Genomic DNA, 72,089 nt, shown 5'->3' with positions numbered 1-72,089 from the left:
GTATATGGATGTGATAACAGTAATTATCAGCGAACTGTTCCGTGTCGTCGGGTATATCTACACCTAAATTGTACTAAGTAAAATTCAATTATCACTGTTAGTGAAAAATTCGATTAACCAAAGAGACTGAATTGCTGGTTATCTGTATTGTGAATAGGTTATAAACTTTCGTGGGGCTTTTATGTAATTATTCATAGAATGATTTTGGGTTGTTAACCACTCTAGAGATGTTCTTTTAATACGAAAATTAATGTATTCAAAGATTTTGTGACAAGTTCGTCTCCATACTTCTACTATACCTTCGAGAGTACGTCTTAATTTTATAAGGGGGTATTATGCATTAATCCTGTCTGGAAAATCTTTAATATCTTACTATACGAAGCATTGTGTGAAAATGGGAGAATGTACGAGTAGAAAAATTGTTCTCAAATGACTGGTTCAAGCTTTGGTTGATTATCTTGTAAGGGTAGCCATTTTCTTGGTCATGTGTAACCGGTTACCTTGGTTACATTCACAACCCTTGGTTGGTGAATGTAATTATTATATTTTGACATTTGACGTCTGATACTACTGTTGCTGGTGGACATATGACGTGAGTAGGGGTTTTTTTGTTCTGGTTGGGTATGTGAATCGGAGTTCGTGCTTCGTATTTCTGCGGTTCTTGGTGTTCTAAAGTATTAACATTTTAAACTAAATAATTAGTTTATTTGGTGGCTTTTATTTCTAATTTCTCCTCTATGTTTTATTTTTATTACGCTCGCCTGATCTGCTCTTGGTGCTTTTTGGGGATCTGTAACTTGGCTTTTATGATTTATGTTGATGAACTTCTGAAGTAGTCATAGAAAAGCATTTTTCTACTCTACTACCATGGTGTAATCAAACCAAGATCTTAGGGTTGGAACTTTCTTTAAGTACTACGTTTCCTAATTTTCCCTGAAAAATATTCCAGATTTATCCTACGATTTGAATAGTGAAAGCAGTTTCTTTTGATTTTAATTTGAATCTAACTTGATGTCCAAGGCTTCCTAATTTAATTTAATCTTCCCTGTGTCTTATATGCAGGACTTATTATTTGATTTGTGTCAACCTTTCTTTCCTATTATTAAAGTTACCGTTCATCTTAAGTCTGTTGTTTTATTTTAGTCAGTATTAACTTCTTTTACTTAGTAGTAATTATTTATTCTTTATCCACCTGACCTCGGTGGGCCCTTGTATCTTCCACGTATTGCTACGACCTTCTATTGGGTATTTCCGTGTTTATACTACCCATGGTCGTGCAAATACTATCGTAATATACCTCCTTGAAAGTACGCGATACTCTGCTATTTATTTGTTTTGTTTGAAATGGTATCTTGTCATTTTGTTAATAATTAATAGTTTGAGGATGATTCTCGTGAACCTTTTCTTCCCCATAACGTCATACCTTCCCACGGACCTTAGGGCTCTTTTCACCTTTCACGTCCTTTCCGTAGTTGTCGTTTGTTAGGCCTGTAAGTTATGTTTACCTCGCGTATGGCTCGATTTTGTGTTTTTTGATAGTTAACCGTCTCATCTCGCTGCCTAGATGTGTAGCAGCTGCTACACTGTTTATTTTTTTTGCTAGGGGCTTTACGTCGCACCGACTCAGATAGGTCTTATGGCGACGATGGGATGGGAAAGGCCTAGGAGTTGGAAGGAAGCGGCCGTGGCCTTAATTAAGGTACAGCCCCAGCATTTGCCTGGTGTGAAAATGGGAAACCACGGAAAACCATCTTCAGGGCTGCCGATAGTGGGATTCGAACCTACTATCTCCCGGATGCAAGCTCACAGCATCGCGCCTCTACGCGCACGGCCAACTCGCCCGGTGCTACACTGTTTATTTTCCTAATAATAATAATAATAATAATAATTATATTATATTATATTATATTATATTATATTATATTATATTATATTATATTATATTATATTATATTATATTATATTATATTATATTATATTATATTATATTATATTATATTATATTATATTATATTATATTATAATAATAATAATAATATGATATTATTATTATTATTATTATTATTATTATTATTACTACGTATAGACGCGCTCGCTCAACAGGTGCAACAGGACTCAGAAGAGAGATACAGAACTAAACGAGGCCACAGAACTAGTTAGAGTTGAGCCAAGGCCACTGTGCTAGGGAAAAAAGTGAGGGAGATTCAGCGCATGCATGGAACAGCTAAGCACCTTCACTGTTCTATTTTCTACTTTAGTGCGTCTCTGAGTGATCACTTTGCCAGCTTCTGTCATCGTTCTCATTATAAAACACAACTCGCACCCCAAAATGAGCCAACCCTTGTTGCCAAGCAAACAACTTCATTGCACCTGGTAATTGTTACTCAGTTGAAGCGATTTGTTTCCCGACATGAGAGAGTGAAATTTGTTCATCTTGTCTTACTGATAATGTTAATACAGGCAGGACGAATAGACTCCCTCTGAATCACATGTTCTCCGCCGCCTGCAGCGCTGCCGTCGATAAAATGTCCATGTGCGCGCTCTTTTTCTCGGCTTAATGTGGAAGTGTGTCAAGAGTTTGTGGTCTTTTTCGGTAGTTTTATACGTTCTCCAGTTTTATACGTGAAAAATATCTGGTGTTAACTTTTCATGAACTGTAAAGTGGAAAAGATTAAGCATTTGAGAAGTAGGACGTATACTTTCGCATGTGCTTCAATTTAATAACGCATGCGAAAAATGCCTACAACTTGCTATGTCCAGGGTTGCAAGTCGAGTTACGATAAACATTCGAATGAAAAACAGCATTTTTTTCACCCCCAAAAGATTCCACTCTATTTTCAAAGTGGCCGAAGCCTATCCCACGCCAAGATCTGCCTGTAAGTGATGGTACCCTTAACATAATTTTTCAGTCAGCTTAGAGCCATGGCAAAAGCTGTTGTCAAAGGCAATGCCATAATGTTAACTACAGCTCACGAAAAAAAGAATACAGCAAGCTTAGCTTTGATCAGCCACTATTATCGAGTTGGGAAGATGAAGAAATATTTCCTTTCACCAGTTCACAAATGAATGTTATTCATCACTTCTGTGGGTATGTTGTTGAACATGCAAGCAAAGTGACAGACTTTACAGCATGTATTGGTTCTTTGCAAAACAACACAGAGCAGTTCGGCTTCATGCTAAATAGCGTGCTGACCTTTGGTCACAGGGGTCCCGGGTTCGATTCCCGACAGGGTCGGAATTTTAACCATAATTGATTAATTTCGCTGGCACAGGGGCTGAGTGTATGTGTCGTCTTCATCATTATTTCATCCTCATTGCGACGCACAGGTCATCTGCAGGCGTCAACAAAATACCTTCATCTGGCGAGCCAACTAGTTCTCGGAGACTGCTGCCACTAAAACCCATACGCCATTTTACTTCATACAAAGGAAGCAAAAGTCAGTCCGATTTCAGTCCTAACAAGTCTACTAGAATATAGAACTCATCCAACTATCCCCATTTACCCATCGAATTAATTATCAGGTATGTTTCCTCATGTAGAGCAAGATGGGAGAAATTTTAGTGTATAAGAAGCATTATGGGAAGAAATCTTTCAAGATTGCGGGATAATTTACCTCCAATTACTGTTTCTCATGGACATGGGTACTGTACTGAAAATGTTCAGTACTTGGTACCAAAATTAATTTTCCATTACATACGATACCGATTTTATTTCCAAGTAAACGAAGTAAGGAATAAAATTCAGGCTCGTACAACCGCAAAACATACCCGGAAAATGTCAAATGTGTCCAGTTAACTGTCTGATGGGGTGAAGTACTGGTAAGATTCATTAAACTGAGCATGTTAAGGTATAATTTAAGTAGTTATACAGGAATCACATATGCATGACGTACTAGTACGTAAGATTCGTGTGGGTGCCTGCAGAGTATTAATATGTTTATATTACGTATAAGGTTATAATTGATAATTGCAACTGAGTTTGATTTCGGAGTGAAATAATGAAGTAACACTTGGCTCAATATACACATTTGAGATATTCGTTAAGATACTGACGAGCACATTTCAGAAGTAATGTCATGAAATTATTACTAAATGCAAAATATTTCCTACGTATTTTTCACTACGAACACTATATCGTAACTTGAACGAAACACAGATCGCACATAACCACAGTCATCGGGCAGTAAACAGAATGTACAGTCCTGTAACATCACAAAAATTAACACACGGTTTTAAATCATTTATTTAAACGATAAATTCAGAATTAAGTCACATCAGATCTCATTTAGAATCACATGTTCGGGGACAGCTGATCACCTTCTATCTACACCAGCGCCGCGTAGTGTAGGAACATATCAACCAGCAGAAGTCGTCACACTATGCATTTCTTTCAAATACAGTAGAGACAATACGCGACACTCAGCGAGATATCGAGGGACAGCTATTAGAGCTCTCTCTAGCGAGTAGACCTGAGAACTAGTGATTCTGTCATAAGAACACGCGTATTTGTGTGTGAAGTTTTTGGTGTTATTTATGCATTTTCAGTGAGTTGACATAATTAAACAGTAGCGTGTGTCATTCCTTGATATCTCCTCTCAACATCAGGGGAAAGGTATGTGCTGTGTTTGGCTGCAGTAACTATGAAGTAGAGAAGAATGCGCGGTCTTTCTTTCGCTTCCATCGTGACAAAAATGTAAGTAATATTATGTTTGTATATATATTCTTCCAGAGACAAAGAGATTTTTATTGTACTTCATAAAATTCTGACCTTCTCGACCCATATTTCAACTGGCTTAAAACATAATACGCATATTTTATTGCATACTGCAGCAGTTAACCTTCAATCCCGATGTGTTGTTGTAGATGTGATCTGAGTTTTGAAATGTCACAGAAGGGATTTGGATGAGGTGTACAAGAAAGAAGGGACGTTACGCTTATATAAGAATTATAAGATCTGTTCAAATCATTTCCAGACCAGCGACTTTAGAAATCCTCGACTATACAGCCAAGGGTATGTTACATTTTTACTCTAATTGTCGTAAATATTGCTCAAAGCATCACTATCGACAAAATAATTATACTTTTATTTCTTTTATCTCTCTTCTTAGATTAAAGCCGGGATTTTATAGATTTTCTTTCTGTTAATAGGCTTCATGTTAAGAGGAAAATTGTCCAGCTTTTAAATGTTAATTCATTGCATCATGTGTGGGAGGAATGTGCCGATATTTTTATTAACAATGGTACAATGGTACAATGTTTTTAAATGAGAAAAAAGACAAATTTAACCGTTAAATTTCAGGCAGGAACACTAAAGCAAAATAAAGTAATGCTTAAATGAAAGATCAAGGCATTTCACAGCAGTCCATTCACATCTTGTTTATATGTCTAATTTCAGTTTTTAAATAATAACCTTTTAAATAATTCTTCATTCATATATCCAGAATTGCTTTAGCAACTTCGAAGTTAATATCTCACTAATACTTACTTTCTAGACGTAATTTATTTAACCATTTTCGTATATGCAATTCCATTGATATTTGAATTTAGCGCGACTTTTCAGATCAAGTCACTAGGAGCGCCATCGTCGAATTGTCTCCTATTTTAACAAGGCTAAATCCGTAAATGTCGCGTATTGTCTCTACTGTATTTGTTTCTATTCGTCCTGATAACGGGTTCATTTGCAGCCAGAGAAAAATAGGTAGGCTTTACTTAGTATTTGCATAACAATGTTAAATACACCTATGTACAGTATAGCTAACCCGGGCAAACTATTAAGTTCTTCTCTTATATTACGATATGTAATAGTGTGAGAAGTATGCTCATTTATTGTAGGTCCGGTAAATGGATTTAGTGAATGTGATATTAGTTATAAATAAGATAGTGTCCTCCTGTGAAATCAAAAGTCAAACTCAAGAAGCTGCATTCACAAGGGAGTGAAATAATTTATACAGTGACTTAGTTCATGGAAAAAAGCAACTTCAGTCAGCTGTAGCGAGAGAATTTCAGAACATTAAAACTGGCAGACTCCTTGTTTCTCAGTTTATCTATATACTTCGAAACACTTGTTACATTCGCAGCTTCGAATAAGTTGCGCACAATTTTTTTCTTGTGGGCGGTTATTCACATTTCGTGTTAGATTTTCTCTATCAGACTATGACAATGAACTAATTTATGAGTTCCATGTCCGTATTGACTGATTACACGTAAATGGATAAGAAAGAAATTCCACCTGTCAATACTGTTTATTGCAAATGTAGACTTACATCAGTATCAGTTTCGATTCTATTTGGTCATCATCAGCTGACAAATCATAATATTACATCTATTAGGCATTGGTTTGTGTTACTAAAAGATGTCATCCATTAGCACATTCGGATGTCTAATGGGGATGTGAGTTGGATGTTATCGTCATTCCATTTGTGATTCCGTGGGATTAAAATTATTTTGAGATTAAAATATGGTAGTAAAAGACTTCACCTAAGCTTAAAACTAATTGTACGTGCACATTAAACACACTAAGAACACTGAAAACATGTAAATAAAACACTTGTTGAATTTGAAATTTCATGTCTTGCATATTCCTTCTTCAGATTTCCTCGTTAGGGTTTTGTGCGCCTATGTTTATGTTGATTGATTTTGAGCTCGTGAACAGTGGTTGTAGTTTCTTGAGAATGTTCTATTTATTCTAAAAGATGTCTCCATGTATGCTTGTAATAAAAACCCACGTCATTAAATGGTCCAATATTGTAGATATAGACAATACGTGGCTTGGCTGTAAACTTGTTTTCATTAGGTAGAAACAGATGATGAAGTCTTGGTTTTGGTTTTTTGGATATGGTTGAATAAAGATATTTGGTGGTAACTTCATCCTTGTCTATATTTGTGTATCGGTGCTGCAGTGAGATGAGATGACGGTGAGATGAGTAAAGTGTTATAAGTTTGAAAGAATGCCTGAAGTTGTGTGCGAGAGTGAATTTGTACTTACTGCTGTTGTTGTTATGGTTGGGTGACGTTCTGTTTGGGATCTCGCTGCGTACTGCTACGTATTCGCCTTGGACTTATGTTCGCTGTAGTGAGGGGTATGGATGGAGGGGTAGGTTGAGTGGCTATTGTGGGGGTAAGGGTGGAGCTGGGCGTGTTGTTCGTCGGTTTATTGGAGCTTGCTGTGTTCTGTTTATTTACTATTTTGAGGTAATCATTTTTAGGGCGGGAATAACTTTGTTGAAGATGATATTGTTTTCTTCGTGATGCCATTTATATTGTAATTAGGATTAGCGTATTGGTCTAGGGAAATGTAGAAATCTTCAGTTATGTTAAGAAGGGGGCCCTTAGAATTTATGTTTAATATTTTTATATCATTCTCAATGTCCGCAAACCTGTGTTTGAATTCTTCATTTGCTGACCTATTGATGAAAAGTGGTTACGTTTTATTGCGTTTAAATGTTCGTTGTAGCGGATTATGAAGTTTCTGCCTGTACGTCCAATATAACTTGTTTCGCAGTTGTTGCATTTAATACGGTAAACTCCTGATTGGTTGTATTTATTGTTGTTGTTAACTGTCTTGGCGTTATGTATAATATTGGTGCCGTTGTGCGTGGTTTTAAATGGTATTTTCAGGTCGTACTTTTTAAAAATATTAGTTATGGGGTATAAATGTATATTGTTAAAGGTAAATAAGGCGTAATCTATCTTGGGTTTGTCTATTTTTGTTAATTTGGTTTTGGGCTGGAATTTAATCTTATGATATTATTGACCATTACTTTACACTATCGTGGATTAGTTGTAGTTCTTTATTTAGATCTTCTGTTGTCATCGGTATGTTGAAGACTCTATATACCATACTGTAGTAAGCTGCTCTTTTATGTGTGTTGGGGTGGATGGAATTGAATTTTATGGTATTTAGGGTATGCGTGGGTTTTCTGTAGATTTTGCAAGATAAATGGTTTTCATGTCTGGTTATTGTTAGGTCCAAGTAATTTAAGGTGAAGTTGTTTTAGATCTCTTCAGTGAATTTTATCTGGGGGTTCAATGTGTTGAGTTCGTCTAATATGGTGTTTGCGTCGGTGGATCTGTTGGCGATGATTACAAAAGTATCGTCAACAAATCTGCACCAGAAGAATATGTTTTCTATTTCACTGATTGATGTATATTATAGGTGACCTATATAAAATTCAACTTGTATCCGGGAGGCAGGAGATTCCATAAGTAGTCCTTGTTGCTGGTATATGGTATCATGGAATTTAAAATTATTATTGAAGGCAAATTCAAGTAGGTTCATGAATTCTATTTTTAGGGTGCTCAAATTGCTGTAGTTTTTGGGTTGGATTATTAGTATTGGGTTTTTTATTATTTCTATTGTTTGTTTAGTGGGAATGTTTGGATACATGTTTGTTTTATTAAATGAAGCAAGAGTATAGTGTTGTTCAATCTTTAATTCTTTAATTATATTGCAAAATTCTATTGATCTTCGTATTATCTTGTTTGCTAAAAACGAGTAATGCTTTTTAAGGTATTCCTGAATAAATTGCGAAAGTTTATAGGTTGGGCTATCTCTGTCATTTATGATTCGTCTCATGGGTATGTTTTCTTTATGTATTTTAGGGTTGGCTTTAGCAGTCGGTAGTTGAGAGTTCATTGTTTCTGTTTCGGTGAGAAGAGAGTGTGTGTAGACTTTGGAGGTTTCTTTGCATGTTGTTGGTTGGATATAAAAAAGGTGTTGTCTTGGAAACATTCTTTGGCCTTTGCTATGTATTCGTTCTTGTCAATAATGACAGTGGTGTTACCTTTGTCGGCTTTCGTTATAAGTAAATTTTTCTGTTTTACTTTGTTTCTAAGTTTGTTTAACTGCGATCTATTGGTGGTATTGTTATTTAGGTTGTTGTTGTTGTTGTTGTGAATGTTTTTTATATATTGCGGGATCCTTTTGTTGATTTCATGTCTGACCTCTTCTGGTAAATCGTAGGGCCTATGGGATCTTCTGTATAGTATGTTCAGTTTCGGTAATGGTAGTTATAATGTTTTGAAAGGATGATGTATTACCCCAGTTGTGTTTGGGCAAATACTTTAATATGACAATACCGGACAGCTTGCTGTTTTCAGCGAGAAAGCCGATAGTGCTGCTACCTACATGGCTTGGTGTGACCAACTCTTCAATAACATATTGCCATCTGTATGATTCTTGGCGCACTGCCTTATTGTTTATAATGTATCTGTGTTTGTCACTAAATAATATTACATTACAGTTATATTCCAAGAAAAGTGTTATCCGCTGAACAAATTACCCAGCAAGATAATGGGCATGGGAACTGATAAGGACCGCAAGTATTAAAAAAAATGAATGACCTCGCATCTGTGTTGAGGTTACATTCGATGCCCCTTATATTAAGAAAATCAATCAAATACTCTACTGAAATGTTAGTGGGACGTAAAACCAATAATATTAACAAATATGGAACTCTAGTACACTCAAACTTGAATGTACACATTGTTAAATAGTACCATAAATTTCACAATCGAAAACTTGTGGGCCTGTGGCGTAATGGCTATCGCGGTAGTCTTGAAATTGAAAATTGAAGTCTATGAGTTTCGAATCCAGTCACCTTTTCTTTTACTGCAAGATAATAATAATAATAATAATAATAATAATAATAATAATAATAATAATTAGCAGGTAGGGACCTCTTCGGAGGTAGCCCTGCCCAGCGATTGGCGCCCCTGCTTATGTGAGTCCCAGAGCACACTGACCCGATGTGTAGCATCTGGTAAGGGTCCCAGTTCAGGGTTACGAGTGAAGCCCTCAACGGAGTCTACAGCAGAGAAGACTTCTGAATGGTGGAGATTGCGGAAGAGGCAGCCCAGTGCTTAGGGAATAATATAAGTACACTTGGCATCAGCAGCGTCTGTTTCCCATGTCAGGGGCGGCTGCAAGGGCGTCTGTTCCCCATGTAAGGGGCGGCCTAAATAATTGCTGGCAGTAGCTCTAAAATGCCTTTGGAAGTGGCGACCCCATTGTAATCAACGCTCCTGAATAAGATTCGGAGTGGCCAACCCTGAAGGCGTTTAGTCTTCACCCCTAGTAAATTTCTTTACTAGTTCGCATACGATGATAAACAACGACGCATATGTCACTACCCCAGGGAGTATCCAATCTCCCGTCACCAATGGTGGCGCATTCAGGCCTTCGAATTCTGGGGAGCCTGACCTCATCGTGCGGGGAAAGTCGGAGTTCCCCAATATCACCAACCTATTGAGACCCAAAACTGTCACACACTTTGGAACCATCAATATTCATACCCTCTGTAAGACCGGAAAACTCAAGCAATTGACGGACATCCTGCATAAACGCAAAATTGCAATAACAGCAGTCCAAGAAACCCAATTTACTGATGATGTGGCTTTTGAGTCAGAGGGTTATAGAGTAATCAAGGCGAAACCAGCATCTAAGAACACACATGGCTCCAGCGTTTTTGGTACAGCTTTTTTAGTACGACGTGATATAATGGATTCTGTCATCGGATTTACATCAGCTAGCGAACGCATCTCTGTGTTATCTCCAAGATGTGGCAACAAGGGATACTCTATTGTAAATGCACATGCTCCAGTTAATGATGACAATAAGAAGAACCCTGAAAAGGTCGAAAGTTTCTGGCAGATGCTAGAAGACGAGATCGGTAAGATCCCCGGTCACCATGTCAAAATACTCGTAGGTGACTTCAACACTCAACTGGGAAAAGAACGACAGTACCAAGTTATACTGGGGCCTTACACAGCACATAGACGAACAAACACCAACGGCAAGCGCTTAATTGAACTGTGTAGATTACATCAGTTGAAGATCATGTCCACAGTTTTCCCCAGAAAGCCCAAATATCAGAACACCTGGCAATCACCGAACGCAGCTATAGGATCATTTCAAATCGATCATGTTGCAATCAGTGTAAAATGCAGGAAAGAGATCATGAATGTCAGAGTTCGTAAAGGATGGAATGTTGATTCTGACCATTTCTTCACACAAATAAAGACCAGATTACTGCCAAAACGAAATATACCTTCTACCACAGTTCCACCAAGGATTGATCCCCAATTCCTGTCGGAGAATAAAGAACATTTTGCAACCGACATCTTGCAAAAAGATATGAAAGACTGGAACCAATTGAAGTCCACCATATGCGAAACGACCAATAACTTCGGACAACCTCGAAGGAAGAGACGACATAGATGGTGGAATACTGAATGCGATCTTGCAGTTGATGAGCGTGCCGCAGCGTGGACGAAGTGGTACTCGACTAAACGAAAGGACGATTGGGAGAATTTCAGAATGATGCGGAAACTGTCGAGTAAGACCATCAGACGTGTGAAAAGATCTTACGATCGGTCAAGACTGGAGAAGTTAGATGAAGAATTCAAAATGTACAACACCAGAAACTTTTATCGGGCCTTCAAAGAGGAACATTCAGGTTATAAACCACAATGTCTTCACTTTAAGAATACAGACGGGGAGTTGGTCACCTGCAACAGCCAGAACGTGGAACTTTTGGCAAACTACTTTGAGCAGCGAAGAGCCCACGGAAAGATTACCTGTTGAAGATCCTCCAGAGATACACCTCCCATCTAACCCACCAACAATGCAGCAAGTTGCTAATGCCATCGGACATCTTAAGAACTGCAAAGCACCCGGGGAAGATGTCATCATTGCGGAAGCTCTAAAAGCAGGTGGAAATAAGATCACAGAGGCCATACACCAGATCTTGATCGACTGCTGGGAGACTGGCAGGATCTCTGATGACTGGAAATCAGCTATCATACACCCTTTACATAAAAAAGGTGACCACAGTGATGTCAACAACTACCGATGGATATCTCTGCTGTCAGTAGCATACAAAGTGCTGTCAAGGATTTTACTGGACAATGTAGAAATCCAATGTGATCGAACGATTGGTGAATATCAAGGAGGATTTCGGCGGGGACGGTCTTGTACCGAGCAGATCTTCAACGTAAAAACCATTCTCCATCTAAAACAAGTAAGGAGTATGAACATCGCTGTGGTTTTCGTCGACTTTAAAAAAGCTTATGATTCCATCGACCGCCAGACACTCTTCTCCGTACTGCAAGAACGAGGTGTTGATTACAACACACGCACCCTCATCCAACAGACTCTTACGGATACAGCATCTAAGGTGAAGTTCAGGGGAGAACTATCTCAGACTTTCAAGATAAAAACTGGAGTACGGCAGTGTGATGGCCTCTCACCCATTCTGTTTAATCTAGTGCTTGATAAAGTCATCAAGAACTGGGAATGTACACTGAGGAATCTAGAAATCAAACCAGTTGCCATTGGAGCCGGAACTCGAAAGATTGAGATCAGGTGCCTAGCATTCGCAGATGACATTGCAATCCTAACCAACAACTCTAAGGATGCTGTCTCCAGGTCGAATTTGACATGTTCCAGATAGAACGGAACTTTTCTAAGGCAAATAAGACTGCCAAACCTTCGAGCTCATAGATGGAATACTTGGCTTCTTGAGCCGATAGAGTCCTAGATGCATAGGCGATGGGTCGCCTCCCTAGTTCAGTCTCTTGAAGAAGGACTGCAACTACCGCCGACGACGACGCGTCGGTTTGGACGATGAATTTCTTCGAGAAATCTGGCATAGCCAGAACAGGGGCATTACAGAGAGCTAATTTAAGATCTTCAAAAGCGGCTTGTTGAGAAGGTCCCCACTCAAATTTGATGCCTTTCCTACGGAGAAAGTTCAAGGGCGCCGCTCTATTAGCGAAATTTGGAATAAATTTCCTGAAGAAACTCACCATACCAATGAACCTGGCAATACCTTTTATGTCCTTGGGAGGTTTAAAATCACGGATGGCCTGTGTTCTAGAATGATCGACTGCAACACCATCGGGCGACACAATATGCCCTAGAAATGACATGGAGGGCTTAGCGAAGGCAACCTTGGACAGCTTCACAGTTAACAAAGCCTTACGAAGGCGATTGAGAACTTCTCGCAGATGATCTAGATGTTCTTCGAAAGTCTCCGAAAATACGACATCATCAAGATAGTGATACAAGTACTCAAATTTGATGTCGGAGAAGACCCTATCTAGCAGTCTAGTGAGTACAGCTGCTCCCGTTGGGAGCCCGAAAGGCACGCGGTTGTATTCATACAAATTCCAATCCGTGGCAAACGCTGTAAGGTGTTTAGACTCTTCGGCTAGGGGAATTTGATTGTAGGCCTGATTCAGGTCCAAGATGGTAAAGAATTTAGCTTTACGAAACCATAAAAAACAAGAATGAAGGTCAGGAAGGGGCACAGATTGTAACACCACCTTCCGATTGAGAGCCCTATAATAAATTACAGGCCTGAAGCCCCCTTGGGGTTTCGGGACTAGAAAAATAGGTGATGAATACGCTGACTTAGAGGGCCGAATAATACCATCCTTTAACATTTGATCAAAGATTTCTTTCAGAGCCTTCATGTTAGGTGGAGATAGCCTATATGGTGAAAAACGGACCGGAATCGAATCCGTGACCTCAATTTTGTATTCAATAAGGTCAGTAACACCAAGAGTATCAGAGAACACCTCTGGAAACGATTGACACAACTTACGAATACTATCAGCCTGCTCCTCAGGTAGATGTCTAAGGTCTAACAACATCTCATCCTGGGTAGGCGAAATAGAGGAACATGATACAGAATTACACTTTCACAAGGGGATTTTACAATTGGAAGCAAATTTGAATGTGCACGACTTACTCTGAAGGTCGAGCACTAGACCGGTGTGAGAAATGAAGTCAGCTCCGAATATAATGGGGCAAGACAAGTGCTTGGCCACAAACAATTTAATTTTCCAAGTAAATTTAAAAATGCGAATTTTGACATATCAGGAACCTAAAATTTCTAATGGAGAAAAATTAGCCGAAACATATTGAACAGACGATGAACATTAGTCAGGAAGTTTACAAATAGATTTCAATTTCGAATACCATTGAACCGAAATAATTGAACAAACACTGCCTGAATCTAAAAGAGCTGTTACAGGTTCATTATTTAAATCAATTTTGAGAAAAGGTATGGGTGCGGGGGAGTCCGCCGCAATCCTAAGACATTCTTTGGGGCATTCAAAAGATGAATTTGAAGACTGAATTTTCCCTGAATTTTCGACCTGTTTACCAGGGGCTGAGCCTTGGGAAGCTGAATTAGTCGACTCAGCCGAAGCCGCTAGTCACTTATTATTAGTGACATTGGTGGAAGTTGCACCAGAAGTTGAGCAGGAGGGGGTGCTATTCGAATTTGGGCAATTCTTGGCGATATGTGAGAAAGCCCCACATTTAAAACAGCCTTGTGATGAACCAGCTCCATTATTTGCCCTACTAGATTTGAGCAGTGGACATTTATTGCGAAGATGGTCAGGCGACCCGCAAGCATAACATTTACGGGATGTGACTGGTCGGCGAGGTGGAGGCCGAGGATTACTAAAAGAAGGAGGGGGTTCTTTCGCGACACGCAAGGAATCAGCGTATCTAACTCCTTCCGCTGAGACGGCCAATGCTTGAAGTTCAGAGAAGGTTTGCGGGCACGCCGCGAAACACAAATATGACCTATAAGACGGTGAAATACCTTCCACAATAGCCTGTACAATCTGATCTTCAGGGAAGTGAAGAGCAAACGCCCTAGTATAGAACTTAATATCTTGGATGAAATCTGCCAAGTTTTCATCCAACCGCTGTACACGATAATAGTACTTCTGAATAAGTGAGGACCTTGCCCTAGCCGGAATGAAGTTAGCTAGCAAGTGGGCGTGGAAGTCTTCAATAGATGATTGTTCGGCAATGGCTCTTACTATTTTGTCTGAGAGAACACCAATTGCATAAGGAAAAATTATCTGCAAAATTTGACATGGAGAAAGAGAAAAAACAAGAGCATGGTCCTGAAACTCAACTAAAAACCTTAAGAATGAAATTACTTCACTGGTGGTGTTAACAGAAAACTTAGAGATACCTCTGAGCAACATTGCTAATGGATGAGGCAAGCTGCTGAACCCAGGTGACATAGTAGGTAAAGGTTTAAGTGGCAAAGAAGTTAATTCAGAACGTACATTATTCAACGAGGTACGGCGTTCAGACTTGTTGTCCAATGGGGCAGAGATTGTTTGAGCTCCAATGGTTTTCCTATTGACTTCTCCCTTAGGAGGCTCTTCCTCGCTACCTACATTCACCGTAGTGGGTTGATCAGTTTTGGGAGGAACTTCCCCAGTTAACAATTGGGTAACCTTACTGGACAATTCAGAAAGATTTTCAAGAACCACACTAGCTTCCTTCCTCTGAACGTCATTCAACTTCAGAGACAACAGATCGTTAACTCTATTAGAAAAATGAAATAACCTGGCTTGTACACGTTTAATTTGATTGGGAGAAGGATCATTTTCTTCAAAAATGGTAATTACAGATGCCAGCTCAGTAGTATTGTCCGTGATCGTGGAGAGAGAGTCGTCAATTTCTTTCTCTCCCAAAAGTGGGGATGGAAATGGGCAAATCAAGGGACTCTCTAAGCTTATTTGTGTCTACCGCAACCGTGCCTCCAGATTGCACGTTTCTAATAGTTAATTCATAGATCAACTCCTCCTTGCGCAAATAGTTAAGATGGAGAACATCGCGAGGGCCGGGCATGATGACAAAGCAATTTTGAAAACAAACGGAAAAATCAAAAAATTCCAGCAACTGAGAAAATTGTTAGAGTTCGAAAATAAGGCAATGTTTAGCCGTCAAAAGGGGCTAAATTGAGACCCATTCAACCACGCTCTGCTACCACTTGTTACCGTGGTTTTTTGGATTAGCAGAGGTGAAAGAAGGTACGGGGGTGAACAGGTCTCAAAATACGAAATTAAAGTTAAGATAAAATTTAACAAGGTTATATTTTCTTTTCAAGATTAAGAAATAACAAATAGAACAGGTACTCAGTAGCCGAAAAACAATTCGAAAATGTACAATTACAGTGATTACAGGATTTGGGCTCCGAGAGCCAGACACACAATTCTTGAGCTATAAGCCCAACCTTACGATATACAGAATTCAACAAAGGGGCAGAAGACCCCAATCATGCCTAGGAGCACTTGCTCCTCTTTACACTGAAAAGCCTCCTCGAGGCATACAACAACTCAATTTTCAAGAAAGAGCAACTCGCTCTCAAGGTTCAAGCCCACCAAAGGCCACAATAAACTAAACTTCAAACTACCCTCAAGGCATACCAAGAACAGGGGTAATAATACCCACCTACTGAGGCCTATTAAGTAAAGAAACAGGTAAATTACATGGCCTCTAAAATACCAACTTGAGAGGAGGCGTTCTTGCACTCCTAATACACTTTATATAAAACCTACTTGGCACTAGGCCGTTACTGCAAGGGCTAATCCCATACTAAAGAGGTGACTTTTAGAAGGAAACAATTTACATTACGTTAAGGAAGAAACGGTTGTGAAAATAAGTTCACCTCAATGCAACATGAGTGGGAGCTCGAGAGGGTTAAGCACTCTCTATCCCAATATGTAGTTTAAAAGATAGAATTGATACTAAGTGACTTTACATTTTAGGGAAAAGTTACATGGTGGAAAGGCTTCGGACCTGCCCCGAGAGTTACACTGCTGAGCTGACAAGAAAAGAAGTTATTAAACGGCCATTACCTGGTGGCTGAACTGCTGCCCGAAGAAAGAGGCGCTTCCCGCCCCCTGCTACGTACTTAACGCACTGATAGATGTTACTGAAGTGGCCCGGAGACCCGAAAATCAGCAGTTGATATACCCTCGTGGAAAGTTCGAGGCGTTTCAGGAATGAGAACACCCTCCCAAAAAAATTTTATTGGTTAACGACGAAAACCCCTACACTAGCTGAGGAAGAAACACCTTATTGGTGAAAAATTAATTACAGAAAATTATGATTGGCCAGTTTCAAAACTGGCAGAAAGAAGGGGTTAATATTGCCAACTTAAACAATAACTGAAAGAAATTTAACAAAGAACAAACTTATGAATTCAAAATTTCTCCAAAAACATAGTTCTTTCACTTCGCACTAGGGTGCACAATTGTAGTTCTTCAGTAGTGCCGTCTGGAAGAGAATGTCCACACTTCTTACTACAGGCAAAACAAAAATACATCGAAAACGACCCAGTTCAGAAACTTCAAAATTTCCAAGTAGTGACATCTTCTGAGAAACTTGAAAATTAACACAGTAGATAAAGTTCAGACTTCCTCCAGTAGAGGAGTTTCAACTGGCGCACAGTTTGAATTAGCGGCGTGGGGGTGTACCACCCGGTACAATAATAATAATAATAATAATAATAATAATAATAATAATAATAATAATAATAATAATAATAATAATAATAATAATAATAATAATAATAATAATAATAATAATAACAATTTTCTTTGCGTACCACTAAGTACTTTTACGGTTTTCGGAGACGGCGAGGTACCGGAATATAGTCCCGCAGGAATTCTTTTACATGCCAGTAAAATGCAATGGCGTATGACTTTTAAGTTAGTGCCGGGAGTGTCCGAGGACATATTCGGCTCGCCAGATGCAGGTCTTTTGATTTGACTCCCGTAGGCGACCTGCGCGTCGTGATGAGGATGAAATGATGATGAAGACGACACATACACCCAGCCCCCGTGCCAGAAAAATTAACCAATGATGGTTAAAATTCCCGACCCTGCCGGGAATCGAACCCGGGACCCCTGTGACTAAAGGCCAGCACGCTAACCATTCAGCCATGGAGCCGAACTACATGCAAGTAAATGTACCTACACGAGGCTGACGTATTTGAGCACCTTCAAATACTATCGGACTGAACAGGATCGAACCTGCCAAATTTGGATCAGAAGGCCATCCCATCAACCGTCTGAGCCACTCGGTCCGGCGTAAGAAAATTATTTCAGTGTATTATTGGCATAGGCTTGAGCACCAATCCAGCTAATTTTATACGTGTGTATGGTAATTCTTCATGCATAAATTTCTGAAAGAGACTTCAGGAAATTCTGAACACTTCTTCATTGTCAGGAACATTGTAGTTCACTCACGTAACCCCAATATGTGTTATATATATATATTATGTATTTCTGTCTTCAGAGGTAAAACAGAAAATTCAAAGTACAGCGAAAGCGAGATAGCAGCGTGAGGTGAGTTCCCCTAGAGAGTTCGGGAAGATCGGCCGTACCGAAGAAGAAGAAGTCAAAGTAATGGACCAAAACTCCTCTTCCTTAATTATAGCTTCCCTTTCCCAAAATCTTAATAAATCATGGATGCTGTTATCTGCCCTCTCTGGGGCTTTGGCTGAATGGTTAGCGCTTCGTGCCCCCATTCCCCCTTTTATGATACCTTCATTCTTTGGAGAGAGGACCGATGACCTCGATGTTAGGCCCCTTCAATCAACAAGCATCATCATCATTCTTCGGAGTGTTGGACCTCTTCCCTTTCCCTCCTGATTAGTGTTAATAGAGGATGGCTGGCCACTTTTACTTCCTCTTAAAATAATCACTACCACGGAATGGTCAGCGTACTGGCCTTCGGTTCAGAGGGCCCTGGTACGATTCCCGGCTGAGTCGGAGGTTTTAATCGCGCCTGTTAATTCCTGCAAATCGAGGGCTACGGGTTTGTGTTCGTATTCATCCGCATCTTCGAGTACATACAACACATCATACGAAAAACAACGACAGAAACACGCAATAGTGAGTACGGTATATATCCCTCCATATATGATTGCTGTTATGAAGGGCATCCGGCCGGAAAACTAGGCTAAGTCCATACAAAATCTTGCACTTGGTAATTGAGAAAAGGCTAGAAAGAAGAGGAGAGTGTAGTTGTTAAATATTTTCCCCCGAGACTGGGTGGATCCTCAAACAGATTCTGCTTTATAATTTTTAAGACATAGCGACAGGCACGGCTAACATAATGCTCGTTCGGAGGTTAATGAAAGAGGCATTGCATCTTTTAAAATGGCGTTCTTAATTATTGTGATTATTCAATTATTTTAACAAAAATATTTCCAATGAGTGTAGTGCATTCCTCTCAACGGCAGCATAGACAAGTATGTAGTTCACACTAACACGCCAGATGTCATCACCGTCGCTGTTCGCACTCCACTAAATGCTGTTGAGATAGAGCTGTCCGGTATTGGTGTATTAAAGTATTTGGTTTGGGTCCCTTGCTTAACATAGCAGTTTCTCTTTCGTCGAATGGGGTTTGTGTGAGATTTTTCACAGGTGAATGGAATCTGTGTTTGGTGTCTTTGTTGGAGTGGGTTGGAGGGATTTTTGTAGGATTTCGGTAGGTGGTTTTGATTTGCAGGTTGTTTCATTGCTTCTAATTTCTTGTTCAATGTGTTCTGTTTCTTGATGGCTTAAACTTCTATTTTTTTCTTTTGAAATTTGTTGGAAATAATTCCAGTTGCTATACGTGAGCTCATGGGATGCCTTAAGATGTATTTGATATAGTTCATTATTGAGAAATTGTTTCTTGCGATATAAGCTCAAAATCAATCAACTTAAACATAGGCACACAAAACCCTAACGAGGAAGTCTGAAGAAGGAATACGCAAGACAGGAACGTTTAAATTCAATAAGTGTTTTATATACATGTTTTCACTGTTTTAATGTGTTTAATGTGCACTACAATTAGTTCTAAGCTTAGATTAAGTATTTTCCTACCATATTTTAAACTCAAAATAATTTCAATTCCACGGAATCGCAAATGAAATGACGATAACATCCAACTCATATCCCCATTGGACATCCGGATGTGCTAATGGATGACATCTTTTTGGATGAATAAAACGAACCAATGCCTAAGAGATGAAATATTACGATTTGTCAGCTGATGATGACCATAAATAGTAGAAACCAGTGCTGATGTAAGTCTACATTTACAATAAACAGTACTGACAGGTGGAATTTCTTTCTTATCCGTATACGAATTAACTCGCCTTCCGGGATAATATAAATATAGACAACCGTGAATGGTGGGCAGTTGAACGGTTGAACGGAGTCGGCTGTGAGCGCTGTTGGGTACCTGCTCGCTGAAATCTAAACATGTTTTAGCAATTATTCATAGCGGTGGCCTATGGTATTAAATTTTGTTCCACGCGAGTAACTACCGTTTACAAGTTATAAACAAATTCCTTTATTATTGTTAGCAGAAACTCTTTGGTTTTACAGATACACAACTCTCTGCTAGTCTCTGTTACAGAATAATACACCTATCTCCAGGGGGATGACAAGCTGCACTGGACGAGTTATTACAGTCCCCTTTGAATCCTCAAGAATCAGGATTCCGATCACTCCGTCTCTTCCAGCTCGGATTCCCACTATGCAGTCCTTCTTCCACATGTGTCGTGGTTGGTTGTCTTCTCCAACTCTCAGTTGTCGTCTGTTACCTCGAGGACGTCGAACTTAGTGGAGGCTCCTCAGATCCATGACGTATTCCTTAGTCCAGCACATCCAGAAGTCGTTTGAGATGTTTTGTCGTGCTGCTAACTCCTTTGTGAGGTTCGTCCTTAATGCTGGTTCTGGTCCAGTTGGTATGGCCGTTAATCTTTGTCCGGTCAAGAAATGGGCGGGAGTCAGAGCTTCTGTTTCATCTTCATTCTGAGAGATGGGTCGTGAGTTGATGGCGGCTTCAATATTTACTAGAATGGTGTTAAGCCTTTCCTCGGTTATCAACGCCTTGCCTAACACCTGCCTCAGGCATCGTTTTGTAGTGCCAACCATCCTCTCCCACCATCCTCCCCACCAAGCCGCCCGTGGAGGAATGAACCTCCATTTGATAGAATGATGTGCTAGGTACTGGTGGACAGAAGATGCGGTAAAATATTGCCAGATTGAAGACAATTCTGTGTTTGTAGCGTGGACGGTCTTAGCGTTGTCCGTGTAGATTACATGCGGCAGCCCTCGTCTTGCTGCAAATCTTTGTAATGCGAGGATGAACGTTTCAGTGGTCATGCCTGAACATAATTCCAGGTGTAAGGCCCTCGTTGATGCACACGTGAAGAGAGTAATATAACATTTCTTCGACTCATTCCCCACTTTCATATATAAGGGGCCTGCAAAGTCAATGCCTGTCACTTCGAATGGTCGTAAGGGATTTAAACGGTCAGGTGGCAAGGGTACTTCAATAGCTTCACCAAATTTGTTGTGCGCCATTTTACAGGGCAGACAAGTGCGCAGAACTTTCTTTATGGCTTGCCTGGCGCGAAGAATCCAATATTCTGATCGTAGCTCTGACAGCACTATCCGTACACCTAAGTGATAAAGCTGATGTGTGTCTGCCTTATCAGAAGTCTGGTGAAAGTGTGTGATCCATCCAAAAGTGTTAGATTCCTTTCTGTATGCGTCAGGTCTGCGTATTGAAGTCGTCCACCAAGTCGAATGATGTCGTCTTGGATGTATGGATTGAATCTTGCAATCTTGGACTTATTTGGAAGCGGAATGTTTCGCCTCAAAGCGGTGAGTTCCATACCGAAACATTCTTCTTGAGTCTGACGTATCCAGTAAAGTCTAGCGTTATTTATATCTATTTCTGTGAGATACTTGGGGTATCGTACTCTTTCCTTCATCACTCTGATAAAACGTAGAACCCAACAAGTAACATATCAGTTTCCAGTACGAACTGAATTGTGATGTGTATAGCAGTGATTCATGCGAAGTTAGTAGTAGAATTTGCTTAGTTGGTTTCTTCGCATCTGGTAGAGATGTTATGTCTGACGGGTTTTTCAATAGCCATGGTGTGTGTTCACCAACGAGCCAAGAAGGACCATGCCACCAAGTATCATTTGAGCGTAAGTCATTTGTCGAGAGTCCCCGCGAGAGGTAGTCTGCGGGATTAATGTCGCCGGAGCAATGTCACCATTGACTAGGGGCTGTGTAGCTTAGAATTTCATTAACCCTGTTAGCAACGAAAGGTTTCCACCTATTTGGGTCACCGCAAATCCAACCAAGCATTATCTTACTGTCGCTCCATAGCGTGGCCTTGTTTGTGCTGAGATCGGTCCTCGTACAGAAGTAGTAGAGGAGGCGTGTACCAATTAGAGCAGCAAGCAATTCTAATCTGGGAATCGTTACTTTCCTCACAGGAGCTAATCATGCCTTGCTGCAAACAAGGCATACGGAACATAACATATCAGACTCTGACCTCGAATATAGTGCAGCATTATATGCCTTCTCACTCGCGTCACAAAATACATGTATCTCAGTGTTCGTTTTGGTTTTGTAAATGCCAGTCCATCGGGAAACGTATATTAGTGATACGTGAATTAGTTCTGACAACCAACATTGCCATCTTTGCGCCAGATCTGGTGGGAGAATTTCTTCCCATACGAGTCCCCGACGCCAAGTGTCTTGAAAGATGATCTTCGCCGTGATGAGTACCGGTGCGAGTAAACCTAAAGGATCATAGAATTTTGCTGTTCCCTTTAAAACGCTACGTTTGGTTCCAGGCTCTTCTGCCAGATGTTCTAGGATGTGCTTGAAATAGAATGTCAGGGAATCTTTGTCTGTATTGCAACTAACTCCAAGGACAGTAGTTTCGTTTTTTGTTTCCCTGCTCTCTGCCTTCCATATCTCCTTAAGTGGTATTGAGTTCGTAGCCCATTTTCAGAAGACTATTCAACGCGTGGTAGGTTGTGATCACTTCGTTGTTATCTTCTAGGCTGATTGTGAAATCATCCATGAAAGTGAATTTGTCAATAAGAGCTGCCGATAATGGGTACGTTTCCTTATGAATTGAAGCTAGTTCCTTTAAAGTGGCAGCTAATAGGAAAGGGCTGCTTGCGAGGCCAAAGGGAAGGCGTGTAGAGCGATATGCAATGATCTCTTCCGACACCCGATAGTCTCCAGGGCCATCTGAATTTATGCGATACCACAGAAATCTAGTTAAGTTGCGGTCTTTCTCATTTAGATAAAGTTGGAGAAATGCTTGGCTTCCATCTGAAACTATTACATTACGGTACTGCCGAAAACGTAAAAGGGTAGCAAGAATTTCGGGCAGTAAGTTTGGTCCAGTTTCTAGGGCATCATTTAAGGGCGGTGACCCCTTTTCGTGCAATGACGCATCAAATACAATCCTGAACTTAGTAACATTACCAGTTTTCTTCTTCATGGCATGATGCGGCAAGTAGAACACATTTTCAGATGAATCGTTTGCAGGCATGCTCTTTATTTGGTCTTTAGCAAAATAGTCTAGCATATGCTTGCGATACATGTCGCGAAAATCTCCATCTCTCTTCAGTCTCATCTCTAGGGCTTGAAACCGGTTTCTTGCTGTGGGGAGATTACTTGAAAACTGAACATCCTTCTTCCTAGGAAGTGACACTACTCTCCTTCCATCCTTAATGCAGTAACTGTCATGAAACTCTTGAAGGATAAGCTTATCTTTCGTAAGAGGCGTTCTGGTGGCCTTCGCTTGTATCCGGATAGACTCTAGCTCCCAGAACCGTCTAACGACGTTGTCCAATACCATGTCTTCGTGAACTGAAATGTGATGTACTGTGGTTTGTTTGACTATAGTACTTGATCTGTTCCCACTAAGTATGTGTCCGAAAATTGTGGAAAGCAGGACCAGTGAAGGAGACACTCTAATTGGCTCTTTTGAAGTCACGATCTTCCAATAGTAATCCACACCTATAAGAACTTCTATAGGTAGGTCTTCGTTAGATTCATCTCGTCGGCCAGCTAGTTTTACCTTCCTGACCAAAGACAGAACTCCGATGTCTTGCGGCGATGTTGGTTGCGCTGAATATGCATTATTACTTTCGAAAGCCATAACGGTAATCAAGGCCTTTGTTGAGTATCCCATGATGTCAAAGCTGACTTCTCTTCTTTTTTCTGCAGTGCTAGGGGGCGCTTCAAAAGCAGTGATTTCTAGACTCGTGTTACCGGTGACATTAAGTTCCAGTGAATGTATTAAGGAACTGTGAATGAAGCTCGACTGGCTTCCCGAATCCAGTATGCAGTGCGTTAGTTTGTTTCTCCCTGTTGGGCCTTTGATCCATATGCGGGCTGTTTGTAAGTACGTGAAGTTTGGAGTCGCAACTGAAATCTTGCCAACTGATGTCTGCAAGCTGTCGTTTCTATTGCAGGTAGAGACATGGTGTTGCTCTTTACATTTAGTGAAAAATGCCTTCCCTCGTTTGAAACATTGGCCTTTGTTGTCGCATTGCCTTAAGCATAGAAAACAACGATTCGTACCTCTCAGTTTTTCGGTTCTTGACTGGATATCGTTTATTTGATGACAGCCTTGACCCCAGTGTCCGGAATTCTTCTCACAATACACGCAGAATGGCTGTAGTGTTGAATTGACCCCCTTCTTGCTCTTGGTCTTCTTATTCACTTGAAGAGCGGCTGCCGTTGGCATGTAGTTCAGTGGTTGAGTAGCATCACCACGTACCTTTCGAGCGGCTAGAGCTCCTTGAATTTCTTCATTTAGAAATTCCATTAAAAGTGGAATGTTGCCGTAAGCCATTTCTTTTTGCATGAATTAGCCAGCGGCGGCAAAGGTCTTCTGGGAATGCTCTCAGCAGTTTGGGTTCTAATATCCGTCCGAACGCGTCTATGCTTTCCCCTCGTGCTCTTAGTGCTTCTAATCGTCGATGGCACTCAATGTAGGTAGTGTTTAAAATCGCTGGGCTATCCGAAGTGGCAGGTTCTAAATTTTCCAAGAAATCTAAGTGGCTTTGTATGATTCGGTCCGTGTCGCCGTATCTTGAATGAAGAATCCGCTTCGTTCGGTCGTAATTATCTGCTGTGACCGCTATTCCGTCAACCAGAAGTTTAGGTTCGCCCTCTAGGTAACCTCGGAGAAACACGTGTTTATTTATGGTTGAAAGACGTGTGTTGTTGTCCACAGAAGACTGGAATTGTTCCCAGAACCTGGGCCATGTCTCGATATCGCCTGTGAAAGGTTCAAATCTGATAGTAGGTAGTTTAACGTCTTGAGTGACTGGAGGTTGTATAATTGAATCAACGGTGGCTTGAGTGATGTCCTCACGCTTCTCTTTAATGAAATTAGTGGCCTTCCGCATTGCACGCTTCGAGCGGTCAATATATTGCTCGCAATCCTGTGCGTCCGTCTCGTACTGATCATCATTCAACAAACCGTGTACTTGTTCGTCCAGGATTAGAGTGTCTTGTAAGCGGTCAAGAGCGTGAGCTATTTTATCCTGTTCCGTCGAGTCGTTAGCTTCGTTCAGGTTCGTGGAGAAACGTGTAACATTCGACAGGTGGGTCTTTCGTGTCCTTTTAAGTTTTTAAGAAGCTCTTCATTTTCCGTCATCGTGAAACTCAAGGGAAAGTTGACCTGAGGTGGGCTAGTATGGCAGTGATGGAGAGGAGTGTGATGTGCGCTGATAGATGTTTATGAATCTTATGTAATTGTGTTGCTTGCCGACAGATGGCAGCAACTGTACCTTGCTGATTCGTGGATGACCTTCGTATATCAGCAGATTACGTATGTACGATGTAATTCAAGATAACTGCTCTCTGCTTTTAAGATATAATGCACTTATAACCTTCTATTGCGGTGTAAGCTTGACCATGTCTCAATAGGCATGCTTCCCTTTACTACCACCCTCTTGATTCAATATTTCTTTTACAACAACTTTCCTAATTAACTATTACAGAATAAATAGAATATTATCTACTCATCTGCCGTTTGTCGTGATGTTGATACTCTTGTGATGTAAATACCCGCGGCGTGAAGGAAAGGAAAACCTGTTGCAGATATCGGTTCAGTGTAGTCTTCTTTAATATTAGTGTTGATGGTTCTTCGTTTCCGGGGTTTTTCCACGCGAGTAACGACCGTTTACAAGTTATAAACAAATCCCTTTATTATTGTTAGTAGAAACAGAAACTCTTTGGTTTTACAGATACACAACTCTCTGCCAGTCTCTCTCACAGAATAATACATAGATGGCGTCTCAATCCCCGACATATGGTGTCGCACGATTTAAGAGTTACCGTGGCTCATCTCTACAAATACAGGATTGTGACGGCAGTTAGTAAATTCACAGAGGCTTCCAAAGTGAATGCTGAAAGGCATAGCTGTCTATAATGAAGATGTCTTATTATTATTATTATTATTATTATTATTATTATTATTATTATTATTATTATTATTATTATTATTATTATTATTATTATTATTATTATTATTATTACTATTATTATTATTTCTTTATGGGACAGGAACCCAAGTAAAACAAGTACACCAAAGGAGAAATATAAGGCATTTCAAAATAATGTTTGCTTAATCTCGAATCTTATCAGAAAATATCACTGTTATGATAACAAAATGTGTCAATCAATCATAATTGATCTACATTTATAGTTGTCTCACAGGTGGCAAATTCCCTTTCACTTGCTTACCTAGCCTTTTGTTATATGTTTTCTTTTTTGGTTTTGCTAGTGGCTTTACGTCGCACCAACACAGATAGGTCTTATGCCGACGATGGGATAGGAAAAGCCTAGGCGTTCGAAGGAAGCAGCCGTGGCTTTAGTTAAGATAAATCACTAGCATTTAACCAGTGTGAAAACGGGAAACCAGGGAAAACAGTCTTCAGGGCTGCCGACAGTGGGATTCAGACCCACTATCTCCCGGATGCAAGCTCATATTATTTTAAAACAATTAAGTTTATTAAAATGGTCAACTTATTCAATACAATACATTCATAAGAATGTTTATAACTTATACATGACACTCAAATTGGGACATGTTTCGCCCTAGTTGAGGGCATCTTCAGCGTGAATTTTTATTCTCAAAACCAAATGTTATTGGGTTCCCGATATTCTCAAACTGAACCATCTCAATACCTAAAATAGAATGAGTTAAACACACAACTGTCGATCTTATTACTGACCAGGTGAACAAGTATTTAATGGAGTTCTTTAAGCAATCTTTAAAATTAATTCATTAAAATCTCTGGTGTTGGCACTTATTAAAATTATCACGTGGTTAGGTACCCTCCGTCTTATAAATCAATGTTTAACAAATAATGGTACATTAACACTTCATACAAAATAAACACCACATTACCCTACTGTATACAGTCACAGGATAAAGAGATTTAAGATAAAAGTCACCTGGATGTTATTTCATCTGGATTAATTAATCTGGATGTTAATTAACATTTTCCTCAGTTGCATCAAGAAGCAACTAAGTTTATTTCTATGTATGGTTCCATATGTAGATGTGAAAGCTTTCTTTCCTATTTTGAATTGTACGAAAACTAAATTGCTTGCTAGTATTTCTGATTGAAATTTAAAGAACGCTCTCAGAATTGCTGTCAGCCGATCCTTTGTTCCAGACTGGTTAGTTCCTACGAAAACAGGAAAAGAAGAGCTAGAGAAGATAAATAGTCTGCTCAAACAGAATTGAAAGAAGAGGTTTAACACCGGTAACATTGTTCCATACAAGAGTGTCTCCGCTCACCGCAAATAAACATTTCGCAGTGAGAGGAGAATCAGCAGGAAGGTGAAGAAGGCGGAGACTCCGAACGGGTGAGACAGATTTAGGGAAAGAGGAGTGGGGGTCTGCACTCTGGTCAACTTAGGGAATTCGTCTCCTGCACCCTGCGCATGCACCCAGAGAGGCCCTGGGTTAGAGTTTGGCAGGTCATACAGTGAGTGTTATAATTATTACAGGCTGTGTCAAAATTACTGACAGCGATGGTTAGTTAGTGTGTTTGACAAAATTACTGATATTGACTGGTTATGTCTGTTCAAAAATCACAAAATGCACTAATGATGTTCATCACAGTATCAGTCGGAGCTCTTAAAGGTAGGAATGGAAGAGGAATTAGGAAATGGAATCATGTATTAAGGGAAATGTTCAATAAATTTCAACAATTCTGAGAGCGTTCTTTAAATTACAATCAGAAATACTAGCAAGCAATTTAGTTTTCGTACAATTCAAAATAGGAAAGAAAGCTTTCACATCTACATATGGAACCATACATAGAAATAAACTTAGTTGCTTCTTGATGCAATGCGATTAGTGCACTATGTATTGATTATATTGGTAGCGATGTAAAACTCTTTGCCATCAGCACTGTAAGTGGAGAGCGACAATGTGAAGAGGGGGCGAGAAATGTTAATGTTGTTATCACAACGACTACCATCTGTATATTTTCGTAGCAAGTCAAGTGAGGTTCCTGGCCCAGCACTCAGGTACTACTACAACCTTCTCCAAGCGTGTAGCTGAAGATTTCAGAGTATGGCCCTACTTTCTTACCTGTTAATGATAACTACGCGCTCCTTAATGACGTTGTTCGAGCCAATATTCACTGGTCCGGCTTCACCAATGATGATTGCCTCCGGGTTGATATCATTATTGTTGCCAATGTTAACACTACCAGGAAATTCAGCAGCACCAGGGGCAATCTCCACACTAGTAACAAAATAAAATTCCAGGAAGTAGCAGATGTAATTAAAAATAACTTTGGTTTCGTATATTGCCAAAATACAAAAACCATGTACAGTCACTTAAAAAAATTAGCACATGTTGCCAAGACAGATTCTCTTATACGGGGTGTTTCATATTAATATAAGGATCTTAACATTCTGTGTACCGAGCTAAATATGCCTCAGTGTATTATGATTGCACCTCTCATAAAGGTGCTTGTTTCTTTACGTCGCACCAACACCGGTAAGCTTTACGGCAATAAATAATAATAATAATAATAATAATAATCGTATGGCCTCAGCTACCGTGTGTAGACATTTCGATTTGACGCCATCTGGCTGTCTGCTCGTCAATTTCGACGTTCCGTTTTACTCTAGGTCCGCTAGATGGCAGACAGAGTAAACCGGATCTCTCTTTGGCGTCTATGACTGAGATTTAATTAATTTTGTCGGGTAAATACCAAATGTATCACCAGAGATCTTTTACATGCCGACATCGTACGACATGGAGTGTCGAATGGACTTTTTTCCGCCTTTCAAAAATCCGACTACCTCTGCCGGGTTTGAACCCGCTATCTTGGGATCCGGAGGCCGACACTCTACCACGGATCCACAGAGGCAATGATGAGATAGGAAAGCGTAGGAATGGGAAGGAAGCGACCGTGGTCTTAATTAAGGTACAACCGCAGCATTTGCCTCATGTGGAAATGGGAAATGACGGAAATCCATCTTCAGAGCTATCCACAGTGGAGTTCAAACCCTCTACCTCCCAGATGCAAGCTCACAGCTAATAATAATAATAATAATAATAATAATAATAATAATAATAATAATAATAATAATAATAATAATAATAGTATGGCCTCAGCTACCGTGTGCAAACATTTCAATTTGACGCCATCTGGCTGTCTGCTCGTCAATCTCGACGTTTCGTTTTACTCTAGGTCCACTAGATGGCAGACCGAGTAAACCGAAACTCGCTTGGGCGTCTGTGGCTGAGATTTAATGAATTTTGTCGGATAAACACCAAATGTGTCACCAGAGATCTTTTACATGCCGACATCGTACGACATGGAGTGTCGAGTGGACCTTTCCCCGCCCTTCAAAAATTCGACCATCTCTGCCGGGTTTGAACCCTATATCTTGGGATCCGGAGGCCGACACTCTACGGCTGATCCACAGAGGCAGCTGCACGCTCTTAACTGCACAGCCAACTCACCCGGTCGTCAAGTAGCAACACTATACTGGTGGTGCCAACACGATTGTTTCATGTAGTAGCATGATGTATAGATAAAAAGCATGACCGCTCATGGAGGACAAGTGCGACACCAGATAGGACCGGACCACATGAAATACATGCTATCAATATCAATACGACTTATGGAAGAAAGAACAGCTGCGTCTGCAAGGAGGATGCATCTGAACGTGATACGAGTTAATGATATTCAGGTAAGGGGAGACAAGAAGGAAGAGACAGGAGATTATACAGTGTTCTTAACTGGTGTTAAAAAGGAAGGACCACCCATCAGGAAGACTACTGCATGCAACATAGTTTCTCTTATGTAAGTAAAGAGCAAATGATGTGGGTATCGAGCATCGTTTCAAATCGTATTAAGTGCACAGATTATAATTTTACAGGAAGTTAAGAAATGTTTTACTTCCTAACCAAATAAGACATGTCAAAATTTTTAACGGCAATATCTAGGTATTGAGGTTATGTTCCCGAATCAGTCATCATTCAAATCATTTCCCAACACATGAAGGCGTCATGCTAATTATAACATTTCATTTAATACGTTTTGAGACAATTCGCTGAACAAAATACGTTTCGATACAACCTTTGAAACGTTCATTTGATTCCCAAGATTTTTATTGACTTTATTGTTAGCTACAGCGCATCATGTACAGTAAATTAAGTTACTATTAACACATTGCTAATGCTATATGGATGTTTACAGCCTTGAAAGTAAACCTTCTTCCTCATGCACACAGTCGTCATTATGAGTCGGCCTACCAGTATCTGACGCTGAACCGATGTGCAGTGCTGACACATAAAATTGTAAACTGTCGAACTCCTTCGAGTTGTCTCCAAATCTGGTTTTCAGCAGGTTCTCGACGTCCATTTTCTAGCGTCAGGTAATACTCTCGTTTTATCGATTACGGGAGGTTCATGTACCTGGCCCAGCCTTTTGCCTCGCTTCAGAAGGATCTTGTAGTCCCTTATAACCCATTCTTTTCCTAGATGTTTTACAGTCCCCACAGACTGATATATCTCTGGGTGTTCCTCGGGAGTAACCATATCAGAGCACTTACGAAGAAACTTTTTCACAACACGTCTGCGGGTGAAAAGGAATGTCATCTTACAGGAAATATGACAACAATCATGAAAATGTTAGTGGGTGCTTTGGTTTGTAGCTAGTAAACTAGAGCATGGCCTCCACATCCTGATACAGGTGATCGATTTATCGAAATGTACCTCATCTAGAAACGAAGTAACAGCTGATGGCACTTCGTTTGGCGCTCTTTCAGCCTCAGTCTCATTCCACACATAAAATTTCGGATTCTGAATACTGACATCGCCAACACACGGTGCGTAAAATGATATTTGGCGCGAATACAACGCTTCGCCAATTGATAATTTAGGAAGTGGTTGTACCTGTTGCAAATCAAAGCAGAAGGACATTGTGTCAGCAGGTTATTCTCTAATAAGTTTGTGAAAAGCCTGTGAGCGAATTTTATCTGCTCCCAAATCAGCTAGTAAACGGTTCCTTTTATCACTATCCTTTTCAGATTTAATCTGAAAGAACATTCGAGCGCAGTCACTACAGGCATCCGTGGATGGTGTCCCAAACCCAATGTTGAAATCTGTACGGAAAATATTCTGGAAGAATCACTTTTTCACTTTCAGGTCCACGGCTACACTCTACTACAGGTAAGTAGCCCTCCGTGGTGATGGAAAGTGAACGGACATGCAAGCAATACCACACTGTCAAGTACGATATAAAAATAGCGCGGGAAACACTACCGTGAACCGTTCGCCGTGGTGCACATAATACGATTTGTTCCGAATCATGTTTTTCAGCACTGAATTCCTATGGGAAAGAATACGAAATAACACGATCTGACTCAACAGCGTTAAAGAGCATATCGTAGTTGGCGGGAAACCGCATCAAAACATATTCTGACCTCGACTGCATTTAATACGTTTTGAAACGATGCTCCTCATTAACAGTGGGAGGAATTAGGATGAGAACTGCTGATGCAAGTGTATAAGGGACTAGTATAACTTGGAAACAGTTCTCTAAACCCATAGGTGAATAGTGAAAATCTAGCTCGATTAGTAGGTATTATTATTATTATTATTATTATTATTATTATTATTATTATTATTATTATTATTATTATTATTATTATTATTATTATTATTATTATTGTGAGGTGTGGCGATATACGCGGGTATTACACGTTATAATTCTCATGATAGTGTAACCTGACAAACCCCGGTCAGATATTATTATTATTATTATTATTATTATTATTGTCATTATTATTATTATTATTATTATTTATTCATGTGTATATTTCATTTATGTGTGTATTTAGCCGTCGCGGCTTAGTAACTCTTTTTGGAACTCTCGTTATTATGGATACTCTCTATATTTTATTTGGGACTAGTGTGTTTCGATCACTCAGTTTATCTCCCGGTTGTGTACGTGACGAGTCTCCGAGCGGGGGTTTACGTGTTGACGGAGCTGAGGTGGAAAATTCCAGGAACTGGACTATTTTAAGATGCTGTTGTGTTGGCTTGGGCTAGTGTGGTGCAAGCACGCGTCAGGAGTTGGAACTTGCAGCTTGCAGTGTGCAGATGTGATACTGGTGGTAATCTGAGAGGTGTTTTGTACGAGTTGTGAGGAAGATGTCCCATGCCATGTTGGGAGTTCGAGATCTGCTGTTGAAGGAACCAGGGAGAAAGATGCTGGAGTGTAACAACATTCTATGGTTATGAATGTTAGCCATATATAATTCTACGGAGAGTCTACGTAAGGTAACGTGTTGGGCCTTTTCAAACTATACCAACGCCATCAGCAAAGTGGAGTCCATTCTTGAAAAATGAGTCATGACTGCGTGTGAATATTTTGCGTTGCGGAATAAACTGAGTACCAGTTATTGAGAGAGAGTTATTTCATAAATTAAGACATTTATTATTTATATCAATATTCTCTTTATTTTGTTATATATGTTCAAGGGTGTATCACGACGAGCTCTGCTCGGATTTCTAGGTAAATACAGGTTTAATTGACTAAGTAAATTGTATGAGATTAATATATATTCTGTTTAATTTCTATGGGTGGGGGAAATTACCAGATGGACTCCTTTTCCAATATTAATTTTTTAGGTATCAACTGATTCAGATCTCCTTGTCACAAGGCAACGACCCTGAAGATGAGTTTCAACAGCCGGCAAAGTTTAAGAATTATTTATTTGTATATTTATGGCTCCCAAATTCCATTAGTCATTATTATTTATATTTATATTTAATAGAAAGATTTCAATGTCGCTAGCAACGTGGGGCAAGACTGATCTGAGTCACGATAGGGTATGCACACAGAAATGGTATAGTTGCTCTCAGATTTCATGATATGTACAGTTGTTGTGGAGATTTCTTGTTCTCTGTGGAGTGTATAATATGTCTTGTGGAAATTTTGCGTATGTGGGAAACGCAAGGTGATGAGTTGGACGAGAGAAAATATTAATCTGTTAAAATTAAGAAATAGGAGTGTGGAAAGGAAAGTGCATATTAATTGTAGTACAGGGGGAGCAAACTATACCGTTGACATGATTAATTCAGAGAGTGAAGCCACAATGGGCGATAATAATTTAAATGTTGTGTTAGATTCGATGGTAACCGGGGACAATGCTTCATCATCTCTATCAGAGCAGAGTAGCGATAATAGTGACCAGCAGCTAGACCAATTAGTTCATATTTTGAGTGAATTTACTAATAAACTTGAAAGTAAACTTAGAGAGCAGAATGATGAGTTAACACAGAAACTTGAAAGTAAACTTGAGGATAATAATCAGAAAATGGAAATTAATGTTGCTAAAATTGAAAAACAAGTTCAGGAAATTAGTGATAGGATGGATAATCAAGTAAAGAGGTTAAGTGAGAAAGTCGATTCAGGTATTATGGAGATGAGGAAGGAATTAAACTATCAATGTGTAGAAATTAATGGTAAATTGTCTGAGCATGATAGGCAAATTGAAGAAATTAGGGGTATATCTGAATCAAATAAAAGTGAATTTAACCGAGTAATTTGTAACGTTGCTAATAATCTTGAAGCTAAACTTGTTGAAAATAATTCTAAATGTCAGGATAAAATTTTAGATAACTTTAACAGTATTCGCAATGTGATAAGTAAACAAGGTGTAATTGAACATCAGGTCAGAGAGAACGCTAGTCATATTGATGTATGGAAGGCAGATGTATTACAGAGGGTTGACGAAAAGATTCAATCAGTCAGGTCCTCAGGTGATGTTCAGAGTTCTAGCATACAAAGGCATATTATTAAGGAAATTGAGCTGCCTAAGTTTAATGGTAAGCAGTTTAACCCTCTGGAATTTCTCAAGGTAGTGGAGAAACGTTTTACTAGGAGCTTGGAAGAAGGTGTGTTAGAGTGGGACTTGGTAGATGATATGTTAGCAAGTGCGTTTACGGGTGAAGCTAGGAGTTGGTATGATGTTTATAGAGGTCATATTAAGGGTTTAAGGGGATTCAGGGAGTTGTTTATGGATAAGTTTTGGGATGAGGAGATTCAGGGTAGGGAAAGGGATAGGATTATGGCTGGGAAGTATAAGGGTAATGAGGGTATTTCTCGTACGGAGTATTTTCTTGTGCACGTGGCTATTAGTCAGAACTTAGAAGAGAGTTTGCCAGAGCAGGATATTGTTAGGAGGATGGCTAGACATTTTAATGAAGATATTCAGTTGGCCATGTGCATCCAGCAGGTTAAGACCATTAAGGGAATGGAAGGGCTGTTGCAACGTTTCGATTCTTTGGGTAGGCAGGTAGGACATAGGAGTGTGGGGGAAAATAATCACAGGAGAGGAGTAGCATTTGAAAGTAATCGTAGGAATGGGAATGACTATAGCAGAAGGGATCAGGGTAATGGGAATAGGCAGGAAGAAACCAGGATTAATTTCAGGAATCAAGATAGTAGGAATTTTAATTCTAGTAATCAGTCTAGGGATTTGAATGATAGGGGGAGAAGGGATGAGAGAGGTAATAATAGTGGTAATCAGCAGAATCAGAATTTAAACTCCAACGGGATGTCCTAAATAGGTCCGTTAGGAGATCCCCACTTGATGTGCAAATCCATGTTATCAGGGAGGCTTTTGAGATTGATGTTGGTAAGGATTTGTTGTGTGACCAGGATAGTGCTAAGGAAGGTGGTTCGTCTGAATTATTGATCAACCCAGCTATGGAGGCTACCATATGGGGTGTGAAGGAGACATTGCTTGTAGACTCGGGGAGTCATAAGTCTTGTGTAAATTTTAAATTTTGTGAGGAAGCTCGTCGCAGAGGTGAGATTATTGAGGAGATTCCTGTGAGGAACACATTTATTATCACAGCAGCTGGTGCTAAGAGTAATCGTATTCGTAGTCAGGTTATTGTTCCTATTGAGGTTGGTGGTCAGACCATGTTGCAATGTTGTCTTGTTGTGCCTAATCTGGTATATTCCGTTATACTGGGGAATGACTGGCTATCTGAAACCAAGTGTGTGATTGACTATGATACTGCTGTTTTGAAATTTCTTGTTGGTGAAGAACGTAAACCGATTAAGCTTAATTATCAGGTGGATAGGAGTAGTTTTGTGCTTCATTGTAGTCATATTCAGGTTATTGAGGAAATTGTTGAGGATGAAGTCGATGTTAAAGTTAATAATGCAAGTATCAGAATTAATGACAGTATGGTATCGGAAAGTCAGGATTTGGTCAGTGAGGTGGAGAAAGCGGTGCGACAGACATGCCTGGAGGAGCAGCAGAAGAGGGAACTTTTGAATGTTTTGATGGAGAACAAGGAGGTGTTCTCTGGTGAATTAGGGTGTACTACTGTGTACGAACACTCATTTGATATTTTAGATAGGTCTAGTTTTAATAGTCCTAGATATCCGATTCCTCATGCTCATGCTCAGGCGGTACAGGAAGTGATACATAATATGCTTACAGGTAAGATTATTGAGCCTTCCTGTAGCAAGTACGTTAATCCTTTGGTTGTTATTGGCAAGAAGGATGGGTCTGTGAGACTGTGTTTAGATGCTAGGCTTATGAACCGTCGGATAGCTGAGGATCAGCAGAGGCCTGAGAATATTGAGAGTTTAGTTCAGAGATTTGAAGGTTGTCATTGGTTTACTGCGGTTGACTTGCGTAGTAGTTTCTGGCAGGTACCATTACGGGTGGAGGACCGGCCTTTTACTGCTTTTCTCTATAAGAACAGGTTGTTTCAATTCACCAGAATTCCTTTCGGAACCAAGACGTCGTCATCAGGGCTTATTAGAGCCCTATCTATTGCACTAGGGCCGGACACAGAGGAATTCACTACGTGTTACATTGACGACTTGGTCCTTGCATCTCGTACATTTTCTGAACACATGACACACTTACGGAGTGTTTTTACAAAATTAAGGGAAGCGGGCTTCACTTTGAAGCTATCTAAATCTAATTTCGCAACGCATCAAATTAGTTTTCTGGGGCACACCATCAATCGGAACGGGGTCACACCACAGGGGGAGAAACTGGACAGCATCTTCAATGCTAGCACCCCACGCAATGCGAAGCAGTTAAGGTCCTTTTTAGGTCTCTGCAATTATTTCAGGCGCTTTGTAATCAGATACTCTTGTTTAATTGAACCTTTCCGCGAGTTATTAGTAAAGAATGCGAAATGGAGATGGAACCATGACCTCAATGAGGCATTTGAGCGCCTGAAAAGTGGATTCCGCCAAGCTGTCACGCTGAAATTTCCATGTACTGAGAAGCCTTATATTGTAATGACGGATGCGTCTAATTCAGGTATAGCTGGTGCTCTCTGTCAGCGCGATGAACAAGGTAATCTAGGCATTGTTTCCCTGGCAAGTCGAGGACTTAGCACAGCGGAACGGCGGTATACTACGAGCGAACAGGAACTTTAACGATTGTTTATTCTTTAGAGAAATTCCGCATTTACATTTTAGGCCATTCTTTTGAGATCCATACAGATCATAATGCTCTTGTCTTTATGAAAACGTGTAAGTTAACCTCCAACAGGATGTCACGCTGGATTCTGGCGATACAGGAGTATGACCCTAAAGTTGTTCATGTTAAGGGTACTGATAATGTGTTAGCTGACTATTTGAGTCGGAATATTTCTGTGACAGCTGATGAGGTCAGCACTGATTATAGTGAGAATATCTTGGTATGTGCTGATAAGTATGACGAATGTAGAGAGGAGAGAAGGAAACTCTCGAAGATGAAATTGGAACAGGGACAGGATGAGGAGTTGTGTGATATTTTATTTGAGTTAGAGGCTGCTGAGCCTGACACTATTGTGGAAAAAGGGAATATGAGGTATAAACTTCTGAGTGGTTTAGTAGCTCGCATATGTCATAAGGATGTATGGAGGGTTGTAGTGCCTCAAGCCTTGCGGAAAGACATGATTTGGTATTTCCATAAGGAATTAGGTCACTTTGGTGCGGAGAAGGTATTATGTGCAATTCAGTATCACTTTGTGTGGCGCAATATGGGTAGACAAGTCCGTCAGACTTTGGCTACTTGCGATGTGTGTCAGAAGTGTAAACACCCAAATAGGTATATGCACGGGCCGAGGCAGGCTGTGATAACCGAGGATATAGGTGAGTTACTGTGTGTGGACATCTATGGACCGTTGGTTAAGTCTAGGTATGGCTACCGATATATATTTGTAATACTTGACTCGTTCTCTAAATTTGTTAAATTATACCCACTTCGGAAGGCTTCTGCTAGAGGATGTGCCAATGCAGTGAGTAAGTATTGCGAGGAATTCGGTAACTCTAGGAGGATCCTATCCGATCACGGCTCACAGTTCACTTCGAACATCTGGAAGAAGACTCTACAGGACAGAGGTATTCAGGTAACATATTCGTCTATAAGGTTTCTTTGTGGAAACATGTCTGAGAGAGTCATGAGGGAACTTGGACGGATGTTTAGGACCTATGTAAGTCATAATCATAGCTCTTGGTATGATCATTTAAGTAGGATGGAAAATTGGCTCAATGTCACAAGACATGAGAGTACTGGTCTTACACCCATTGAGGTGCACTTTGGGAGAAAGCCTGATTTTGAGTTGGCCAAGATATTGAGGTTGGAGAGCGTGGAGGAGGTTCCTCGGGATCTATTTGTACAGCTTGCTAGGGAGAAGCTGGTTAAGTCTGGTCAGAAACGTGCTAGGATAGTTCAGAATAGGTGCTCTGATAGTTTAGAGGTAGGAGATGAAGTATTGTTGCGAGTGCCTCACCCATCTAACGCTGAGGATAAGACCATGTCTAAGTTTTTTCAATTGTTTAAGGGTCCTTTTATTGTTGCGAGAAGGATAGGGAGGTGTGCATATTCCTTAATTGATGCTAATAGGAAATGTATTGGAACTTATAATGTGTTCAATTTGAGGAGATACCATCGGGATCCCTAATGTTGTATATTGTATATTTGATGGGTAGTTTGAGGAGCTGTCCTTGGGCCATCAGCCACCTGATTTGTGTTGTTTTGCCAACATTTGCATCTGTTGGAAAACAAAGGGGAGTATTGTAACCTGACAAACCCCGGTCAGACATTATTATTATTATTATTATTATTATTATTATTGTCATTATTATTATTATTATTATTATTATTTATTCATGTGTATATTTCATTTATGTGTGTATTTAGCCGTCGCGGCTTAGTAACTCTTTTTGGAACTCTCGTTATTATGGATACTCTCTATATTTTATTTGGGACTAGTGTGTTTCGATCACTCAGTTTATCTCCCGGTTGTGTACGTGACGAGTCTCCGAGCGGGGGTTTACGTGTTGACGGAGCTGAGGTGGAAAATTCCAGGAACTGGACTATTTTAAGATGCTGTTGTGTTGGCTTGGGCTAGTGTGGTGCAAGCACGCGTCAGGAGTTGGAACTTGCAGCTTGCAGTGTGCAGATGTGATACTGGTGGTAATCTGAGAGGTGTTTTGTACGAGTTGTGAGGAAGATGTCCCATGCCATGTTGGGAGTTCGAGATCTGCTGTTGAAGGAACCAGGGAGAAAGATGCTGGAGTGTAACAACATTCTATGGTTATGAATGTTAGCCACATATAATTCTACGGAGAGTCTACGTAAGGTAACGTGTTGGGCCTTTTCAAACTATACCAACGCCATCAGCAAAGTGGAGTCCATTCTTGAAAAATGAGTCATGACTGCGTGTGAATATTTTGCGTTGCGGAATAAACTGAGTACCAGTTATTGAGAGAGAGTTATTTCATAAATTAAGACATTTATTATTTATATCAATATTCTCTTTATTTTGTTATATATGTTCAAGGGTGTATCACGACGAGCTCTGCTCGGATTTCTAGGTAAATACAGGTTTAATTGACTAAGTAAATTGTATGAGATTAATATATATTCTGTTTAATTTCTATGGGTGGGGGAAATTACCAGATGGACTCCTTTTCCAATATTAATTTTTTAGGTATCAACTGATTCAGATCTCCTTGTCACAAGGCAACGACCCTGAAGATGAGTTTCAACAGCCGGCAAAGTTTAAGAATTATTTATTTGTATATTTATGGCTCCCAAATTCCATTAGTCATTATTATTTATATTTATATTTAATAGAAAGATTTCAATAGGTCCGTATTGAAATGTACGTAAATACAAAGTATGTTTCAAGTGTTATTTCTAATATCCACCTATTCAATACAAAATGATCTAATAAATTAAGAATTAAATCTTATCATAAAAGGTTACAACGGACACTGCCTTCGTGAAGTACAGGCCGCACTGTAGCAAACGCGGGAAAACAATCAGCTGATCGTTAGAGGGGAAGTTTAACACTTGAGTTAGTTGAGTTACATGTGAATTCTTCTCTGTTTCATTGAAATTTTTAACGTTGGCCGCATATTTACTCAGATATATATCAGAATGAGTTGTTATCGACTGCATTTGCACCGCTCCCGCGTCCAGGTGGGAATACATGAGTTCCAGACTAGCTCTTAATAACGATTCCATCCATCAAATATTGCTGGGTTGTGAGTTCCGCGTGAGAAAGTACACCGATGGCCTATGGTAAATCCCAACCTACGTAGAAGGACGTCTCCAACACGCTATCAGTCGGATACCATACTCACATATTGCCGAAATTTTATCTCAAAATCCAAGTTATTACGGCATTTCAAGAAATTCGTGCATGTTATCATCGAAATCGCAACCAGAAATAGAGTTATTATAGGCTTATATCTAGCTCTTATTCTAAGAAGGCATTAAAAGAATTTTTATATTTTCACTACTCAGCTTTTATTAACAAATTAATCTAAGTATGATTTGAAAATCACGTAGAGTATCGTGAGAAATTGTCTTAAAAAATGTAGCTGGTTTCATACGCAATCAGCATCTCTAAGTGTCGTAATCATGTTGCATGGAAGGAAAGCAGGTTTGGAAAACCTTTAACAAATAAATGGAAATCAGGCCTCATTCATCGATAAGCTAATCCTGGCCTGTCGAAAAATTATCTTTGTCATTAAGTAATATCCGTGAAAATTAAATGAAAAAGGAAAAAAAATTAAATTATATATAATCAAGTGAAAAATTATTCAATATAGTTGTAATAATCAGATGCATCCAATTAGTTTAAGTGAAAACAAAACTATACTCCCTACTATATACAATATTTCAAATTGTGGTTACAATTAAGAATGTGAAAACGCATTGAAGGTAGCCAATAATTAATCAATTAATTAATTAAGATCTGGAATCTTTCCTTATTGAGCTGGATTGCTCCTCAAAATTACCAAAAATTCTATCATTTTGAACTTAAATTCACATGTGACTAGAGAAATGCATATCACTTGGCTGAAAACTTTACATCAATGTCCATGCACAGTAGGAAAATCGTGTGAGAAAATAATGTTTGTTCTTTAGGGATTTCCACTGGTTTAAGTTTGCAAATTTTCATAACGTTTCATATTTCATGTTGACTGACCTCCATATAAGCAAATTCAAGTCCACTTTAAGTCGTAAGTAATCTCAAATTAATTCTATCATAAGGCTTATGTGGCTAAATCATTCAATTATTATTTTAATTCATGGTTGAAATTCAATTAAAGTGCGTATGTGGCTGAATATAGGATTGCCAAGTGTATTTAACTAACTTTCCAACAAATAATACCATAAGTGGAAAAATTGACACATTAGAAGACTCTACCTTCATCTAAAGTCCATATATGAAAGATTAAGTTACCAGTGATGTGTCAAACTGCTCCCATAAAAACCGGGCGAGTTGGCCATGCGCGTAGAGGCGCGCGGCTGTGAGCTTGCATCCGGGAGATAGTAGGTTCGAATCCCACTATCGGCAGCCCTGAAAATGGTTTTCCGTGGTTTCCCATTTTCACACCAGGCAAATGCTGGGGCTGTACCTTAATTAAGGCCACGGCCGCTTCCTTCCAACTCCTAGGCCTTTCCTATCCCATCGTCGCCATAAGACCTATCTGTGTCGGTGCGACGTAAAGCCCCTAGCAAAAAAATAGCTCCCATAAAACCATAAATTAAGTTGCCGTATGTGAGAATACATGAAAACGATCGTAGATATGTCGGTGAAGGCCTAAATATTGACGTTATTGGCCTCTCGGCTCTTCTGATGATCCTACATACTCAATTAATTCTATATTGATGGCATTTGAGATCGTATCCTACTCTAAATTATATATTAGGGAATAAAAATAGCAATTGAAAACAGTACGTTTCAATATATACCTTAGCATGTGCAATTTACACATACTAACATCTCTCGAAGAATACTATGACCAACTTTCTAAATAACAATAACTATCACCATCATAATCTACTATCAACTCATGTCATTATTTCATTCACCATTTATCACTTCAATTATCACGTAGTATTCATATTAGTGCGTCTCAAGGCACTCGTTTCATCAAATACGCAGCATATGTGTTTGAGATCGTATCCTACTCTAAATTATAGGTAAAAGTTCAGACCTTGTCACGCAAGTTTGTATCATAGTAATCATGGCTGACGATGGGCGAATGGACGCTGCCATTGGTTGAAGGCTAGTCCACTGAAATGTCGTTCCCATAATTCAATACAGACAGAAGTTATGACCAACTTACGCGATGAAAAGACCTAAGAGTGAGGCAATGTAAAAGAATAACCATATGAAACAAATAAGAGTAAGAATATCTGGCTATGTTGAATTATGGTAGTGACATTTCATAGGGCAAATCTTCAGGCGATGCAGAGTCCATTCGTGCCAACGCCAGCCACGATTATTAACGATTATATAACAACGTGATTGAATATAAAAAAGAAATAGAGGCCTAATTATTAGTAGTACGTAGCGTTCCCGACACCGGAAGAAAAAAATCACAACGAAATGTAACGTGAATGATAAACAATGTATAATAGAGAAGAAGAATGTATGTAAATGGAACCAACCTTAATGTAGTGGAGGTTAGGCGACGACACGAAAAAACAACACGATTGAACTTCTCATTCACTAATAATTTGACGTGACGGCCACACCATTCACATACTCTGCTATTTGAAATCAAATTGTGACGTACATAGAATTGAAGTAAATCCTTGAAGTTGTTCTTGTAATTCGCTGAAAAACTTGTTACATTAATAACACATCCATCGTACGATGCCATGTCAATATAATTAGATATGTTTTCTGTATCAACAATGGCCAGATGCACTGGATGCGCTATGTACGAAAAAAGAAGTAGTAGGCTTTGCTTCTATCAATCCTATCATTTCGTGACCAGTAAGCGACATAGAATGCCGTGGTGTATTAATGTGAAGAGAAACGTCATTGTGGTCCAGGGCTAAGTCGTGCGAGTCGTCTGCGAGAAAAATAAACATAGTCCAGGGCTTAATTGTGGTCCAGGGCTCAACAAATGTAATTGTGGTCCAGGGCTCAGTACCATTAGTTCCTAAGTACAGTGGTTGGCAGCATCGGCGAGTCGTGCAAGTCGTCTGCGAGAAAAATAAACATAGGACAGTCATACCGCGCGTAGATATTGCCGATGCAAGCGGTAACCATGGTACTAATGTTGCGTGACATAGACTGAACTTCTAATAAATTATATATTAGGGAATAAAAATAGCAATTGAAAACAGTACGTTTCAATATATACCTTAGCATGTGCAATTTACACATACTAACATCTCTCGAAGAATACTATGACCAACTTTCTAAATAACAATAACTATCACCATCATAATCTACTATCAACTCATGTCATTATTTCATTCACCATTTATCACTTCAATTATCACGTAGTATTCATATTAGTGCGTCTCAAGGCACTCGTTTCATCAAATACGCAGCATATGTGCCATAACCTACACATATATAAACCATTATCATTACTGTCATAGTATTAAAGAACAGCACATCACAACATTAAACTGTGCTACTATATTTTGTTGTAAACATTCCCTAAATACGATCTTCACGCTTGTTATTTTGTTAAAGCCATCACGCATGTAAATTAACCTCCACTTAATACTCTAACACTTCACTGACAACGATTTAAGAAAAATATCAATCACTTCTCTAACGCCATATTGATAAACTTACGAACGGCATTCACTGGTATTTTACACCTATGTATGGGATTAACGGTAACTTCAGATGAATACCTACTTCCTTGTAACTACACTTGAATATTAACTACGCACACACAATGTCATAAAGCTTATCACATTTAGCCAAAAGAATAAAGGTTTCTACTTACGAAACGACTCATAGGGGACTTAACTTTGCTTATTGGGTAGTGACTCCCATCTCGCTGTTGTTCATCGGGAATGGTAGGCCTCGCTCCATGGTTCGGCTTAGGTAATCGGGTCCATCTCGTGCTCTCAGCTGACTACCACCCTCCTGGGTCATCAATCTCGTGAAGCGCCACCATAGCCGGAGTAGTCTCTGCCTCAGCCTCTTAGAACATCACAGTGGTCTTCATTACGTCAGGGACAGAATAACACAAGGCATTAGTTGGTTTATACATGCTGTAATCTGTTTCGTTGTGCTAATGATAAAGAAATATATGTGTTTTGGGCCGTCTAATTTGATTATAACAGTTCTAATTGTCCTCTTATTGTCAACTGCCTTGCTCGCCGAACAGATGTACATTTTATGTGCTTTTAGAATTGCACTTTATATACAGTTGAATTCCGCTCTCTCCACGTTGTGCAGTATCGGGCAAAAATATAATGTTTCCGAGCCCAACCGTGACGTAGTACTGAACCAACTTGACGTTTCCTTACAGCTGGTCTATAATTTCACGTATATGTGTCAGCCTACAGCTGACGTTGAGCGGGCTGTCGCGGATTTAATCACTTCTTCAATAATTGATTATAGAATTTGATAAGTAACTCGTTTCTTTACACGACTCCGTCCTTTCTTCGATGCAGTGCTGGATTGAGTTTTTGTTCTAATGGAAGTCTTTTTTCAATAATCAGTTTAAATAATCCGCTCTCGTCATTCTTTCTCACCGCCTTCTAAGAGTGGTTCTTTCCGTGATTGCAGTTGAGATTATTATCTTTTCGGCTCGTACCGCTGTTAATTGCTTTTATAATGATCCATTAATAGCTGGAACGCCATTTTTGTTCCTAATACTGCAACTGTAGAACGGTGAAACGGCACACATTATTAAGTTAAAAGTCCTCAATTCGTGAAGAAAACTTAGTGTGAGCATGTATTCATGTGAGGCTATAGCATAAGCATATCGCTCTGCCGTGTTTTAATTTGGTAGTTTATTTGTGTAATGTTATATCCCTAGTGTAAAAGGAATTGAGTTGGTGCATTCAGCGTTGTGTTATCAACCACGATGTGCATATAATTGAATTGAGGTTATCAGTGAGGGAAATCACCGCTGTGTGCCTGGTTGCAAAGCAAATTATAAACGAGGGGAGTACACTCCAGTATTTGTGTTTGCTTCTGACGAAGAAAGAGTTAGGTTTTGGAAGAAGGCTATTCCTAGGGAGAAATTAGTGGTTAATCACCACACAGTTGTATCAACCAATTTCCTGAAGACCAAATACTGAGAAAAATGAGAGTGCCTCGTCCAGACGGTGAGTTAAAATTTCTTATTATGTCAAATACATGGGTCACATTAGATAAATGTTTATATAAGACTTACGGCTTATTTCAAAATCAGTGTATCTGAACATTCAAGTCCAGTTTATGCATTTTACCACTTTAGGTAGAAATGTATTGTGAAATAACAGTGGTGATACTTTTCATATCATAGGCAATGGAACAGGGATATTCCATGAAAACTGAATATGAAAATAATATTATAGGCATTATTTGCTGTTTAAAATCTACATTTTTGAAACAATAACTGAATTTCATGACAGTGACAGTAAATGTTTTGTTATGTTGGAGTTTACTTTACTCGTAATCTTTCTTGTAGGTACTGAATTGGTGGTACAGAAATAATTTACGTTTGTTGTATATTGTATTGGTAATTAACTGGTTGCTTGTTTTCTATCATTGCGTATGACGTGAATGTTCCAGTTGAGTAGAAAATGGATTAGAAATCGCAAGAATATATCTCGGAGTGTTAGACTGTACTCACGTAAAGGAAGGGAGATACGCGAGAAATAGAACGTTACGGGAGGATATACAATGTATGTCAGAACTAATAAAAATGTATGGATAGGTTTTGATTTTATAAACTGTTAATACATTCTTAAGTAATTTAAACGTGTGTGTTATTCAAGCGGAGCGGATGCGTATCGCCTCCAAGTTCCACCCAAAGCGTAACGTCATCAGAGATACAGTACGGCTTGTATATCACGAAGGCAGTGCAACGGACTAGTTTCGCCCATTTTAAGGGCATCATCAGCCTCAAACTCAAACCTGTAAGGTGAATAATCAGGATCCTGATTGTTCTTACAAATCGTAAAAAGAGAATATCAATGTAGGTGTTTGTCTAACATAAAATTATTAAAATGTCTTTGGTTAAAATCGTAGTATCAAGCTGTCACAAGTTCATAAGATTATACTCTCCGGAGCGCTGAGTCAATGCGCCAAAACCTGTCGAGGGTAGAGCAAAAAACAGCTCAATCTTTATAACGAAATAGAAATGTGTTTCCTTGAATACTGCTATTGGAGGATAAGAAAAAGTAAAGCTGATAAACGGTTAAATATGTTCATTTTCGTATGTTAAGATAAGACAACAGTCTTCTTAAGTAGCTTAAGTAGCGAAAGTCGAAGCTATATTGACGTTGATTAGAGTATTTTTGTGTGAAGTCTGTAACAAGAGGAGAGTGAATGTTTAGGAAAGGTATTTTTGAAGAGACTGTGGGTTTAAAAAGAAAAAATGGAGAATGTATAAACATTTACCCTTTCATCTGTAAAGATGTAAATCAGTTATGGAAAGGTTAGTTGAAGAAAACAACGTTATGTGTATGTTCATTTATTTCTTTGACTGTTATGGTGGTAATCAGTTGCTATGGTAGCGTTGAATGATTGACACTTGTGTTTCCCTTCATATCCGCCCCCGCAAATCTCCCGCAACTCAACACGACTCCCTCCCTGTCCGAGCACGAAAATCTCTCGCAACCTTCTTATTCTTCTTCTTGGTTAGTTGTTGGACTTCATCATAAAACGCTGCGTCCAGTCACTGGTTTGCGGATTAAGCGTTGTCTAGGAGAGGTGTCAACTTATAAAAAATTAGTTACACTACAGAAGGGAAGGGGTGGCTGTTTAATAGACCTAATTCACAGCGGATAATGATAACACATATTAGAGTACAAATTTATTCATGGTATCTTATCAGGACAGAACACAAAATCACTGGTACACAAGGTTCTAAATTTTCACGTCGGTGTGATCCGTCACGAAGACTTACTACAAACGAACTAGACCGGACCACAAATAAGGATTGGGCTGTTAATGTACATACCTGAATTGACAAGAGAGTGTCATAAGGAACTATTACATGCAATTAAAAAATTGGTGATTAATTGTGCAATGCGAACTGTCGGATGGTACACCAAACAGGAAACATTTAATGGCAGTTGGTAGCCCGCAGTAATAAGGTTAGATTGAAACTGGCGTCTTTGATGTTCATATTGTACCAGTAAAAGAGCCCGACTTTAAGATTTATTTTCAACGCAAGCATGGAATAGTTCTCAGGGCTAAACTGGATGAATAATAGCTAGGGCTTGGTACAGGAGGCAGGGTCCTATCTACAAGAAAAATTTGAATCTGATTTGATAAGAGTTTATTCATATAATGCATGTTAAATTGCACATCACCTCATGGTAGATAGGGGTTGTCTTCCACATTGTCCTTTAAATGGCCCGAGTCTCCAGCTCACCAGGCCGCACCGTCTGGAACACGTTCCAGAAGATGCCCAGGCACTCCGTCAAGATGCGGACGGAGCATCCAGGTTGGTTGCATGGAATACGTCTCAAGTTTCCGATGCTAGTGATGACCTCCGCTGGTTCCTGACGATGTTGAGGGTAGTCACATTACCCAAGTACAATGAGGTTGATAGAATTAATGTAAACTCCGAAAATGTGCTCTTCGTCACTCGCAGAATAAATCAAAGTTCATGAAAACCTTGAGTAATGAGTTTTCTCACCACTAGTAAAATTACGAGACAAAGTTCATAAAGACTTTCAAGAATCCACTCTTTAACATTCATGGAAATGACAAGTCCGTGGTCATGAAGACTTTCAATAATGTTATAGTTCATCAATGAAAAAATTACAAGTAATCACTGGCAAAGATCACAAGTCTATGCTCATGGAAACTTCGAAGAAATTTAAAGTTCATCACTCGTGGATATTACAAGTCTTTGAATAATCACTGCCGAAAAGTTAGAGTCCATCACCGTTAAATACGACAAGTCTTTGAATAATCACTGGCGAAAAGTTAGAGTCCATCACTGGTAAAGATTACAAGTCTTTGAATAATCACTGGCAAAAAGTTAAAGTCCATTTATAAAGACTTAGAAAAATTCAGAGTTCCTCAACACTCGTAAATATTGCAAGTCCCATTTATAAAGACAGAAAAATTCAGAGTTCCTCAACACTCGTAAATATTGCAAGTCTTTGAAAAATCACTGGAGAAAATTTAAAGTCCCATTTATAAAGACTTAGAAAAATTCAGAGTTCCTCAGTGAGACTATAACCACACGAAGATAGCTTCCGATGATACTGGCAGCGAGTAGGGCCACGTTGACTACTCGACAGTCACTGACTGACTGAGATATCAGGCTATATTGAGCCCTCCTTATATTTGGTTTGCGGACATCTACGTCACATATGCCGTGAAGCTGGTTATCTCCTGAATCGCTCGACGGATTTTCTTGAAATTCAAGCATTGCGACGTTTATGTAATTCCCTTTAAAATGACACGTTGATCAAGCCGCTACCCCAATTATTATAGGAGTTTTAAATTATTTTTCCATCGAATGTTCCGGAAGGTGTGACGCTTGAATCTGGAACATACGAGTTCAGGCTAGCTGTACGTGGCATGACAGGTGGGTGATGTAACTAGCCCCTGCGGCTACGTCACGCATACAGCTGTTCTCAGTTTTCTCGCTCGTCTTGCTGAATGTAAACAAACCAGGCTTGCACGGAGTAATACGCGTGGTGATAAAATACGATCAACTCTCAAAAAATATGCATGTACAGGACGTAATCGGTACAATATGTCTGACAATGGGAGAATGTGTGATTTATACTGCCAAGTGCTTGTCCACATGGACATATATTACTGTCAATAATATTGAGGCGATAGAGATGTTCCGGCGTACATACATGATTTAAATGGATCCGTATTACTGCAGTGATATGACTGCGGGAGTGTTTTCCAAAAGCGAACCACGGTTTATTAGGAATGTCAGGCATAAGAGTGAATAAGTGCTTACCTTTCGGCCGCGATATTTGGCGCTATTCTGCATTCCATTGGTCTTTGATGAAACGACGACAGTGTTCCCATAAGTCTGTATGTGGAATTGCTATGTAGTAATCTAACCCTGTACCGAGCGCTGCCGCGTTTGCTAGTGTATCGGCTTTGATGTTGCCCTGGATTCCAGAATTTCCTGGGATACACGCGAAGAGTACTTTAACATTACGGAGGGACAAGTCATAAATTAATTTGCGTAAATTCTGAATATACCAATTATTTGTATTGTCTGATGCCAACGAAGTGCATAATGAATCAGTAGAGATTAGAGCTTTTAGTACTCCGGAATATTTAATATACAATGGAGCCTGGCGTATTGAGAATATTTTGGCCGTGAAAGAAGAAGCTAGGTGTGGAAGAGTGTATTCTTTTCCACAGCCAGTTGTGGCGGGTAAAAAGCAGCGCCTACACCAATTGGAGATAGATGTTTTGAACCATCCGTGCCGAAAGTAATATACTGCTCGTGATTGCTTAAAGCAAAGTAAAATAGACTGTTCGTGACGTGATTAATTCTTCGTAGTATTGAAGGACTATCTTCGAAGATAGTATGAAGAATGTCGGGTGTAAATGTACTAGCTCGAAAAGGTATGGTGTATTTCGGGTGGTTTAATGTTTGTACCATACTAGTACGAAAATAACCGAATTGGTTAAATGCCCATACTAGAGCCAGTTGCTGGTCTTCATTAACATTTCGGCTTTGATAATATTCTTGTAACAGCTGTAATTTCGGAAGAATTGGGTGTCTAAATTTACTTAATTTGTTTAGAATATATTTACTGGCGAGTAGTCGTCCTCAAAACTTTAATGGCGGTTCCGATGCTTCAGCTAAAAGTGCATTCGTTAGGGAGGAAGGCATAGCCCCATGATTAATCGGATTATTTTAAACTGAAAGGTGTCAAGTTTGCGTAGGTGACTAGTAGATGCTATATAAAAAGTGACAACCATATTCAAATACTGATCGGATTATATTTTTACAGTATATACCGTAAGAACGACGTATAGATCCGATCCCCATGTGCGTTTAGTGAGAGATTTAATAATATTATATTTAGTTCCTAATTTGGAAAGAGTACATTCTATATGTTCTTTCCAGAGAAATTTGATATCAATTTTAATCCCGAGATATTTAGTCAAAATTTTTATATTTACCTCATTGGGCCAGACTTTATTGGCGTATGGTCATAATTTCGTTTCCTCGTAAAAATCATTGCAGAGGATTTTTGGTATTGTATTTCTAAGCTATAATGTAGAAGCCATTTAAGGAGGTTAGTTAGTGTATTTTCAATGGTAGTACAGGAGTCTGTTACCGATTCTTTAATGGAATAAATAACGATATCGTCAGCGTATTGTATGATTCTAGCCTGTTGAGCGATCACCTGCTCTAATTCAAAGGTATATAACAGATACAAGATCGGGCTCAATATATCACCTTGAGGAAGCACTTTGGAAGTGTATCTAGAATCTAGAATCTGTCCGTTGTTCTTTACAAAAGTGTGACGATTAGTTAATAATTGTCTTATGATATTAATAAACGGGATAGGAAATTGCCACTTATGTAATTTAGCGAGAAGTACTCCGATGTCCACATTATCATATGCTCCTTTTATATCAAGAAACTGAGCTGTCAAAACGCCACCTCGACTTGGAGCGAGTAATAGGTCTGTAAAGAATATATTAAGGGCGTCTGTCGTACTTCTATCTTTAAAAAAACAAACTGATAGACTGGAAGTATATTATAATATTCTAAACACCATAGAAGACGATGCAAGAGGATTCATTGGAAAGTTTTACGTAGGCAGGATCCCAGCGCGATCTCTCTATACCAGTGTGAGTCTTGAGGATGTTTACCTTTTATAATATTGGTATGATTTGAAAATAATTCCATTCAACAGGAATTGTATGGCTATTGAGTATGTCGTGAAATTTATTTACTAGTGTTTGCTTAGCGTGGGACGGGAGATACTTCAACATTTTATAAGTTATTGAATCTCTGCCCGGGATGGAATCTTCTCGATGTTCAAGTGCTATATCGAGTTAATTTAGGGGGACTTTTTATAGTAGACTGGAGAATTTCACGGAGGAATGTATGAAACTATATTCGTGGGAAGGTTCCGCGTAATCCGGTGTCAGGTGGTGATAAAATTGAGCAATTCCGATAGGGTCCGACTGAGAGAAAAGATTTGAATGAGCATTACTTAGATGTTTGATGGCTGCCCATATATCTTTGATAGGAGTTTGTCTATTAAGAGATGTGACAAAAACCTTCCACGCTGTTTTCATTAAAAATATACTGTAAGGAAGCGACTAGTTTTTTATACTGAATATAGTGATCCTATGTGCCATATTTTCTATATGTTTTAAGGCAGCTTGTCTTCGACGGACTAAGGAAGCTCATTCGGAATCCCACCAACGAATGGAATTGTTCTGCTTTTTAACAATATGCTTGTTTTCGATGGAATGATAGGTATCTATATAGGAATGAATATATTGTAATAGTAGATCGTAGTCAAGAACATGTGGAACTGGAAGGGTAGAGCGCATTTTATCAGCAATAAAGGTTGTGAATAATTCAGGATCAAACGAACGGAGCTACGGGATGTAGTAAAGTTAGAGATATTCCTGTAAACTTGTGGGCCTCTATCTATTATTATTGGGAAATGGTCACTTTGATGTGTATCATAAATGACACTCCAATTTGATTTATGTGCTAAATCAACTGTGCAAATAGTTAGGTCTACAGCACTTTTATTAATGTTAGGGGCTGTTAATCTAATAGGAGAACCGTCGTTGAGGATAACCAGTTCACGTTTTATGGTGATTTTTTCGATATTCCTCCCTTTTGGGCAGCTAGATATGCTCTCCCAAAGAGGGTTGTGGGCATTAAAGGCTCCAGTCATGAGTGTGTTTTTGTGAAAATTGCGAAAAAAAAGATGTCCCATTGAACATAATTACCTTTTATCCATGGCGGGCAGTATATTGAAACCGCACGCCAATCTTCAATTTGAACTGTTATAGCTTGAGTTCCCGGTACATTATAGTTTAATAGAATTTCTTGAAAATAGATTTCTCGTTTAATTAAAATGCATGTACCTCCAGGGATGGGAGCATCATGCCGTATCGCCGAAGAACCTTTCATATGAAAATGAAAATGATATTTCAACCATGTTTCGCTCAATAAACTCAGGATGAAAAGAATTTAACAAACTCACTAATTCATGTTTCATATTTAGTATATTCCGAGAGTTCCATTGCAATAAGCGTATGTTTTATTTGGAAGTAGTGGAATGTCCCAATAAAAGAAGAACCTCGTCATGTAAGGACTTTAAAAGATGTCTCCATCGGATTTTGTCCCATGTGGTCTATTAAGACTTCAAAATTCTTACAAACGAGTCGAGTTTTGTCATTAGAATTAACAGATGGATTACAACTTAATGCCGCCACAGAGGAGGTGAGTGCTGTTGAATGGGCTTCCATGAGGTAGATACAGCCTCGTTAGTATTAGCAGGAATCAATCTCACTACTGGAGTGTCAGAATTTTCTGTATCTACCTTCGGATTACGTAACAAATTAAGATGCGCTGTCCTATTATAACCTGATTTAATGGGTGAGCGGGAAGGATTACTAACCACCATAGTATATTTACGCTTTCGAGGGAAGGTTTCTTCAAATTGTTGTGAATTTCTACTTGGTAAAGAGGGGAAGTGTTATAGCATCATAAGTGGATTGGACAGGGACTCTAATGGGGCAGAATATTTTTTTTTACTTCTAAATATGATTTGTTTTCAACACTCATATTTTTTGATTTCTTTTTGTTGTTTGTGAATTTCATATCGTTCAGCCCCGCAGGATGATTTTCTGTACAATTAGCGCATTTAAGTAGTAGTTAAGTGCAGTCTCCGGTAGTGTGATTAAGGGAACATTTACCACACCTAGGCCCCCTTGAGCGACAATTTGTAGCGGTATGGCCATAACGCTGACAGCATTTGCATAATTAGGGAGAGAACATAAAGTCCTGAACATCTAAAATGACCCGAAAAATGGAAACACTTTTCGGAAGATGTTGGCTTTCGAATATGACCTTCACGGTACCTGTAGGGATATATTCAGTTTTGCCATCTTTCGAGGCTCGTCTATTGAGACGTTGTACTTTCACAACAGGATATGGAGATTCTAAATAGGTTAGAACATCGGACTCGGAAAGAGTAGAGTCTACCCTCCGTACTACCCTTACTCGATGAATATTTGAGGACAGAATAAACGCTTTCAGTTTTAGTGTAAGAATAGGATGAAAAGGAAAGGCGTTTGTAGCCTTACTAGTCAGGAAAGTACACTGACTTAACAAATGTCATGGGATAGTCACCTAATAGCGTGTAGGGCCTCCTCTGGCCCTGCGAACTGCAGTGAGACTCCGTTGAAGTGAGTCGACAAGTCTCTGGTAGTCCTCTGGATGCAGCTGATACCAAATCGTTTGCAGAGCGGCCGCCAATGTTGGTCTATTCGTGGGCGCAGGATACATCGCTCGGAGCCTGCGTTCCAGGACTTCCCAGATATGCTCGATAGGGTTCATATCGGTGCTCTTGGGTGGCCATGGCAGTCGTTGGACCTCCCGTGCATGTTCCTGGAACCATTTCCGGGCGACGTGGGAGCGATGTGGCGGCGCGTTATCATGTTGAAACACCGCAGAACCGTCTGGGCGCTGGAAGGCCAAAAAGGGGTGGAAATGGTCTCCGAGCAGCTCAACATACCGCATACCATTCAACGTTTCCTCCAGAACAACTAGGGGGATCATTCCATACCAGGAAAATGCACCCCAGACCATAATAGAGACACCAGCGCCCTGGACTACACCTTCGAGGCAGGCGGGATCCATCGCTTCATGTGGTCTGCGCCATACACGGTGCCTCCCATCGGCATGGTGCAGTTGAAATCGTGATTCGTCCGACCATATCACGTTACGCCATTTTTCCAGTCTCCATCCCTGATGACTGACGACAAATGCGCGTCGTTGTGCCCGATGACGTTGGGTTAACAGTGGCACCCGTGTGTAGCACCGGCTCTCATACCCAATAGAACCCATGTTCCTACGGATTGTCCACTGGAAGACGTGTCTAGCACGGCCTGTGTTGAATTAAGCCGTGATTTGTTGCACGGTTTTTCGTCTGTCACTATTGACAATCCGTCTCAGATGTCGCCGGTCACGGTCATCGAGGGTGGCTGGACGGCCAGTCGTTCGTCTGTTGTGGACGGTGACACCCGCATTCAACCATTCACGATACACCCTGGATACGATTGATCGTGTAAAGCCGAACTCCCGCACCACTTCCGAAATCGCACATCCCATCCGTCGGGTACCGACCACCATACCCCATTCGAACGGTGTCAGCTCACGACGACGTTTCATGTTACACCTGTCACATGCGCAGCCACTGCTCACAAGGTCTCCCATACAACTGCCGCTGGCACAGGGGGCGTGTGGTGGGCAGACAACACACCTGCGCATCAGTGCTCCGCTATCCCATGACATTTGCTCAGTCAGTGTAATCTGGATCTTGTTTCTACTCTATCTATTGATGGCATTTACTTCACCAATTTGCCGCTCATAGAACATCCGACTCGGAGTCATAGGGTGAATATGTCCTATTTTCTTGTGAGATTCGATCGATTCTACATATACTATGTAGGGACCAAGATGAGTTTTAGAGTATGTAGATACAGTAATTTGCTGACTTTGATCCGTGTCCCGTACTGTCTCTTGAGAAAACTCTCCTTGAGAATCAGTATTAAGATCGTCCATTCGTAAGTCCTCATTCATAGAATCATTGCCAAGATGGGAGGTCTCCCTAAAAGGCCGCCTCCAATATCTACAGACATAGAACACCGAAAGATGATTCACTATGCTATCACCGAACCCACTACAAGGGAAGAGTCACTAAGATACAAACACAAACACAGAACAATCTACAGACGTGAGAAGCCAAAAGCCGCTGCACCAGAGACCGGGTAGCGACGTGTGCACTGCACAACAGCCGAACACCGAATGATGATATCTCGCAACCAACAACACATAAACCTCCTCTGCACCACACCCTCGTCAGCCAATCTTACATCGATACAATACTAGACGCACAAGTGTCAGTCATTCATTGCTACCATAACAACTTATTAACACCATAACAGTCAAAGAAATTAAGTGAACTTACACATAACATCGTTTTCTTCAACTAACCTTTCCATAACTGATTTACATCTTTACAGACGAAAGGGTAAGTGTTTATACATTTTTTCTTTTAAAACCCACAGTCTCTTCAAAAATACCTTTCCTAAGCATTCACTCTACTCTTTTTATAGACTTCACACCAAAAATCTCTAATCAACGTCAATATACCTTCGACTTCCGCTCCTTCAAGCAAGATCAATACGACTATAAACAGCCAAATATCATTCCTTGCTCCCACAACTACTTAAAGAAGACTGTGATCTTATCGTAACACATTCGACTTTCACTCCATCAAGCCAGTTAATTAAGGTTATAGACAGCTGAACAGCTACTTAAGAAGACTGTTGTCTTATCTTAACATACGAAAATTAACATATTTAACCGTTTATCAGCTTTACTTTTTCTTATCCTCCAATAGCAGTATTCAAGGAAACACATTTCTATTTCATTATAAAGATTGAGCTGTTTGTTGCTCTACCCTCAACAGGTTTTGGGCGCATTAATTCAGCGCTCCGGAGAGTGTAATCTTATGAACTTGTGATAGCTTGATATTACGATTTTAACCAAGGACATTCAAATAATTTTATGTTAGACAAACACCTACATTGATATTCTCTTTTTTACGATTTGTAAGAACAATCAGGATCCTGATTATTCAACTTACAGGTTTGAGTTTGAGGCTGATGATGCGTTTAATATGGGCGAAACATATCCCTTGTAACATTTAATGATAAGATTTAATTCTTAATTTACTAGATCTCTTTGCATTGAACAGGTGGACACTTGTAACATACTTTGTATACGCTGGTATTCTGATATATGAAGTTAATTTGTGTATTATTATTGTTGTTGTTATAATTATTATTACGTAGGGAAGAAAGACAGAGATTCCGCGCATGCATGGTACAGCTAACCACCTGCGCTATTATAGTTCCTACTTTAGTGGGTCTGAGTGATCCCTCTACCATCTTCTGTCATCGTTCTCCTTACAAAACAGAACTCTTATCCCAGAATGAGCCAGCACTTTTTGACAAGCGAACGACTTCATCGCGCCTGGTAAATGTTGCTTAGTTGAAGCGATTTGTTTCCCGAGGAGATGAGGAAGTGAAATTTGTTCATCCTGTTTTATTGATAATATTTAAAAAGGGTTAATTTAAGCCTGTAAAAATAGGCAAGCTATACTTTGTATTTACATAACAATGTTAAATACACCTATGTATAGCTAACCTGGACAAACTATTAAGTTCTTCTCTTATGTAACAATACATAATAGTGTGCGAAGTATAGTCATTTCGTGTGGGACTGGTAAATACATTTAGTGACTGTCATATTAATTATAAATAAGACAGTGTCCACCTGTGAAATCAAAAGTCGAACTCACGAAGCTGCGTGCACAATGGAGGTGGATAATGTATACAGTGACTTAGTTCATGGGAAAAGAAACAAATGTTGTCAGGCTGTAGCGGGAATTTCATAACATTAAAACTGACAGACTCCTTGTTTCTCAGTTTATGTATATACTTCAAAAACCCTCGTTACGATCGCAGTTTCGAACACGTTGCACACAATTTTTCCCCTCTGAGCGGTTATTCACATTTCGTGCTAGATTTTCTCTACGACACTATGAACAATGAACTAATGCCGGACTGTTAGAATAAGGTCAGTTCTTGACCAATTTGAATTTAACTGTGATGTCGATGACTTTTCATTCAGCATTCATTTGTGTGTTTCAAGGACTGTTTTGGTACAACGACTATTTATTGTTTATTCATTCATTAACGAAATACTTAGTGTTATTAAAATATCCCAAATTACGTCCAACAATTAACTCGCCTTCTGGGATAACATAACTACAGACAGCCGTGTGTGGAGGTCAGCGGGAACAGGACATACCAACGACATTAAAAATATAGACTGCTAATCTGATGGCCATCTTTGAATCTACTTGAACCACTGGCAGCCATGACACTTGTAGGCAAAACATATGCTTATTTCCTCTGAATCTGCCATAGAAAGGCTCTGCAGAAGTTGTTGTGTGGTGGAGTACGGTCTTTGAGAAGGTGTGCAAGGTTAAAATAAATAAATAAATAAATAAATAAATAAATAAATAAATAAATAAATAAATAAATAAATAAATAAATAAATAAATAAATAAATAAATAAATTCAGTCGAATGAAGTCCGGCGAGGTTTGACCAAGAGGGGTCCGGTAGAAATATTAAAGTGGTAAACCTGGTAGGATACCGCATGTGGAAGGAATGCTACACTCAACCATGGGTCAGGTGTTCTCAACTTTAGAATCTGGGGTTACCCCATTTAGTGGCCCCTTACGACAGACAGAGGATGGCGTACAGATATTGCACACCGCAACCAACGGACGTCTGTGCTACATGTCGCACAGCAGTTCTTAGAAAGTAGTCAAAAGTAGCTAAAAGCATAAAACGTAACAAACCAGACAAAGAAGCAAAATTCAAAAATTATACCAGAATGACACTGAAAGTATGTCATGAAAAGGCAGGGTATCTTTCTTTACGCGTGTGAATTCCTCAATGAACTGCTGTACGTATAACATGTCTTTCTGTAGTGAATGACTTTATTGTTAGTGCATGACGCCGCATTATCCATTCTTCTACATACGTAATTCTCGTTTTAACCAAGCAAATGCTCACCAAATTCACGGCGCTTATTTCATTATAACATCAATGCAACATTAAGCATGTTTGAAAATGTCGTGTTTATTCTTAAATATATCTTTAATTTGCAATAACGTATAATCTCATCAGTTCATTGAACTGATAAGGGCTAACTGTCAAGACCAAGAAGTGGCAGCCGCCATGACAGTTGTAAGCAAAAGTTAGTTCGCTGTGCTTCAACCAGGGGCGCTGTAACGAGTATGTTTAGCAGTCTATCTTTAATGTCGTTGGGACATACAGAGAGGCTATCACGAGGCAAGATGGCAGCCGGTTGTAAGCGCTGACGGGTACCTGCTCACTGAAATCTAAACTGATGTTTTGGCAATCAGTCATAGCAGTGGCCTACGGCGTCGCACGATTAAGTTACCGTGGCCCATCTCTACAAATAGAGGATTGTGACGGCAGTTAGTAAATTCACAGAGGCTTCCAAAGTGAATGCTGGAAGGCATAACACTCTGTGATGAAGATGTATGATTCCATCTTATTATTATTATTATTATTATTATTATTATTATTATTATTATTATTATTATTATTATTATTATTATTATTATCATTATTATTATTTTTATTATTATTATTATTATTATTATTATTGTTGTTGTAGGTGGGTAGGAACCAAGTAAAACAATTACTCCTAAGGAGAAAGATAAGGCTTTGTAAATAATGTTTGTTTAATCTCGAATCTAATCTGAAAATATCACTGTTATGAAATTGAGCTGAGTCAATGAAAGAATAAAACATTCAATCAATCTGCATTTAGAGCTGTCGCACAGGTGGCAAATTCCATTTAACTTGCTTACCTAGGTTTTTTGAAAGATGATTTCGAAAAATTTTGAAATTTATTGAACATTACCTTTGGTAAAGGATTCCATTCCCTAATTTCTCTCCCGTTCCTAACTTTAAGAGCTCCCACTGATATTGTGATGAACATGGTCACGTTTTGTGATTTTCGAACAGACACATCCAGTCACTATTAGTAATTTTGTCAGACACAAAAATCGAACCATCATTATGAGTAATTTTGACACAACCTGTTATAATTATAACACTCACAGTATGACCTGCAAACTCTAACCCAGGGCCTCTCAGGGTGCATGCGCCGGTGCATTGCATGGCCCAAGGTGCAGGAGACGACTTTTCTAAGTTTACCGTTGTGCAGAACCCCACTCCTCTTTCCCTGAACTGTCTCGTCCTTTCGGCCTGTCTCCGCCTTCTTCAACTTCCCTGCTAAACTCTCCTCACTGCGAAATGTTTATTTGCGGTGAGCGGAGACACTCTCTTGTGTGGGACAATGTTACCGGTGATAAAACACTTCTTTCAAATTTTTGAGCAGACTATTTATCTTCTCTAGCTCTTCTTTTCTTTTTTCTTAGTAACAATACCAGTAATATCTGGAACAAAGGATCGGCTGACAGCAATTCTGAGAGCGTTCTTTAAATTACAATCAGAAATACTCGCAAGCGAGTTAGTTTTCGTACAATTCAAAATAGGAAAGAAAGTTTTCACATACACATATGGAACCATACATAGAAATAAACTTTGCTGCTTCTTGCTGCAGCATAGGAAAATCTTCCTTCAACAAAATCTGGTAGAATTCGAACAAAGCATTTGCATTGAAGAATAGATCCTTTTGATGATCGCGTAATTATTGTCCCGCAGCTTAAGCATTTGGCTTTATCGTCATAACGGAGAAAAAATACGGAAGTTCCCAGCTCGATTGAAATTTGCTTCCGGGCATCTTTGCTTTCTCTTAAACGGGTTGCTCCATTATTATATTGTTGTCTTTCACCAATTTATTTCACTGATAAACAAGCCGGATATCACCGAACGCTTCATCGCTCTCAGCACACTACACTATCAGAGTCAAGTTGAGTTGAGTGCACGGAGCCTCTGCACCTCGGTTTGCACGCGTGAGATTTTAGACGTTTGAGAGGCCCTGCTCTAACCTAACCCTGTCATTAACAGTAACCGCTAAGAACCTTTAAGAAGTCTTAACTGACTGTAATGTTCGTCTACAGTGCGATTAGTGCACTAGGTATTAATTATGTTGGCCGCGATGTAAAACTCTTTGCCATGAGCACTCTAACTGGAGAGCGACAATGTGAAGATGGGGCGAGAAAGAAGATAGTGAAATGTTAATGTTGTAAATACAACGACTACCATCTGCATATTTTAGTAGCAATACTTAAGTCAATCGGGTTTTCTGACCCAGCATTCTTCAGAGACAACCTCCTTCAAGCGTGTAGCTGAATATTTCAGAGTATGGCCTTAGTTTCTTACCTGCTAATGATAACTGCGCGCTCTTTAATGACGTTGTTCGAGCCAATATTCACTGACCCTGTTTCAGCAATGATGGTTGCCTGCGGGTGGATTACATTAAAGTTGCCAATGTTAACACTACCAGGAATTTCAGCAGCACCAGAGGAAACCTCCACACTAGTAACAAAATAAAATTCCATAAAGTATCAGATATAATTAAAAATAACTTTGGTTTCATATATTACTAAAATACAAAAATCATGAGCAGTCACTTAAAAGATGAGCACATGTTGCCAAGACAGATTCTCGTATACGGGGTGTTTCATATTAACATTCTGTGTACCGAGCTAAATATGCCCCAGTGTATTATGATTGCACCTGTCATAAAGGTGCTTGTTTCTTGCGTCGCACCAATACTGATAAATCTTACAGCAATGATGGGATAGGAAAGGCATATAAATGGGAAGGAAGCGGCCGTGGTCTTAATTAAGGTACATCCCCAGCATTTGTCTGATGTGGAAATGTGAAATCACGGAAAACCATCTTCAGAGCTGCCGACATTGGGGTTCAAACCCTCTATCTCCCAGATGCAAGCTCACGGCTGCACGCTCCTAACCCCACAGCCAACTCTCCCGGTCGTTAAGTAGCAACGCTATACTGCTGGTGCCAAGACAGTTGTTCTGTATACTACCATGGTGTACAGATAAAAAACTTGACCGTTCATGGAGGACAAGTGCGACACCAGATGGCATCACACCACATGAAATACAAACTATCAAGGGTAATACGGCTTTTGTAAGAATGAACAGCTGCGACAGCAAGGAGGATACATCTGAACGTGGTACGAGTTAATGATATTCAGGTAAGGGGAGACAACAAGGAAGAGACAGGAGATTATACAGTGTTCTTAACTGGTGTTAAAAGGGAGTGACAGGGTGTTGGGTAGGACCGTCCATCGGGAATACTACTGCATGCAACATAGTTTCTCTTATGTAAGTAAAGAGCAAATGATGTGGGTATATTTAATAGTTGGAGGAATTAGGATGAGATCTGCTGATGAAAGTATGTAAGGGACTAGTACAACTTGGAAACAGTTCTCTAAACCCATGGGTGGATAGTGAAATATCGAGCTCGATTAGTAGTGGTGTTCTTCTTATTATTATTAGGACTTGTGAGGTGTGGTGATATACGCGGTTATTCCAATTTTATAAAGTTGTTTACATGTATTATTATTGCTATTATTATTATCATTATTATTATTGTTACCGGGGTTTCTGTCGAACAGAGAGCGGCGAAAGAAGGTTTGGACTTGATTGGGTCTAACTACGATTTCAAAAATTAATTTAAAACTTCAAATAAAGGTTATATATCTTTTCAGAAAATCAAACTTAACAACAGTGTATCAGGTACAATGACAATTTCGATGTAAAAGTAGAAAACCCCAGAATAGGGAATTTAACACTTTTGGGCTTCAAGCCTCTAATTTACAACTTTACAACCTCGCAAATGTTGTGTTATTTAGACAATGACAGAAATATCCCAATTCCAGAGCACTTTGCTCCAACCGTTATAAATTTCCGGCCTTCCAAAGGCACTAATAGTATCACACAAAACCAGAAAGAGTTTACGAGCTCACCGAATTCAACAAAGGAGAGTGGCTCCCGGCTTCTTACAGCCTACTCAAGGCAACATTACACAAAATCTTACAATTTCCGGCCTCTCTAGGCCCAACCTACAATTTACAGTTTTTGTTCACAGGGGTATCTATTGCCCAAACTACTGGGCTTTCATAGGAAGAAGAACAGGTTAAATCACTGGTCCAAACACAAATTCTATGGTGGCGTACAGTTGCGCTCCTAGAAAACCAAGTATAAAGCCCTAATTGAGCTCGCGGCCCTATGATACAGAGGCTAATCCCAAGCTACTTAGGTGACTAGAACGAAGGTTAATTTAATGCATTACAAGAAAAGAAACAGTTACAAAATTATAGTCACCTCAAGGTACATCAGGGGGAACTCGGGAGGGTAACGCACTTTCTATTCCCGACTTACATTTTAAGACTTTATGAAATTTTACATTAGCAAGAAGTAATTCACATTTTAGAAATCAAACATTTACATAGTTAAAGTTTAGAACCTTCCCCTTGGATAAGTTAGCGGAGATAGCTACAGAGATAGATGACTGGTGGCCATTATCTGAACGGGTGTACTGCCTGCCGAGGAATAAGGCGCCTCGCATCCTGACTTAACACACACACTCAGTAAGTAGACGATTAATAAGACCAGGTAGCTTGAAGAAGCTGCAGCTTATATACCCGAGGGGATGGTTCGAGAAGGTTCTGGGCTAAATCCGGACACACCCTCTCATTTTTATTGGATAATTCAAAAGGTACAAGAAGCCTATTACTGGCTGAAATATAATAGAACAGATCATTTCTGATTGGCCAGATTCAAAAGCTGGCAGAATGAGAAAGAAGTGTTGCAGACCTTGGAATATTGAAATAAATGAAAGTTAGTTTAGTTGTGAAAACCTATGAACACAAAGCTTCTTTAAATCACTAAATCATCTACCTTGCACCAGAGTGCATTACCACAGTTTTAGAAATTTCGAACTTCTTGCTGTACACCAAAACAAAAAATACATAAATCCAGTCAGATTAGGAAACTTTAAAATAACACAATACACCGTTATTTATGAGTGACATCTTCTGATTTATGTCCCAACTTAATGCAGTATCTGTTTCACGTTTTGTTTGATAGATAGAATTCCTTAAAGCGCCTTCTTTAAATGCGTGGTATTGAGGTGTACATCCCGGTACAATTATTATTATTATTAAGCAGGGAAGAAAGAGAGAGATCCCGCTCATGCATGGAACAGCTAACCACCTCCGCTATTATAGTTCCTACTTTAGTGGGTCTGAGTGATCCCTCTGCCAACTTCTGTCACCGTTCTCCTTACAAAGCAGAACTCTTATCCCAGATTGAGCCAGCACTTTTTGACAAGCAAACGACTTCATCGAGCCTGTAATTGTTGCTAAGTTGAAGCGATTTGTTTCCCGAGGAGATGAGGAGGTGAAATTTGTTCATCCTGTTTTATTGATAATGTTAATAAAGTGTTAATTTTTAGCCGGAAAAATAGTTAGGCTATATTTTGTATTTACACAACAATGTTAAATACACCTATGTATAGCTAACCTGGACAAACTATACAGTTCATCTCTTATGCCACGATATAATAGCGTGAGAAGTGTGGTCATTTAGTGTTGTACCGTTTTCATCGTCCTGATAACGGAGTAAAGGTTGTCATACGACATTAAAAGTTTGCCATGCACGTTAATGAGATCGCGAAGATTACGTAATTGGACCATACATCTGAAAAGAACGAATATATTAAGTGAAATAGGCCGTGATTTCAGAATATATATATAATACGAACGTATAAAATCAAGGAGGCCATGCACGTGACGGCAAAGATGTTCATTTGGCGAATTAAGTATGTCTAGATCACGGAGTGAGACGGAAAGTTATAAAGGATCCATGCGGCCGTGATAAAAATAATAGAAGGTTTTTAAAATTGTTAAAAAAGAAGAAGTAGTTGAACAATAAAAAATCTGTTACGCAAAAACTACGTAAATTTATCCACGAGAAAAAAATAATCCTCGCATAAAGAAGAAGGGAGATATTGCAGTTATTACGGGCTGAAGAATCTGCACAGCGAAGAAATATTTGAATCATACCTATATTTGAACAAATATCGTGACGGAAAATCAGCGCAAGTTGAAAAATATCCGAACAGTAGTCGGAGTATAGACCGAAGGCCGTTACGAGAAATCAAGACAAATTTAACGCATTATAGGTTGATTAGCTGGATATAAGAAAAACTTTTAAAGCTAATTTGAGGATTTTTACCTGTTAAAATCTGTCACAAGGAGATAACATCGAATTACTGTCTTAATAACCTGAATCAGAGATATAAACTAGATTCTCATTCTCAAGAGTATGGACGTGATATTAATTGCCATTTTGGAAATGTTTCTTTCACATATGACTAACGGCTACAACATGAGAGGCTAAATCGGAGATGGAGCCGACTTTCCGACGTAGACCGCCCAGCTGTTTCTACTATCCCAGGTCCCAAAACTACAACCTGATGGTGACGTAACGGACGTTGGAGACGATCTACGCAGTCCTAAGATGACAACATCGAAGCCAAAGCCAGTCATCTAACGTCAGCGATCGCAAGCTAAGTTCCAAAGAATTACTTTATTATTTTGAAATTAATGTGCAGTAGATGTAGTATTCATATATTTGTAGTGAACATTGGTATGTTGCTTTTACGTAGTTCTTCGTGATAAAATCTCAGTCGATGCCATCTTTGCAATGAGATTGTCCTTGTTGATTTATTAATATGCGAGTAGGTATTTCTTTCAGAGTGTACAATCAATGTCATAATATAGGAATGTTTATAATTGAACAAGGAGAGATTTAGAGTGTGATTTTCAATCATTAAGAAATTGAAGCAACGTATACAAAGAGACGTATCCCAGATTTAATATTTTAAAAGAAGATAGTTGATTTCTGAGTAACTAATATCTGGTTGCTGATACGACGCGATGGCATGTGAGTAAATATTAACTTGTTTAGTTTATATATGTGTCTCATTTTCAGGATAACGTGTTTATGTGTATTATATATGAAATCTAACACAAAAGTGTACCGTTGCAGTACATTACTGAGATGAGAAGATGATTTGCCGCCCTGTAGGAAATGATAAATGTTTACGCAGGGAAGCTATGATTTTAGTGGCATGTTGATGTGGATTTACGAAAAATTATTCGCTGTGATATATTTGTGGGAATGAATAATGATATATTATGGTAATTAATATTGGTAAATGGAGAGATAGATATGCTTATGGATAATTTTGGCGGTAAATACGGCGTATTACTGGTCAATGGTGATGTTTGACATATGCGGCAAGATATTAATATGGAAATGGGAGATATATTGGGTTAGTGGTACACGAATACAATGAAATACATCGTAGATTTCGTATGTGGGTTACCGTAAACTGCCTTAAGATTAAATATCCAAATAAGAAATAAAAGAAGGGAAACTTGTTGTCTTCATAGAGAATACATCAACGTTGTACTGAATATTATTTGAAGTTTGGTGTCGAGAATGTATTTAATTCATAGAACAATTTCATAATTTAAATCTCTACCACAATTAAATAAAATAGTTACCAAATGCATCCCTACGGAATTTTTGATATTTGATTGGATATTGGTGAAACCATAAATCATATTAGGTATAATTTCTATTTGAACTACGATTATAATTATTCTTTACACGATACCTATATTTAATTTCAAGATGTTATTTGAATATTTTAACCAAATGACATGGTCAAGGTGACCAATATTTCTCATTTAATGAACGATATATATTTGAAATAGCCATTTTGAGCTGATATATTGAAACAGGAACGCCCGTACTTCAGTTTATCGGAGAGCATGAGAAACGACAAGGCGTGTACGGCCCATGCTAAGAGAGTGAGGGAGAGGAGGGTAGTGAAATATATTTTTTTATGATTAAGTGGATCCTTCAGTTTATTCAATAGATATGCAAAGAATTATGTCACCTTTTACAGCTGAATCGTGGAGTTGTCCTTGAAGGCGTGGAGGGGACGTCGTCCTGCGGCGGCTGCGTCGTCTTGCGTTCGGCGTCGGCGTTTTCTTCCGTCGTTGGTGTTTTCTCTGTATTAGTGTTGATGGCCACTCGAACCTGAGGCAGGAACGGGGAAATGTGGAGCTTCCACATTGGATGTCATGGGACTCTGGTGTGACACCTCTCTAAGGCGAAGCACACCGAAATAGTTCCCACAGTCAATGATGTTGAACGCACTTTAGCAGCAAGGATAAAGTCAGAGTCACAGTTCCATGAGAATAAGATGGAAGGAATTATCGTATTTGGAATAATAAACAAACGAAAACAATCTAGGACCTTCCGAGGTGCAGTGATTAAGCACTTCACAAAGAAAATTACATTCACCGGGTACAGTCTCTGCACTGTACACCATGAGCACAATATTCACACACTTGTTGAAATAAACGACAGTCCAAGTTCTGTTACGTCGTAATTTTCGGAAGATTATCACTGGCACTTAAGATCATACGTGATTCTGAACAGGTTATGATGGGAATTGGCATGGTCCCTGGGAAAGAAATCACGATACCGTATTCCACAAGTTAATACTGTCTTTAAGAGGGAATGTTGGCACAGTTTATTACGAACACAGTTCAACGGATAGACACAGTCTTGAAATGAAATGAAGGTCGGCACAGTTTTATTATGAACACAGTTCAATGGATAGACACAGTCTTTAAATGAAATGAAGGTCGGCACAGTTTATGCTAGAAACACTATCGCTGTTTTCACACAGTCTTTAAATGAAATCAAGGTTGGCACAGTTTATGCTAGAAACACAGTCTTTAAACGAAATCAAGGCTGGCACAGTTTATGCTAGAAACACAGTCTTTAAATGAAATCAAGGTTGGCACAGTTTATGCTAGAAACACTATCGCTGTTTTCACACAGTCTTTAAATGAAATCAAGGTTGGCACCGTTTATGCTAGAAACACAGTCTTTAAACGAAATCAAGGCTGGCATAGTATGCTAAAAATAGTCTTTAAATGAAATCGAGGTTGGCACAGTTTATGCTAGAAACACTATCGCTGTTTTCGCACAGTCTTTAAATGAAATCAAGGTTGGCACAGTTTATGCTAGAAACACTATCGCTGTTTTCACACAGTCTTTAAATGAAAGCAAGGTTGGCACAGTTTATGCTAGAAACCTTCATAGTCCACAAACGAAATATAATCGCCCAGTCGTACAGACTGATAAAAACGAAATTACGTTTTTGTTCATGCACAAAGTTCAAGCCCACGGAGAAAGCTTCTAACAGTAACGTTTCTGAACTCAAGTATACAGCCGGACCGAGTGACGAATTATATTGCGACGTGCTTACTTGCACACACGCACTGAACTCACGGCTTACTGCCGACTCCCCTCACTCTCTCTGCCTACGGCACACTTCAGCTGCACACTGCACACTCTCTGCTTTACCCCAGGCTGGCGATTCGCTTATATTGCCGAAGGTTGGTGGGCGTGGCTACACATGTGGGCCCCAAGAAAATTTTATATCTTGGCCATCTTTACACCGATTGACACGAAATTTCGGCTAGCAGCGTTCATTATTCCTGCCTGCAAGGTGACGTTATTGAAATATTGATATTACATTTCGTTCATGCAGCAATGCTATGGAACACGAATGAACCTTCTGCGTGACGTCGCTTGACCTTGGCCGGAGTTCTGGAACAGCGCGAGCTTGCTTGCAGTTCCCACAATGCCTGTGCGCTCGGCGCAAGTTTTAAATGCTTACGGCCGGGTGTTAGCGAGTTCCTCTTAAGAAATGAATGAAACGTTAATGCTCGTAGGACGGTCCTGTTTCATCTCCCCCCCCCCCTGCTCGGGAAAAAGAAAATTGCTGGGCGATTTTCTTTTCGCTCATCTCCTAGTAAATTATTTCAAAAACTTGAACAGTCTTCTCACTATAGCCAGAGGATTAATGTAAGGTGTGACGCATTTTGATATGATTCCATCATTCTCCATCTGTTTAATGATGACCCGAGCTTCTTCCAAGTACTTCATGGGTATCGGATAAGGCCGTTTCTTATAAGGTGAAGTGTCAGTAACATCTAAGTGGTGCTTGAAACCTTTAATGACTCCAGGTTTCTCGGAAAATACATCTGGAAACTTCTTGAAAAGCTCTTGGATTGCCTTTGTTACTTCATCATCATCGTAATCTGGGCTTTCAGCTACATTGGCGTAAAGCGTGAAGTTGTAGTGGTCCTCGTTCAACTCATCATCGATGATGGACGCCATCTGGTCCTCTACGGGTCCCACTTCCTCGGGTCTCCCCTCTTCGTGGACGCTTTCTTCGACAGGCGGGGCCTCGCTCATCTTGCCTTCTACTATGTCCACCGGGGTCTCACATTCCGGATTCTTCACGTCATTATAAGTAACCAACTGTAGCCCTACAGATTCGACGTGGAAAAATTAATCACATTAGCGGGATAATCAATGATTCCCCCATGTTGAATGAGAAAGTCTGATCCAAGGATTAAGTCAAATTTCATTTGCGTCAAAATAAAAAAATAGATGTTGGAACTTAACACCACCAATTTCTAACTCAAGAAACGCTTGGAATTTACATTTAATAGCTTTGTCAGGAACTATGCCTTTAACCTCAACTTGAGCAACCGGCAAGATGGAGATGTAGGTCGTCTCCTGCGCCACATCTATTAATTTCTGCGGAATTAGTGAGGCTTGCGATCCCGAGTCTACTAAAGAGTGGACAATCATATTGCTTAACTTAATGATAATGATCGGTAAGCCGCGTTGTATCTGAGGCTGTCGTGGTGTTGAATCCTCATATAGTAAATCTGCATCCTCTAAATTCCAATGGTTAATGAGTGCGCTACATACTAATTCTCCTCACTCCGGGTTTTCAGGCAATCTCTTTATTGCTTCGTCAAAGTATTTTTTGTACCCGTAGCTCTTGGATCCATTTCCGTTCTCTCATTTCTTCTCTGCATGTCTGCCTGGTATTCCAAAGAAGCTGCTCCAGGTAAGCCCTCTTCCCTGTTCTTATTCCTTACATATTCCGTAGTCTCTCTCCGACGTTTCGCTGATTCTTCCCGCTGGGAGTTCCTATTATCATTGGGTTGGTTAACTGCATGTCTCCATGAAGGTCCAGGTTGAAACTTAGCCCTCCCTTCGTAGGGACGATTCCTAGATCTTCTGTACCGAAACGGAATATCTCGGCGAGTTTCTCTTTCTTCTCGCGGTTCTGGATTTACTTGAACCGGAGTCTTCATTTCCGTAAAGTTGGTCGTAGTTTCTTTGGTTCGACCTGCTTTTGTTGCGCTCTGAGTGTGCGCAGTATCGAGTCTCCTCAGGACATCATCGAGCTGCTCCAAGTCCTGGGCGTTTGCTGCCACCAATATTTCCTGAACATTTGGTGGAAATTGCAGCGTTATGACCTGAATAAGTTCTTGTTCCGGCAAAGGAGGGTCGAAAAACTGCATTTTTAAGCCGAGATATGAGATAATCTGAATATCGCGAGGAATTAACGGAAGTGTTATACTTTCTGGAGTATAATTGAAGTTTTACCAGGTGCTGAGCCTCAGCACTCCAAAATCGTCTAAGTAAGGCTTCCTTAAACTCTTCGTAAGTGTTAATACTGAATTTAAAAGCGGTAAACCACATTAACGCCTTGCCTTCTAACAATCGAGACGCTATTCGTAATCGGCGGTCGGTCCTAACGTGATTTTCTTGAAAGAACTCTTCGAGGTTGAGGAGAAACTCCTTAGCAGTATACTCCTCCTTCCCCGAAAATTTGGCTGGTTTTTCCTCAGTCATTTTAAAAACTGTGGAAACATTCATGGATTCTCCACTAGTGTTGTGAAGGCTAGATGATGAAACATCCTGTTCAATTTGCGATACTTTGCTGTTGAGAGCTTCTATACCTCCTTGGAGTTCAAGTTTTAGGGTTTTAATTTTCTCCTGTACGGAATTCTCAATTTCCTTGACCTCCTTTTCTAAGTCGGTCTTGACTTCTGCTACATCGCGACAGATACGAGTAATCTGCGTGTGAGCATTATCTAACTGAGTCTTGACACGTTTATCGGCCTCCTCTTGCTGACTTTTCAGAAGAGTAATTTCGTTTCCCAACTTCATGAAATTATTTTTAACAGAGTCATGAAGTTTGCCTTGAATAGAAGCGATTTTAGTTTGCGCAAGAGATAATTGAGCATGGGACTCTTGAAATTCTTCCTTTAAGCTTTCTACTTCTTTAAGGACTTCCTGAGAAGAAGACGGGAAAGCAAGTTTTAAGTCCTCCGCCACTTGTGATTTTATATCTTGCTTAATGGTTTCTAAGTCACGTGTTAATCTTTCATTTATTTCCGTAAGCTTAGAATCCATTCTTTTGTTAGATTCTTTAAATAGTTTTTCAATTTCAGCACCTGCACTATTGAGCCTACGTTCCAAATTATTATTAACTTCTGCAAACTTTTGATCAACGGATTCTGTCAATTTTACAATGTTGGCATCATTAGCCTCCCTTAGTTGATATTACGATTAGTTACTTTATTAGCCTCCCTAAGCTGACCTATACTAGCCTTAGTGGCTTCCATACGACTTTCCAAGGCCACGTTAGATTCTTTAAGTTGAGCTCCTAAAGTATTATTAGATTCAGCAATCCTACGCGCGAGATTAGTGTTACTTTCCGTAATCCTGTCATTTAGACTGATTTTTAAAGCATCAATAGCAGCTAGTATATTTCCCATATTAATGTCGTTATTTTCACAAAATGCAGAAAATACAATCATTCACTTCATACGTAAAATCACAATTATTGTCCAATGGTAAAGTTCAATATTTCACCAACACAAAATATCAAACACCTGTGCATAAAATTAAATATCACCATTATTGTCCAATGGTAAAGTTCAATGTTTCACTGACATAAGTATCAAAAATTTATATGAGACTGTGCATAAATATTGTGCCTGAAATGTTTTACATAGCAAGAGAAAGAGAAAAAGAAAAAAATAATCACTTGTGCCATAAACGTAATCAGAGTTCTGTGCCAAAAGTTTAAAATTCCGCCAAAGTCATTGAATTGAACTTCGTAAAATTTTAACACGTTCACTGAACTGGAATTAACGTACGTACTATGCAATTTTATTTGAATTGGTAAGTTAAGATATCACTGATTTCAAAGTTAATTTTTATCACTTTACTCTCTTTAATCTGGCCCCAACGTCACGGGTGCCAGTTTTATTATGAACACAGTTCAATGGATAGACACAGTCTTTAAATGAAATGAAGGTCGGCACAGTTTATGCTAGAAACACTATCGCTTCAGTTTATCGGAGAGCATGAGAAACGACAAGGTGTGTACGGCCCATGCTAAGAGAGTGAGGGAGAGAAGGGTAGTGAAATATATTTTTTATGATTAAGTGGATCCTTCAGTTTATTCAATAGATATGCAAAGAATTATGTCACTTTTACAGCTGAATCGTGGAGTTGTCCTTGAAGTCGTGGAGGGGACGTCGTCCTGCGGCGGCTGCGTCGTCTTGCGGTCGGCGTCAGCGTTTTCTTCCGTCGTTGGTGTTTTCTCTGTATTAGTGTTGATGGCGACTCGAACCTGAGGCAGGAACGGGGAAATGTGGAGCTTCCACATTGGACGTCATGGGACTCTGGTGTGACACCTCTCTAAGGCGAAGCACACCGAAATAGTTCCCACAGTCAATGATGTTGAACGCACTTTAGCAGCAAGGATAAAGTCAGAGTCACAGTTCCATGAGAATAAGATGGAAGGAATTATCGTATTTGGAATAATAAACAAACGAAAACAATCTAGGACCTTCCGAGGTGCAGTGATTAAGTACTTCACAAAGAAAATTACATTCACCGGGTACAGTCTCTGCACTGTACACCATGACCACAATATTCACACACTTGTTGAAATAAACGACAGTCCAAGTTCTGTTACGTCGTAATTTTCGGAAGATTATCACTGGCACTTAAGATCATACGTGATTCTGAACAGGTTATGATGGGAATTGGCATGGTCCCTGGGAAAGAAATCACGATACCGTATTCCACAAGTTAATACTGTCTTTAAGAGGGAATGTTGGCGCAGTTTATTACGAACACAGTTCAACGGATAGACACAGTCTTGAAATGAAATGAAGGTCGGCACAGTTTTATTATGAACACAGTTCAATGGATAGACACAGTCTTTAAATGAAATGAAGGTCGGCACAGTTTATGCTAGAAACACTATCGCTGTTTTCACACAGTCTTAAAATGAAATCAAGGTTGGCACAGTTTATGCTAGAAACACAGTCTTTAAACGAAATCAAGGCTGGCACAGTTTATGCTAGAAACACAGTCTTTAAATGAAATCAAGGTTGGCACAGTTTATGCTAGAAACACCATCGCTGTTTTCACACAGTCTTTAAATGAAATCAAGGTTGACAAAGTTTATGCTAGAAACACAGTCTTTAAACGAAATCAAGGCTGGCATAGTATGCTAGAAACACAGTCTTTAAATGAAATCAAGGTTGGCACAGTTTATGCTAGAAACACTATCGCTGTTTTCGCACAGTCTTTAAATGAAATCAAGGTTGGCAC

Source organism: Anabrus simplex, chromosome 1, assembly GCF_040414725.1.
Source record: "Anabrus simplex isolate iqAnaSimp1 chromosome 1, ASM4041472v1, whole genome shotgun sequence".
Taxonomy (NCBI): Eukaryota; Metazoa; Arthropoda; class Insecta; order Orthoptera; family Tettigoniidae; genus Anabrus; species Anabrus simplex.
This window is presented reverse-complemented; position numbering follows the sequence as displayed.